Source organism: Staurois parvus, unplaced genomic scaffold (genome assembly GCF_062004578.1).
Source record: "Staurois parvus isolate SC_StPar_1 unplaced genomic scaffold, SC_StPar_1.0 ptg000151l, whole genome shotgun sequence".
In the NCBI taxonomy this organism is placed as follows: Eukaryota; Metazoa; Chordata; class Amphibia; order Anura; family Ranidae; genus Staurois; species Staurois parvus.
The window spans coordinates 6,538,750-6,610,838 of NW_028317947.1; the positions used below are offsets into that span (position 1 = coordinate 6,538,750).

General features: G+C 41.3%; 1 protein-coding gene across 1 annotated transcript; it reads right to left on the reverse strand.

Moving 5' to 3' along the window:
* Positions 1 to 11,399: 11,399 nt before the first annotated feature.
* Positions 11,400 to 31,955, reverse strand: LRRC3C (leucine rich repeat containing 3C). Its single transcript, XM_089674377.1, has 2 exons — positions 31,509 to 31,955; positions 11,400 to 16,120 (listed from the first exon to the last, which is right to left on the reverse strand). The coding sequence occupies exon 2, from the start codon at positions 16,023 to 16,025 to the stop codon at positions 15,243 to 15,245; it is 783 nt and encodes a 260-aa protein (XP_089530503.1). The 5' UTR covers positions 16,026 to 16,120; positions 31,509 to 31,955; the 3' UTR covers positions 11,400 to 15,242.
* Between the last annotated feature and the right edge of the window lie 40,134 nt (positions 31,956 to 72,089).

Here is a 72,089-nt window from a genome sequence, read left to right on the forward strand (position 1 = left end):
CATGAGGGGCCCGACCAGCAGAGTATAAGTCATTAAAAAGGTTCAATTCATGTGACGGTCGTCCAGCGAAGTATAAATAATTTAAAAACCCCAATTCATGAGGGGCCCGACCTGCAGAGTATAAGTCATTAAAAATGTGCAAAACATGAGTCGGCCGACCAGCAGCCTCTCAATAAAATATATATACAAATGTACGGATCAGGTGGAGGTCTTCCATTTGTCCCTAATAACATGTTTGGGGCATGATTCATGGCGGATTTAGTCAGTTGTGTCAGGAACTGGTGGTTTGAAATCCAGACTAATCCACGCCTGATTCATTTTCACAATCGTGAGTCTCTCCACACTTTGGGTGGACAGTCGTGTCCTCCGCGGAGTTACAATACCTCCTGCCGCACTAAACACGCGCTCCGATGCCACGCTACTGGCCGGGCATGACAGCCTTTCAAGGGCAAATTCAGCTAGTTGGGGCCAAAGGTCAAGTTTCGTTGCCCAGTAGTCAAGGGGATTGTCTACCTCGGTTGGCAGGGTGCTGTCCAAGTAGGCCCAAGCCTGTTGTTTGAGGTCCTGCTCCAGGTCCACTTGATGCTGCTGCGGCTGGTTAGTAGTTTCCTCACTGCGCTGGTGAAGAAAGCTACTCATCATCGACTGCAGACTGAGGCAGCCGCTGCTGGTGGAGCTGCCACTGCTCCTACCACCCCACCCCTCCCCTGCTGCCATGGCAGCGGAACGCGAGCGCACAGGGCCCACAGTGTCTGAGGATGGACGTTGGCGCAGAAAGGCAGAGACCAACTGACTACATAGGTGGTTTTTATAGTACTTTATTTTGGCCTCCCTCTCAGCAGGTGTGAAAAAGGCCACCATTTTTGAACGGTAGCGAGGGTCCAACAAGGTGGACAGCCAAAAGTCATCCCTCTGTCTGATGGTTATTATTCGGCTGTCGCTACGCAAGCAACCGAGCATGCTATGGGCCATTTGTGCCAAGGAATGCGAGGGACTCCCTGCCTCCATCTCCACAGCATACTGCCACGGTGCGTCTGGGTCCTCTGTCTCCTCCTCCTCCTCTACCAGATGCTCCTGCTCCTCCACTCCTGTCCGCTGAGTGGAAAAACCACCCATTTGTCACTGGAATGCACTAATCACCCAAAAAATATTACCGCCACCGGGCGTGAAAATGGATCTAACTCTTTGAACGTACAATAGTGGTTGTGAAGCAGAAAGTCAGTTTATTGTACACAATCGGTCAATTGCAGCTTGCCGTTGGCTGGAAACTGTACGTTTCTGTCACTGGAATGCACTAATCACCCAAAAAATATTACCGCCAGCCGGCGTGTAAATGGATTTAACTCTTTGAACGTACAATAGTGGTTGTGAAGCAGAAAGTCAGTTTATTGTACACAATCGGTCAATTGCAGCTTGCCGTTGGCTGGAAACTGTACGTTTATGTCACTGGAATGCACTAATCACCCAAAAAATATTACCGCCACCCGGCGTGTAAATGGATCTAACTCTTTGAACGTACAATAATGGTTGTGAAGCAGAAAGTCAGTTTATTGTACACAATCGGTCAATTGCAGCTTGCCGTTGGCTGGAAACTACGTTTGTGTCACTGGAATGCACTAATCACCCAAAAAATATTACCGCCAGCCGGCGTGTAAATGGATTTAACTCTTTGAACGTACAATAGTGGTTGTGAAGCAGAAAGTCAGTTTATTTTGCACAATCGGCAAACTGCAGCACCAACTGTGCACGACAGCCACCAAAAAAAAAAGGGTGTATGTCACTTTAAATTTTCGATTCTTTGATAGCTGTGGCCCTAAGTAACGATTCTGTGTCCCTGAGTAACGATTCTGTGTCCCTGAGTAACGATTCTGTGGCCCTAAAGTCTCTGTGGCCCTAACTCTGTCCCTTAATACACACAGGTCTGTCTCTCTTGAATGACCGGAGGCTAATGGAGAATTCTAAGATGGCCGCGATTTATAGCTCCACCATTACACAGTGCTGGCTGGCTGCTGATTGGCTAATGCGATCACATGTCATGAATGCATTATGGGTCAGCGCGCCTTGTCTGCGCGCCTTCCCAGAGATCCCCGCCCCATCTTCTCTGTCCATTTTCTCCGTCGCCACACATGTCGCCGCCATTTTTGGGAAAATTCGATTCGTGCATCCGAAGTTTGCTAATCTTCGGATTCGTCGCGAATAGAATTTTTCCAAATCTTCGGAACGAATTCCACTTCGTCATGTTCGATTCGCTCATCTCTAATCAGCACCATGGGTTCTTCTAAGCAGTTGTCTAGAAAACTGAAACTGAAAATAGTTGACGCTCACAAAGCTGGAGAAGGCTATAAGAAGATAGCAAAGCAATTTCAGATGTCAATATCCTCTGTTCGGAATTTAATTAAGAAATGGCAGTCATCAGGAACAGTGGAAGTTAAAGCAAGATCTGGAAGACCAAGAAAAATATCAGACAGAACAGCTCGCAGGATTGTGAGAAAAACAATTCAAAACCCACGTTTGACTGCACGATCCCTCCAGAAAGATCTGGCAGACACTGGAGTTGTGGTACACTATTCCACTATAAAGGGATACTTGTACAAATATGGTCTTCATGGAAGAGTCATCAGAAGAAAACCTCTTCGACGTCCTCACCACAAAAATCATCATTTGAACTTTGCAAATGAACATATAGACAAGCCTGATGCATTTTGGAAACAAGTTCTGTGGACCGATGAGGTTAAAATTGAACTTTTTGGCCGGAATGAGCAAAGGTACGTTTGGAGAAGAAGGGGCACGGAATTTAATGAAAAGAACCTCTGTCCAACTGTTAAGCATTGGGTTGGATCAACCATGCTTTGGGGTTGTGTTTCAGCCAGTGGCACAGGGAACATCTCACGAGTAGAAGGAAAAATGGATTCAATAAAATTTCTGCAAATTTTGGATGGTAACTTGATGCCATCTGTGAAAAAGCTAAAGTTAAAGAGAGGATGGCTTCTACAAATGGAAAGTGATCCTAAACACACCTCGAAATCCACGGGGGATTACATCAAGAGGCGTAAACTGAAGGTTTTGCCATGGCCTTCACAATCTCCTGACCTCAACATAATTTAAAATCTATGGATAGACCTTAAAAGAGCAGTGCGTGACAGACAGCCCAGAAATCTCAAAGAACTGGAAGACTTTTGTAAGGAAGAATGGGCAAAGATACCTCAAACAAGAATTGAAAGACTCTTGGCTGGCTACAAAAAGCGTTTACAAGCTGTGATACTTGCCAAAGGGGGCAGTCCAAGATATTAACTCTGCAGGGTGCCCAAACTTTTGCAGATGCCATTTTTTTGTTTTCTGTTATTTTGAAAGTTTAAATGATGGAAATAAAATCTAACTTTTGTTGATATATTATAAGAATGTCTAATCTGTAATTTGATGCCTTTTGGAGATTTTTCCATCTTTCCTTGGCTTCTTTATGCACATTAATACAAATTTTTAGCTGGGGTGCCCAAACGTTCGATCCCCACTGTATATTTAAAATACTACAATTTTGGCGTATTCAATATATTTAAAATATATTTTTATATATATATATATATATATATATATATATATACTGTATGTTAAAATGCATTTTTATAAAAAAAAAATTGAAAAATATTTTTAAAAATACATTTTCAAATATACTGTATGTCTTTAAAAATACATTTAGTCAAAAGAATACATTTTTAAAAAATATATTTTTACAAAGATATTTCATATGGTTTGTAATATATAAAAAATGCATTGCAACATGCAGTATATATATATATATATATATATATATATATATATATATAATTTTTTTTGTTTTATATTTATATATATATATATATGTATACTGTATATAAATGTATTTTGAAATATTTAATTGAATACGGCCAAAATTTTAGTATTTCAAATATATGTAAATATATTTGGGAAGAATATTTTTAAAATATATTTCAAATATATTTTTCTTCCATGTGGGTAATAATAATGAGAAACTCCTTTCACTTTAACTAAACTGCTCTTCTTTATATGAAAGATAGCAAGGAATATAGAATAGACTTGTTTTGGAATAGGTAAGTAAAACAGGTCAATAAACTACCAACAAAGTGGATTGGAGTGGTTTATTATACCAATGCCTGGATATAAAAAAAAATTCTTGAGCATGTAGGTTGTGCTCTCTGTGTGCATTCCAAGGCTTCATTTTCCATTCTGATTGAAGTGTGCCTTTAAAGTGATGCCTTTAATTAAATTTCAAGGACATCATAACAGATATACCTACATGTCACATTTTTAGTTAAAAGCCAATAAACATGTACAATCTTGTTGTAAGGTCAGTGTTACTTTTTGCAGTCCACATTCAGAATAGTGTAATGATGTCTGACATTTATTGGTGATTTCTACTGATCATCATTATGACCTGAGAAAGCAAAGAGTGTTTCCCCTTCATACATTCCAGCCACTTATGTGCTCACTGACAAACCAGAAGGTTGGACATTACTGTTTCCATAAATACAGCTGCTTATGAAGATCGAGAAAGATAATTTGTTAAAACTGCCACTTGCAGTCTCTGTTGGACATCTCGGTAAAAGAGTGATAATGCAAGACCACAACTAGGGGACAGGGACAGAGCATTTTCATCCTGTAACAGAACATGCATGAACAAGGACCTCCATGGCAAGATCCCCAGGCATTATTTTAATAAATGCTGCGGATTATAAATATTGAAAATTCCTTTTAAAATGAGAATATTAAAGCTTATGTTAGGTTTAATTATTGAGTTTCTGTGTCTTTCAAAATAATTTTGTACTTTAGCTTTTGATTTATTAAATCCTCTTTAAATTATTTGATAGTTAAAAAATTAGGTTTTCAAGCTACAAGTCACATTTATTAAAGAAGCCTAGTACTGGGAGAAATACGGAGGGTTACATTGTTGGCCTTCAGAAAAAAGATCATTGTCTGGTTGTCTGTGGCTTCATTACTTGAGTCATGGTACCGAAACAAGCATCCAGATCAGGGTTGCCAGACTTAAACTAGAAGTCCTGATCGGCTCATGTTTCCAGTCAGAGTCTCCAAAAATATGAAAGCCATTAACCCAATGCGACAGTCAAATGATTAGTATTTTTGGAGAAGAAATGTCATGGTAACCTATATTGTCTCAATGCAGGTTGCCTTTAAGAAAATTGGAAAATGAGAGACCTTCTTCACAAAAAATAGCTAGACAAAGCTATCTAATGCAGTGCTAGTTACTGTCTTGTAAATGTCACAGACCAATAATTTATGACTAGCTGTGATGTCTCTAGCTTTGGAACAGAATCATGTATTTTTGGCCTCATAGACTTCAATGGGAGCACCTGAAAAATTTTTGCAAACAACTTTAAAGTCTATGGGGCCAAAAACATGTGATTTAATTTCTGTACACCAAGTTGTATGTACAAACATGCAAAAGAATAAAAACACATCTACTGTACATCACTTGTCTACACAGGTGTGAATGAGAGCTAAGGAAATTTCATTTTGCCAGAGATGACCAACCAAAAGTGAATTGTGCATTTGAGGAGAGCTCCATGGCACCAGAGAACAATTCAAACAGATCCCTGGTGCGTTATTTTTTATCACTTTGAATGGTGGTGTCAAGACCTAGATCTGAACCTGCAACCTCTGCCAAGTCTGGCAATGCCTCTTCTTGCTGAGCCACCAGGAATGCTGGACAGTTCCCTGTCTGATAGTTTGGACTTTCTTGCCTCTTGTTTTTGGTGAACATTGAAGTCTTTGATCCTCCCACGAACTTCCTGCTTTAAGCCCTGTCTCTGCAGTTCCTGTTTGACAAATTATTGTGCTCTCTCCAGCCAATATCTTGCTTTTATCACTCCTGCTGATGTCCATCCGTATCTCCTCTACCACTCATTACTGACCTTTGCCTGGTTCCTCTACTACGCTTGTAATCAGGTGCCTACAGAAAGATTCCTTTTCTGCTGTGCTGTCTCATGTTCTGGAGCTGTCTGGGCTCACTGTGCTGTTTCTCAGGTGAATTGTTACACTATAGATGTGTGGTGGATCTGAGAAATTGATTGGCTAGATTTTCCCTAATCTTACTAATTTCCTAAATTTCACAAATTTTCTAGAGATCCACATAAAAGGGGCTATCTGGTGCCAAAGAGGGCTTCCTGCTGAAATAGTGCCAACATGTAGGCTGCTATGTTCCCTGGGGGACTGGGAACCTGACGACTCTTAACTACCAACCATGGACCTACTGCCTTTAAGGATCATTTGCCTAAAAGAACTATGGGCTCTTTGCTACCTCATGTGGATTATTTACCAACAATGGACTCTTGCCTTGAAAGGCCTGTTTATGGACTTGCTGCTACTCAGGTATGATTACCCCATAGGCAGTAGACACCTCTGTACATGATAATGTGAGAATTTACTTTTCAAGAATTGTTCCTGTATTTTTGCATTCCCTCAGTAAAGACAGTTTGTGTTCCTTTAAATGCCTGGTCTGAAATATCTCAAAGAGGTGCGTTGCATGGCGTATCCAAAGAGCAGGGCTTGCATCAAGGGGACTTTGCGTTAGAGGAGATACAATATATTTAGTCCAACATATAGTTTGCTGTCTAGTGTAGGCTATTTTGCCATTTCTAGGGATAACTGTACAAGTGTCATTTGCTTAAGGCAGCCAACCAGCCAGGAAATGGGTGACTTGGTGTAGGATGACTGTTACTCTGGTAGTGAAGAAGTATTGTGCTTGTCCCCTTCACTAGCAGCCAGTTCCCTACATGCTGGGACCAGACCCATGGCACAGCATACCTAGGGACCTAGCCTTGAAGAGATGTAGAAGGCCCCTGAGAGAGATGGAAATCAAGCACTTAGTAACAGAGTGAAGTTAATTTCCTGTGTCCATTAGTAACTGTAGACATGTATCACTGGGAGTCAGGTGACAAGAACTGCTGGGTTGTTGGACACCGGTACAGGCTCTGCGCTACCTGTTCATAAATGCTGCGCTCCTGGGGAAGTGATATTATCTAACTGTAGTAGTGTCTGGAGTGCTTAGGGTCAACCAGGGGCGGACTGACAACTCATGGGGCCCCCGGGCAATAGGGGATCATGGGGCCCCTGTGTCCTTGTCCAAACTCAAAAAAGCCTATGAAAATGGTACCAGGGGCATCTCATGGGGCCCCCTACTGACCCTGGGCCCTCGGGCAGTGCCCGAGTTTCCAAATGGTCAGTCCGCCCCTGGGGTCAACAGAACAGCAAGTTAGCCATGGGTTGCTAGAAGTTTAACTGTGTTCATTGCAGCTCACTTCTAAGTCTGGAGTTGTGTCTTAATGCTGATTCCGCATGATCACAAACTGCTGCCTGATGTTTAGGCAATTAGCGAGTGTAATTCTTCGTGTCCCCCACTAGGGTTCCTAAGCCACACACACACACTTCTGCTTAATCTCAACCTGTTACCGTGTGTTACCGACCTTGGCTTGTTTACTGATTATGCTTCTGCTTGATCCCACCTGCTATATCTGCTACTGGACCCTAGTTTGCTCACCTCCTAGTCAGGCAATCCTGAGGACTGCGATCTTGTACTAAACAGCAGCAAAACCCATCTCTACCATCAAGAGCTTTGGTGAACACAGATTAGTGCTTAGACTCTGCAGCTTGGGTGAGCCTGTGTGATCTACCAGGGTGACCTGCTCCTGCACTTATCCAGCTGGTTGGTGGGATCCTCTCTGCTGCTATAGATACTGGTCTCTGAGCCTGACCCCGGACCATGAGCGGTGGTTTGGTTAAAGTGGTTGTAAACCTTTACATATACCCACTGAAGTGGCGAACCTCAGGTGATCCATAGAAATTAAACAAGTTGTACCTATTTATCTGTGGCCCTCTCCTCTCTACAGCTTTTTAAAACACAAAACTCAAAGGCTTTTTCTCAGCTCCTACAGGCAGGGAGCAGGGATCTGATGTCACACATTGCACAGCATACAGCAAGAAGTTGAGTGTAATCTGAGACCTGAGTAAAGGGAATAGACACACCCCCTCTACACAGTCACATAGACAAATAAGCTCTCAATCACTTTCTGTGTATTGGAGGGGAAGTGGAGACATCAGAATTGACTAATGCAGGTAGCATAGATAAGAGCTTTGAATTGAGGCTACTACACACTGTAGAGGGATATGCTCTGTTCATTTTTCATTTCAGAGGTTTACAAGCACTTTTACATAAAAATGCCACATTGGTATTGCAACATACAATGTGGTAGCTGTGGCAGCATTGGTGTGAGAAACACATGGTATAGTCCATAATGCCCTTCTGCCACAGATCTTTTTTTGCAGTTATATAGACCAATTATATGGCTAGGAAAATGCTTTCATACCCATTACAATGCCACACAAACACATAATATATTCAGAACACATTACAAAATATAAAAGCCACAATTCCATTTTTAATTTCAATAAAAAAATCTATTTATTCATATATCTAATAATTAAGGCAATAATCTTTCTTTATTAACTGGATTCACACATTTTCTTCTACACATAGAACACGGCCTCAGCAGAACCTAAAATGTTATGTATATCATAAGAATAGAGGCCGACAGAGCTGGGTTTCTATAAAATGTACAGTGATCTGGTTACATTAATATGTCCAAAGCAAATTATTATGTTTTACCAGGATACAGTTCAGCCCATGAGGATAACTTCAGCCCATGAGCTGCTAAAGCCGTGACCAGATTCATCCAATACGTACAAACTTACGTTTGGTGTGTGTGTTGTAAAGATATATAGTACCCATTTCTGCATGTTAATGTTTGCTGCTCCCTTCCAATAAAGGGCCTAATCCTCCAATGTTGGGAATGACTGCTTATTCTTGCCTACTGCAAAAAGTTGGCTGGTCTTCAAGGACACTAGTACCTGATGACCAACCCTAGAGTCTGCCTCTCTGCCTCATGTCACTGTCATAGTCTAAATAAAGCAGAACTAAACTCTTCTAATCTTTACAGCCAAGGAAGCTGCCATCTTAGCCTCTGTTTGATCTGCAGTTGCCATGTAATTAGTTATGACACCAACCACTTGATGGCCTGACAGTTCGGTTCAAAGCAAAAGCAACTGACAGTAATCTTTCAGTGCATGCCTTGAATGTAACTGTCTTGGGAAACAAATAAATAGATGTTTGTAGTTCTGCTTTAAGTTGCAAATATATTTGCTGCATAGATCACTTGATTAAGTATCCCAATTCTACCAGGCTACCATTTTCTAGGGCTGACACAGCATTGCAGCAGGCACATGTGCAGTTTGCTTGACCCAATAGTGGTGACCACAGACAGAAATTAGGCTGTCTTTGGGGTCTTCATCCATCATGAGGACAATAACCAATTCAACTTTCCAACAGTAGGACAGAACAGCCCTAGAACTAGGGTAAGGACACTCCTTTAGGAGGGTACTATTTATCTAATAGCAGTAGGTGCCTCAAATGTTTTTCAGTTGAGAACAATCAAAACACACCCATTCTTTAGAGGCCACCATGGGAGTCTGAGATCAGAACTTTGCTGGCAAAATGAGGAATGCTGAGAGATCATCTTATATAATCTCTGGATTTAACCATTTGTGAGAGAGTCTGTTTCCAGTTATTTTAAGGAGTCAGTCAAGCATTCTTAACGACACCCAATACAGGGTGCTTTGCAGTATACAGCTTCACAGTTTTTGGTCAATATCGGCATTCACTTGATTATAAATTGCTTACAAAATTCTGTAAATGTTGTACAAAGATTGAATCCCCTGTTACCCAGAGATGTCCATTACCATTAATGCTTAAAGGCTTGAGTTTGTGTCACCATCCATATTAAGCAGTTTGTATACCGGGACGTATATATTATGTAAATCTTATGTAAATATATTAGTTACGCTTAGGGTAGAAAATCCGTTAGGAAAGAAATAGAAATTACTTATTAAATACAAAAATTTGCTCGCAGTGCTGACCTCTGGTGCCTGCTGTTTGTATTGCACATTATGAAAAAGATGGCTAATGATGTTAGCCTGAACTTGGGGGTTATCTGCATGATAAAAAGTCAATAATGCGGAGAAAAGTGCACTTATGTTTATTTATGATTCCCTGTGTATAATGAAAGAAGCTAGGCATGGGAAGACTCAGGTGAATCATCTACTGTGACATAAATAATTCTATTAACAATGATCAGGCTAAGCCACAGGTCATGTATGAATAACAGCCTGCTATCCAGCCTTTGCGGTTTGTAGATCCCCCTCCTGTCCAATTGCTTACCCTTGATATATATACTAATGATTGAGGCAAGTTTACAAATGTATTGTATAGTGATGGTGAGGTACATGACATACAGTATTTAAAGCTCAACTCTGGAAATAGTAAAACTCCTGACCTGCAGCAGGGTTATATGTTCATAATGTCTACGGGATGAGAAAATCAGTTTTAATTGCTAATTCTCTACTCCCTCAGCAGATGGTGCTCCCCTATGCTCCATCGGTGGACTGTTCCTCTGCCTTCTTATGCCCAACACAGGGCATCCAACCGTCAGAACCCTGAAGACGGAGAAGAGGCTATGAAGTGCGGGAGTAGAGGACTGGGTAAGTATAAATGGTTTTCCCAGTCCACTAGATATAAAGGAACATTTAACTCTTGCAGCACAGGGGCAGCCCCACTTCAACTGAGAATTTTTCATTTTCACTTTACACAGGAATTTGCTTTATGAGTATCTAAAGCCAAACTTTTTTTAATGGGGGATTACCTGTTTTTCTTTTTGATGTCCGTGTCCTACTTGGATGATTCAGACTCTCTTGAGTGAGGATCACTCAAAAATTTGAGTCATCACTAGAACAAGAACGGAGAGGAAATATTCCAGTGGTCACAATCGTTCTTCTAGATGAGTTCCCTCACTTTGGAGATATATGCGTTCACTTCTTGTTATGTCTGATGGACAGAGAGTGTTCCCCAATGGAGATGTCAAAAAATGTGGTGGAGTTTGGTCCATTTGCTACTCTGTTCAAAATAAGCCAAAAAAGTTTTGGGGCCCAAAGCAATAAAAATAGAACCGTTGGAATGCCCCCCAAACCTGTAATAGTTGGATCATGTGAATAGACTGGTACAGGATAGGCAGGATTGGCTTTTCAGGCTCTAGTAGACTTCAACAAAATGGAGGCCTTCTGCACACAGACACCAACTCCCTGTTCCATGAATGTGAACAAAATGAGTACAAGATGGCTTCAGTTCCTGTTCTCAACCCGTAGAGAACTTCTCAGATGCGTTTCGCCCTTTTTGGGGCCTAATCATAGCTCATTAAGCCCCAAAAGGGAAGAAACACATTTAAGGAGTTCTCTGCAGGTGGAGAACAGAAGCTGAGGCCATCTTCTACTCATTTTATTCACATTCATGCAACAGGGAGTTGTAGTCTGTGTGCAGACGGACGCCATTTTGTTGCAAAAAATTTAGATATACTTTAACCTGTTGCCACACACATAACACCAATGTGCGGCAACAGAGAGTTTGGGCTTTAATTCCCACCCATCGCACATATGCATCCATCAGCAGTTGATGATTCTGTGCTTAGAGCTTGGGACAGAGAGGGACCAGTGATACTGCAAACTTAGCACACATCAAGCTGCATCTAGAGAGAAGAAGGTGGCCCTAGTGATGTTAGTAAGCAGTTGGCCAATGCAGACTAGTCAATGAGTGGTGAGACAGGGCAAGGAGTGAAGGAGAGCTAAGCACTGCACTTAGGGCCACCATTCATGTTACAATCTAACCGTATGATGCTTGTACAATTAACTTTAGATCTACCAAAACTATGTAATAGAAGGGCCTTCCTAAACTACCCAATCTGTATCCAATCAGGAAGGTCCTTGCGTTACATAAGTGTTGGTAGTTTGTACAATCAGATTGTAATTTGTGGTGAACTTTAGGAAGATCAAGTACACTAAACACCTTTTGGAAATGAAGGACAGTAGACGAGAAGATGTAAACATGTAATGGGGGAGTACTGACAAGGAAAGTCCCTGTGTGTCATCCTAAGGATATGTATATTCTGTTATAAAGAGGCAAAGCGTGTTCACAAATCAGAGTAATCAGAGGCTTTAACCCCCATTGGGGTCCCTCCCAATATTAGCGCAAGAACTGAGAATTCCAGATGTGGCAGAGACAGGAATTAGTGACACACATGGGGATACAAGTTTTAGCAATGGCACTTTCATTAAGTGGTGTGAGTCATACATATGAATTAATGGAGTTATTACAATCATTTTTTGCTATAATGACTGTTATTTTCAGCAACGAGAGCAAAAAAGTCACATGGCTGAAAATACCATTACAGTAAATATTCCATGGATATTAGCGTAACAATTAAAGCACTATTAAACCCAAAACCAAAAGTATTAAAGATTTTGCTGCGTACCATTCCTTAAACGTGGCAGCATCATTTGTTTGGTTTTTTTTAGGTTTTTTTCCTTTTATTTTCACCTGGTGATCCACACTTCCTGTCCTAGGGTCTCCACGCTGGATAGAGGAGCAACTGGGACACCCTTGCAGGGCAGCATTGTCAGTCAGGGGAGAGGGTAGTGTTAGATGCACTAGCAAGTTTAGACAGACTTGACTAACAAATAAAGCCAAACTCCAGCTAATATGTTTTAAAGAGTTACAGAAACATTTTTCCCTTTTTGGTATAAAGGTTTCACATAATAGAATAAAAGCTGATCATTGTAAGCACTCCTTTCAGTGGTAAATGGTTTGTTTCAACCCACTAGCATCCGATTTTGATGGACAGTTTGGTCAGGTAAATAATAGACTTACCGGCTGGATCACCAGGCGACTATAAAGGGAAAAAAGCCTAGAAAGGCAAGCAAATTTGGCCACCACATCTAAGAATTGGTCAGGTAAAATATATAAAATTTTTGGTTTGGGGTTTAATACAGCTTTAAGCTCCACTAGCATACCAAATCAATGCTTAGCTGTTTGACTGGGTGTGAAAAAAGATGCCATTAAGGAAAATAGTTTTGGTAGCTCCATGTATTATTCCACTATTCTATTTGTAGTGTTATTGTTGTTAGTTGCACTATATCCAATCCAACTGCGTACATGCCACATGGCCAGAAGTGACCACTCAAAAAGTAATCCCTTTGTTACAAATAGCCCCAATGTTCTAAATCAACAAATCTCAATTTTGGAGGTGTTCGCTTGGGTTGCTTCACAAATACAAAACAGAATGATATGCTGAAGGCGTAGGTCTTATTTCTTGAGTACACAGTGGCAGGCTCAAGAATGTAAATGGCCCACTGAATGGCTTTATGGCCAGATCCACTGAGAAGAGAGTCCAACCCTAGTTAGGGGGACGGCGGCAGCGTCAAGCTTATTTGTAAAGGCTTTAAAGTTGTTTTTTTGTACACAATGTTAATGCCCAATAAAGAAACCCCAAATGAAAACTTCTGCAGTAAACATAAATACCAGTTTTCATGTAACCCTGGCTTCTACCCCAGTTACCAATCAAACAGAAATATATGTAACACATATGTCAGGTAAGTCACCTACAGTTAAGAGATAGACAGAAGAGACTTAAAGCAGAACTAAACCCTCTTGTCCTTTATAGCCAAGGAAGCCGCCATCTTAACCTCTCTTCAATCTGCAGTTGCACATGTGACCAGTTATGACAGCAGCCATATGATGTCTTGACAACTTGTTTGAGAGCACAAGCAACTGTGACAATTATCAATCATGGCATGCCTTGAATATACAGTAACTGTTTTTAGGAAACCTTTAAAACAATGGGTTTAGTTATGCTTTAAGCAGACATGTATCAAGCTAAAGGAAGGAAATAAAGACAGGCTATGGGCTCTATTTAATATCGTAGTGCATTGTGCAGTTAGCTAACTGCTAGTTAGATTTCTATAGACTAAAGCTGAACTCCAGCCACAAATATTTCAATTAAGTATATTCCTCGATAACCACAAATGATATAAATCCATTTTATGTGCACCAAATGCCTTTGCAAGCCCAGCTATTGCCAAACAATAAACCAAAAGTAGCAGTAACATCATCAACGTACTGCACATAGCCTGTTCAGGAGGCAAAGCTGTGTGAGAGACTCAGCAGGCCCTCCCACTACAGGCAGAAAGCAGAAAACTACAGGTGGGGGCGGAGACAAGACCAGTCAGCCTGCACAATGAAAGAATGCAGCAGTGATTGGTCTTTGCTACAAGAAGTTCCTGCACAGAGGCAGAGTTTCATTCTGGGTAACTGCACAGACATGGAAAAAGTATATAATGCACACAAAGATTCAAGTAAGAATACACATGCCTCTTATATTTAGGCAAAATCTGCTTATCCCCGAGTTAACTTTAATTGGTCAGGTCATTGAAAGATGATTAGTTGTTATAGATTTATTGAACTTTGGTTAATGATTTCAGTTCTGTGTTGTGGGGCAATCTGATTAATGTACCTGTAGTATCCATCAGTATTAACTCTCAGTGGTTCATATAATTACAGTTCTACTCTCTTTATAGAGTGTAAGAAGGGAAAAGGGACGAAGAGGCTTCTTTAGTAAGGCAAAAAACATCATGTATGTTGCAGTAACCCAGAGAAACAAATCTGCTTCTCTTATTTTGGATGTTTTAAATTAATCCATTGTGAAATCATTGCTTTTGTCACTGCTTTAAATAGGGCTGGTCACAGATGGACATAGGGCTTCAAACATAATAAAGTGCCTGCAGCGCTTTATCGTTTCCTTTCTTCTTCTCATTGAGTAGGATAGACCAAGTTGGAAAGTTTGTGCATGAAAGCAGGTGCTTATGACAACATATAAAATTCATGTTACTACTTCCTAAGGTTACCCATAAGCAGCCCTACCTTGCCCGAGAGTCGCATTGGGAAGCTTGATGAGAGGGGAATGAGAACATTTATGGCCAGAATATGTCCAGTAGCTTTCTATGTTTTCTTTCTGCTCACTCTGACATTTAAATTCTTCCATGTCTAGATTATACCATTTTCAGTTTACATAAGCTAGGTGTTCATCAAAATATTTAAGGATCATCCCTACTAAAAAATGATATGGATTGTACCAAACTGATTCATCATTCACTATTCTTTCTCCCACCTGGATGTTTCAATAAGAGGATACTTAAGCCAAAAAGTATTAAAGTTGTAAATAGCAAAAGATAAATAAGTTTATACTTTATCTGAGTGACTTGTCCATAAATATTAAGTCCTATGTTCTGTCCCCAGATCAAACCACAGTGCTAAGTGTTGAGGGCTCCTCTGTGTGCCTCTGCTTGCTAGGCAGGGATTTGAGGTACTCCAGATGACGTCGAGCATCCTCCTGGTTCTGACGTACATAATACACCAAGTAAGAAATGACCATGGCAAACCAACCAAACATCGTGACGAGCATGGCCACGTCCGTGGTTTTCTTATAAGCATTGCACAGGTCAATATCTTTGACCACTTGAAGGAAGGGCTTGCCAGCATGTTCCTCCAGTACAGAACTAGCACACACAATTCCACTGGATGAGCTGGGGTCCAACTCTACCATCCTTATGAGTTCTTGAAGGTCACAGTCACACGTCCAAGGGTTGCCAGAAAGATTGGTTCTTGCCTTCAGGTTAGCAAAGACCTCCTTGTTGACAGACACTAGTTTGTTGGAAGACAAGTCTAAAGAGTGTAAATGGTCGCTCAAGCTCCTGAAAGCTGTAACATCTAAACGACCCAGGAAATTGTGGGACAGGTCTAGCTCCATAAGAACAGGGAGATTGCGGAAAGCATCTGAAGGGAGGTAGGTAATCTGATTGAAGTCTAGGTACAGTCTGTTGGTGTCATTGGGAATGTCTTTGGGTACTTCTGTAAGCTGAGCATTGCTGCAACGCAAAGTCTTGTAGCCATCCTCTTGGGAGGCATGACAGCCCTTGGGGAAAGTTGTAGCTGACTGGAAGCAGAGGGACATAAGGACCAGGCTGTGTAACAATAGCCATGTTGCTAATGAGCGCCGGAGGTACCAGTCCAAGAAAGGCATGGCCGGCCAGCAGCATACTCAAGAGAGAAGTTGTTGTAAATATGAGGCTCTGGATGTTCGGATTATTGGTTGTTTACATGTTGTTTACATGTTGCCTGAAACAAAGGAACCACAGAGTAAGTATAATATCATGCATGATATGATAAAGCTTGCAAAAAAAACTAATAAACCTAATACACAGGCAAAAAGACATTACAAGATATCAGGACACATACTCCTCCCATGCTTTTAATGCAATGGTATACTTGCAACTCTCCACTCTTCCTAATGCATTAATATCAGGACACACATGCTTCCCCTCCCTCTAATGCATTCATCACATACATCAGGACACATACCTCTTCACTCTTCATAATGCACTGATATAAGGACACATATCTCTCGCATCCTTCAGATGCATTGATATCAGGACACATACTTCTTCACTGTTCCTAATGCAGTGATATAAGGACACATACCTCGCCATTCTTCCTAATGAATTGATATAAGGGCATGTACCTCTCCCTTCCTCCTTTTACACAAATATCAGGAAAAATACCTGTCAGGTCATCCTGATGTACAGATACCCGGACACCTACTTCTTCCCTCCATCTAATACATAGGTGTCAGGGCACTTACCTCTTCCCTTCTTCTAATACACAGATGTCAGAACACTTGCCTCTCCCCTCCTAATACACGAATATCAGGGCACATACTTCTTCACACCCTAGTACACAAATAGAGAAAACAGGACACCTCTCTTCCTCCTAATACACAGATATCAGGAAACATCTTTTCTCTAAATACACAGGTATCCAAACCCATACTGTACCTTTCAGCTTCTCCTGATACACAAAGATCAGAACATATGCTTTTTCACCTACTCCGAGCTCATCCAGTTAAGTTGTCCCTTCTTACATCTGCCATATGCATGAGATACAACTATTATACTATACTGTGATTTGACTAGACATTTTTTTCCAAGAGGGGAAATATATATTAAGTATTTTCAAGCACCAGCGGCAACTGACAACATGATTATGTAGAGGTAGATTTTATATTACATAACCAAAACAAAGCCTTGATTCACCCCTCTGAAGTTTTGCTAACCAATTTGTGCGTCAGGTGATCAGCAAAGGCAGGAAAAAACATATTGCATCCATCCCTCAATCCTTCACCAGTAGAAACGGGATATACAGCAACTCACTTGCAGGGCTAAATGTAGGGTGGGCATTAATGGCTAGAAAAGGCATCTCTGTATACACTCATATCCAATTCTGTTCTCAGTTCAAACTGTGACTGAATGTTAGCTCCATTTACCCATCGAGATCATGCAGAGAAAGCAAACCAGTAAAGCAGTTGGCCGCTTCAGCTGCTCCTATGTTGTCTCACAAGCACTCGGAGCCCATACATGGGCCGATTATTTCACAGTATGAAAAAATGCCACTGCCCCAGTCTATAACTGGCCTTCACAGTAAGGAGCACATGGATGGGTGACGCATGTCAAACAACAAAAAAGAAAAATTCCCAGCTCACACTTGCCAGCCAGCCTGCAAACAAACTGAATTACCTGTATGCGTTAAAAACAGGGGTTTAGTTAGCACACATTTGCAAATACATGCCTCATCATGGCACCCCAGAATTCTGTAGTTCCTAACTCTTCAAATTTTAAGAGCCCCCATAGCAGAGGCACATGTATTTCATGGATAGACTAAGGGCAGGTAGACCTGAGGGAGCCCACCCCTCCTTGAAGGTACAGGAGCACACTGGACACTCAGCATGTAGCACAATGGCAGCTAAGGTTTATTCACAGACTTGGTCATTTTGGCCATAAATGTGTATGCAATTTGACAAAGCTTGACAAAGGAGCGTCCACATGCGTTCCAGCCCTTTCCTGATCCTCATTCACACTAAGCCGGCTCCTGGAGTGAAACAAGTCTCATACCGAACAGAAGAGGACACGGCCATCGTGTGAGATTCTCCTCACTTCACCAGAGACCATTTACTATGTGCCTGCCTTTTCTCTCCAACATGTGAGTTGTTAATATACACCTTTTTTGGAATAAAAATTGTTTACAGTCTACACTTAGAGGTGCCTTTGTACTTCCTTTTGTCTTTCATGCAGTATCTACTCCAAGCAGAGGCTTGTCCTAAAGCTGCAGATACCCACTATATTCCGGTGACCTCTCCCTGGGAAGAATGCTCCTTACACTGGAGGTTTTAGGGAATAATCCCCCCTTACAGATAGCTAAAAAGATTATTATACAGCATTTATATATCGCCAACAGTTTGCTCAGCGCTGTACATTACAATGGAGACAATACATGAGACAGTACAGTAACAATACAATAAAATACACAAGGGGTTTGAGGGCCCTGCTCCTTGGAGCTTACAATCTAGGAGGGAGGGATCACTGGTGTCAGTGTATCCGAGAGACACCAATTGCCCCATTGGTCAAGGAACCTCTGTCAACCTCTGGGGGAACCCTAGGGTTCCACAGAACCCTGGCTGTGAAAGGCTATGTTAGAGGAAACAATAAGGTTAAATCATTATGACTAGGATCATTGTTTTGAGGCTTGAAGTAATGTAGGAGTTGGTTGGACAAACCACAGTGCTTTAGATGTAAGCAAAGGTTAAACAGACCTCGCTACCAACTTTAAAAAATTGCAGTGAAAAGAGCACATAAATAAAGCATTTCAAATTCTTACTTCCAGTGTGTTTCCTTTCCATAAATTATTTTTTTTTTCACTTGCAATGTGCCTTTGAAATTACTAGAAAATTTGCTCCAAAAAGCATCACTTGCTATGCACAGCCTCCCTCCTTGCATGTTATAGTCCTCTCCTATTCTGAGAGTGTGTCATTATTCACTGTGCTGGTCCAGTTCTTTTTCCTTCCCTTCACCCCTTTGCATGACCCTATGTACAGCTGTTGAGGAGATGAAGTTACTAGAGTGTCACTTGAGCGACAACTATGATTCTGATGGAGCTTCTGACATCACATCCAAGATGGTGGCACTGAGCAGCAGTCTATGGCTTTTTGATGCTTACATAAGAGGGGGTTTCACAAGTTATTAATAGGTCTAAAATATGCTCATTGCACATACACTTGTATGGGAATTTTTGTGTTGAAATCAGGGGCAGACTGACCATGTGGAAACTCGGGCACTGCCTGAGGGCCCGGGGTCAGTAGGGGCCCCATGAGATGCCCCTGGTACCTTTTTCATAGGCTTTTTTGACTTTGGGCAAGGACACAGGGGCCCCATGATCCCCTATTGCCCGGGGGCCCCATGAGTTGTCAGTCCGCCCCTGGTTGAAATAAATGGCCTGGCAATCTGTAAGAATCAAGGGGCTTTTTTTAGGATTAGATTAGAGATTAACATTAAGTGTTAAGCAAACCTTGCCTGGGAGTTACGCTACCCTTGAGCTTGTCTGAATATTTTTGACCCCTGGGAGCCATGGAGCAACTATCATTATTTACCTCTACTCTTCGACATATAGGTTTGAGCCTTATTTGCTTACTTTCTGTCTGTTCTTTTGTATTTTTTTACTTGAAAAGTTAATAAAAACCTATTAAAAATTGTTAAGCAAATGATGCACACTGTTACAATCAACTAAGTGCACCCCCCCCAAAATAATCCAATACATATTAGGGTGAACTGTCCACTTTTATTATCAATCATTAACCGATACTATGCTCGCCTGAGAAAGAGGATTAATGGATAACTCCATCAGTTACTGTAGAATTAATAGACTGTAACCATGTCATTCCACACCATCAAAAATAAGCACATTTATAAATCAAACATTAAAGCCACATAAATCATTTTTTCTCTATGTGTTTTAATGGGCAGCCAAGTCCCCCACATGACCCAAAATTAAACCACTGCAGAAAACATTGTCCCATTGTTTTTATAGATGTTTTTCTCCTAAATTTCCAAATAGGAGATAAAGATGTCTAATTCTATAAGACCATTTTTTCTTGCCATTACTTCCTGGACCCAAGACCTCCTTCAGTTTTTCATTCACAAATGTTTTATTGATTTCAGGTCAAACACAGTAAAGTACAAAGTGCATCAGAGATACAAAATCAGCTCTAACTTTTGTAGACACAGTTCGTCAAGTTAAAAAAAGTCCATCGCGTTCAACCAAGAGAAAAATGAAGAAATAGAAAACATTTATATAACACAATCCTAGAGCCACCGTTGATCCAGAGGAAAGCAAAAAAAAAAACTCAAATAAAGCAGGATCCAATTTGCTCCAGCGGGGACAAAAACATTTCTTCCTGATCCCCTAGAAGGCAATCGGATATTCCTTGGATAGTCTCTAGTGTTATCACCTGTAAATGTTATTATCACATTACGTATATTTTATGCATTTAGGAATGCCTCCAACCCTTTTTTAATAGTTACAAAGACACATAACAATGTGGGAATAAATACCTAACATTTCATTTATCAAACATGTAACTAAAGTAGCACCTTTATAATCTGCATCATCAGCTATTTAGAATCCAGTGCTTTCCCCAAGACATGTAGCCGAAGCAGAATAAACAGCACTGTTAAAGTCCATCTCCAGGAAATGGAAGAATGCTCCATTGGGGCTGTCCCCACACTATAAGCCTAGGTTCACACTTTTTTCGGTGTGTTTTCCAGTTTGCAGAAATGCAATACTGTCCATTAAACATCATTTCCTATAGACCTAGTTCACATCCGCGCAATATGAGCCAGTATGATTTTTGGAAAGACTTCAATGGAACCACACCAAAACAAAGGTGTTGCATTTTTTGTTTGCATTTTCCTTTTTTATTTTTATTTTTTTTTGCTAATAGGAAAGTATGATAGTTCTGTTCATGTAGTGAGACTTTGATGCAACTTTAGAAGGGTGCATCTTTAATGCGACTTTCTCTTGCACTCAAATAGCAACAAAGTCACATCAAAGTAGTGCAGGGACCTTTGTATCTGAAGTCGCAGGTTACAGTTAGGGTTAGGGTTAAATGTTAGGGTAAGGGTTAGCATTCTAAATCTGTCACATTGAAAACATTCAGAAGCACCTTTTTTTTCCAAGTCAGTGGCTGGCATTTATCGTGATTGACATTGGATCTACACCATGGGACTTTTTTTTTTTAATAAGGTCAAAAACTGTTGTGTTTTTGCTCACTTTTAACAATTTTTTTGGTGAATGTGTAGGGGTATCCCATACTCATTCACATGGGAGGGCGGGATCCAGATTCCGATAAGTCACACCCCATGCCCCCACAACCACCAGGCCAGGGTTGTGGGTAAGAGGTCCTTGTCCTCATCAACATGGGGACAAGGAGCTTTGGGTGAGCCATGAAGGCATGTGGCGCTCGCTCATCCCCCCCCCCTTTCATGGCCTGTCAGGCTGCATGCTCAGATAAGGGTCTGGTATGGATTTTGGGGGGAACCCCACGCCATTTTTAAAAACATTTTGTCGTGGGGTTCCCCTCAAAATCCATACCAGACCTAAGGGTCTAGTATAAATTTGTGGGAGGGGGGCACACCTTTTTTTTAAATTGTGGCATGGGGTTTCCCTTTAAATTTGTACCAAAACCAAAGGGCCTGGTATGGATTGGGGGAGACCCCCACGCAGTTTTGTTTTCATTGCCGGCATTTTTTTCTTTTACATTCAGCAATTTGCATCAAAGTCGCACCCATCCAAAGTCATACACATCCAAAGCCACGTCAAAGTTGCACCCATGCAAAGTCCCATCCAAGTTGCATCCAAATCGCACCCATCCAAAGTCGCATCAAAATTGCACCTATTATTATTATTATTATACAGTATTTATAAAGCGCCAATAGTTCGCTCAGCGCTGTACATTAGAAAGGGGGACAGAACATGTCACAGAACAATACCAATACAATGCAAAACATGAGGGGATTGAGGGCCCTGCTCTTTCAAGCTTACAATCTAGGAGGGAGGGGATGGTGGCACACCTATCCAAATTCACATTAAAGTAGCATCAAAGTCAATCCTTTTCTATTCACAAAAAAGAAAAAGATAGCGTAGAAAACACATGTTCAAAAGCGCAAAACGCACTGGAAAAAAACATCAATCGCAACACACAGAGATATGAAGCTAGCCTAAGAGTAAAATGCTTGTTTATGTCTAGGGGCGGGAAAAGAAAGTTCCCTCAAAAATCCCTTGCTCCCCCAGCAATCTGCACTCATCTATTTCCCTATTTTCCAGCAGCGGATTGTCCCTTGGAATTCTCATATCCAATGAAGGAATATGGTCACTGCACTGTAGTTGATGATGTCAGAAGATCTGTGACCACCAGAGTATAGGGCAAAAGAGGCTGCAGGGACCTGTCTATTAGCGTGGAGAGAACCTACACAATCAGAGGATTGGGTAAGTAGAACTGCTTTTTCCAGTACCCTAGACTAAAAAGAGCAGTTAACCCTTGCAGTTTGGGGGCAACCCGCTAAAACGGGAGCATTTTTCTTCTCCTGCATTCCAGCTTTAAGGATATGAAAACAAAACAGTTTCCATGTATACCCTTGTCATCTCTAACCACGCTCCCCGGACACTGACATATGCAAATGGTAGTGACACGTAATAATCACAGAAAGGGTAGATGTGACATGAGAGCTATGATTGACAACCTGACTTGACCTATAATGTGCAGGAGGCAAAATTTTGATGCCTGGGTCTATGGAGAAAGACCTATCCAGAGACCAGAGTCCATGTTCACTAATTCTGCACTACGGCTTATAAACCTAATGATTCTTTTTTTTATCAGTTTCTGTAAATATTAACAAAGGAAAAGATTGCTGCAAGGAGTTAGCTACCAAGTAAAAATATTTCAAGACACTCACCATGCAAAGAGGTCCATCTAGTTAGATTGGCCTCACCTCAAATCAATAGGGTTTGGAACTGGGCCCTACAAGAACCAATAATATCAAAAGCTATAAAATGTTTATTACAAGTTGGCTTGATGTAGCTTTGAGTGCCTACTTAGAATTTTCCAAAGCACAAGGGAATGTAAAGATAAAAAATAAGATGACAGACAGGAGGAAATGCCAGTTGTAAAGAGAACAAGGGTGGTAAAACATAAAAGAAAAAGGAGAAGGGGAAAGGAGAGTTAAAATGGTTGTAAACCTCAGACATGAAATATGAACAAAGTACAAACCATATCCCTCTATAGTGTGTACTTGTCTCAATTAAAAGCACCAAATGTCCCTTCTGTCTGCTGCTCTGTTCCTCTGCTATCAGCATGAGTCTGACAAGTTTTCCTGACACCAAGAGAAAAATGGTGATGGGGAGAGACCTCCAGCAGATTGATAGTTTCAGCTCTACTCATATTTGCTATGTGAAGAGGGGTGTGTCTCTTCCCTCCAGTCAGCTCTCAGAGCTCTCCTCACTGAGCTCTGCAGTGTGTAACCAGCTCTCCACCCCCTTTTTTCTGAACTCTCAGACAAGCTTTTAAATTCAACACTTTGAACAGATGTAGAGAAGAGAAGACTGCAGATAGACAGATAAAACTTATGTAGGAGAATTTGTTTAATTTCTGTGTATCTAATGAGGATAGTCCCTTCACTGGGTATATGCAAGGGCATGGCTTTTTTGCAGTGGGAACACAGGGGGGAACGCAGTTTGGGCAGTTAGTGCTGGAATGTACTGGAGGGTCTACTGATGCTGGCTGCTGGAGGATCTATTGTTGCTGAGAGAGCAATTGGTGCTGAGAGGGATCTACTGTTAAGGGAGGGGTCTGTTGCTGTTGGCTGCCAGATGGTCTATTGATGCTGGCTGCTGGGAGATCTATTGTTGCTGGGAGGGTCTGTTGTTGCTTTGGTGGATCTATTTTTTCTGATGGGAGTATTTTAATATGGTGAGTCTATTGTTGCTGAATGGGGTATTTGATGCTAGGGGGATCTACTGTGGAAAGTGTGCTGTATTTTTGCTAGCAGCATGGAATACATTTTACAGCATATCATTAAAATATTCCATACAAATTAGCACCAAAATTGATACTTGGTTCTGTATTCTTTAAAAGAGACCTTACTTGGAGGGGGACAGGGGTAGAACCAAGGGATGGTGCTCAGAGGTGGGTAGGAGGTGGAAATAAAAGATTGGCTCATATAGTAGAGTTTCTGCACCTATTTTCTGAGAAAAAAAAGCCCTGTGCAAGGGTTTACAACCACTTTAAAAAAGGAGAAAGAAGGAGAGGATACTACAAATATTACAGGGTACAGAGAAAAGGAAGAAAGCAAAAAGAAGAGGGGTACATTGTATCCTATCCTATTTCACATTGGGATAATGGGATAGGTAAATGAGAGGGACACTAGTTCTAGGGGTTTCCTATGGGACAGGAAGTGAAGAGAAATCTTCCCAATGGGGCATGAATGGTAAAAAAAACAGACAGTGGTAATAGCCCTCCTTTACTTTATCCAAAGTAAAAAAATGTGTTTAGTTCTACTTTAAGAATAGAAGTCAATATTTAATTGACCATAAAATTCACTCTTTACTAGGAATGTAGTGATGGATTTTTCTGTGGGTTACAATAAAAGAATCATATTGATTGATCCAGAATTAGTGAACTTTCAGACAAGGTTACCACGTTTCATGGTATCTAGTTTGACACATCCTCTAAAAAAGTCAGAAGATATGATGGCATGCATTTTGCTAAATGAAGTGGAGTATAATACCATCTACTGTATTGTGGACTTTTTATGAGTTTTCCAATGCTAGGATGTTCTTAGAGCTTTCATAAAGGTCAAGATATCCAACCAATCCTCATCAAATGGCTCAGACCTAAATTCTTCTCAACAAATTTGGTATGGAGTGTTCAAGCTAGCCAATATGACTGAGCAATAGGATCCTGAAAATATGGATCCCTTCTGCACCTGTTTTCAAAAGCTGTGAGTGTTTGATGATTTCTTTGCCTTTGTTGTGATCTTTGAAAATTACTTTCTCCTCAATGTCTATAGCTACAGAGGCAACTGATGAGTTTTTTAAAGTTTGTTTACTGCTTGTTTATAAAATGTAAGCACTTCAGTGAACATAGTGCACACAAAATCGTCTGAGGCACCAATGGAGCTGTGTTGTGACCTGCCTTGTATGTGCTTCGCAATCTACATTCACTATAGTAGTAAAAGTATCATGAAAGACATATGGGGACATGCACATAATGGCACACTTCAGATTCTGAGGCACCAAATAGAAGGAATCTATAAGAGACCCATTTCCTAGTTTGATGGACCATATAGTGAACCTGTGCCCACAATATGTACACTAAAGTACTTACATTTGAGGAAGAAGCAAAAAGCATGCCTTAAAATAAGTCCTCAGTTGCCTCTGTGGATATAGATATTGTAGAAAAAATCATTTTCAAAGATCACAACAAAGACAATGAAATCTTAGCTTTTTACTATGAGAACAGATCTTGGCAGCTTGCCAGCCCTCTAATGTAAATAGCTAGCAGGTATTTCTTATGCTGGCCATACATTGTACAATTTCCTTGTATAATTTTCCTTTAGATTTACCAAAACCATTTAATATGAGGTCAAACCTAAACACTTTTAATTTGTATGCAATCAGCCAGGCCCTTACGCTACAGAGTTGAAGGTAAATCTAAAGGAAATTGAACAAGAAAATTGTATAATGTATGGCCAGCTTACGCTGTTACAAATTATCTGAAACCCAGCTTTCAAGTCTTTCTTGTGGTCTTAGATTGTATTTGAAAATGAATTACTTTACAGTATGAGCAGCTAGAGAGGTGAGTAGGGGTTATCCACTTCCAAACCAAGCCTTTTCTGCCACCTTTTGTTTAAATGTAACCATAAGTATTTTTTTTTATTAAAAAAAATTTTAATGTCACACGGTATTTGCGCAGCGTTTCTTCAAACGCAATGTTTTGGGAAAAACACACTTTTTTACATTTTAATGTTTACGCCGAGTAAATAGATACTAAAAATGTCATGCTTTAAAATTGCACCCACCATGCAACGGTGACAACTGGCGTAAATGTTACTATCCATAGATGATGCTTTAAATGCCTTTACAGGTTACCACTTTAAATTTACAGAGGAGGTCTGGTGCTAAACTTACTGACTTTGATCTGACGTTCACGGTGATACCTCACATGTGTGGGACAATCTCTGTTTGCATGTGTGCGAGACCAACACGCGCGTTCACCTTTGTGTGCAAGCACAGGGGGACGGGGGCAATTTAATTTTTTTATTATTATTTATTTTTTATTTTTTTTATTTTAATTTTTATGCTGTTTCTTAACACTTGTATCACTTTTATTGCTGTCACAAAGAATGTAAACATCCCTTGGGACAGCAATAAGCATGACAGGTACTCTTATGGAGGAATTTGGGGTCAATGAGACCCTTAATCCCTCCTCTGACCTTAAATTTATTTTTTAGATATGGCGCTGTGTATTTATGAGTAAACTGGAAGCGATGTCAGGTCATCGCTTCCGATTTACTATTTAACAGAGCTGAACAAAGCTGGTCCGGTCTTTGCTTGGCTCCATGACCAGCCGACGTCAGCGCTGGCTGGCCAATCGGGACTCCCAGTGGGATGGGAGCTCCCATTAAAGCCACAGAAGGAAGCAGGGGGGGAGGATGTCCCCTTCTGCTGATTTTAATAGCAATTGAGCAGCTAGTTAGCCGCTCTGATTGCTATTAGAAGAAAGCATCTGCAGGCATCATCCCAGTACAATGGCTTAAACTCCATTGATGTACGGGTACATCGCTGGAGCTGAAGTGGTTAAAGCTCATTTACTGCTTGTTAAAATTTACAAAAAGTTTAGGGCATAACGAAAGGAAAGCTTTTAAAATTTTGGATAGAGTGTGGAGAGGGATTGGGGAGGGAAAAACCCCAAATTTTGACTTGTCACCATATCAAAAATAAAGGGAAATTCATCCAGTGGAGACGTAAGTTCTGGTTGCCCTGGTCAATGGCAGCACAGTAGCTTAGAGGTTAGCTCTTATGCCTTGCAGCACCAGGATCCTTGGTTTGAATCCCAAGCAGAACACTCCCTGCAAAGAGTTTGCATATTCTCCTTCCGCTTGTATGGACTTCCACCAAGTACCCCAGATTCCTCTAAAAACATGCTGGTAAGTAAATTGGCCCTAGCATGTGTATGTGGGATAGGGAATTTAGATTTTCAGGGCAAGGAATGATGTGAATGTACAACATGTAAAGTGTTACGTAAATTGCTTGCACTATATAAATACCTACAATAATAACCAGGGATTTCCTTTGCCTTCCCACTGTAGCCATGGGACAGAAATTGGTGGAAAATATTCCCAGAGAGACACAGATGACAAAAAACTGATAGTAAAAATTTTATCCAGTTGTGTAGTCAGTGAAAAAAAATTAAATGTAAATTTAAATTAACAGACTTAAAGAGAAACCTTGCCACCCCAGTGAAAATTTCACTGTCTGAGCATGTATGAGATTTGCCACCCCCTCTGTTTACATGAATGGAAAGTAATGCAGGGGAAAGAAGTACATGGTGCACAGAGTGCAAGGCTCTGGGGTGTGTAATGCACAGAGTGCAGGAATCAGAGATGTGTAATGCCCAGAGTACAAGGATCAGGAGTATACAATGCATGGAATGCTGGGGTCAGGAGTACATAAAGCAGAGAGTGCAGGGGTCAGGGTTGCCCAACACACAGAGTGCAGGGCTGTGGAGTATGTAACACACAGAGTGTAGGGGTCAGGAGTGTGTAATGCAGAGAATGCAGAGTTCAGCAGTACATAACACACAGAGTGCAGGGGTTAGGCATACATAATGCAAAGAGTGTAGAGGTTAGGGGTACATAGCACAAAGAGTGCAGGGGAAACAAGTATGTAATGCACAGCAGGGCCAAGACAAGGGGTGGGAATTAGGGGCAGCTGCCCTGGGTGTAGTGGTATCATGTAAGGTGATGAGAGTATTTGTACTAGGAGGGGGAGAGAGAGGAGGATTAGTGCTAGGAGGGGAGATTTAGAAATTCATGTGTGGCAGTGGTGTACAATTTATTTTAGGAAGAAAAATTTGGAGAGGCGAGTGATTTGGGGGTGTGTGCTAGAAGGGGGGATTTGTGCTAGAAAAGGGGATCGGGGGGGGGGGGGGGTTGTGCTAGTAGAAATGATTGGGGGGATTTTTGCTAGGAGTGTGCTGGGTTGGGGATTTCAGCAGGGGGGGAGGAGATTTGTACAGGAAGAGGATGATTTTTTGTTTGGGGAATACTTTGACTTGCAAAGGGAAATTATGTTTGGAGATAAGTGTGCAAATTAATGCTTAATTTTTTTGGGAGGGAGAGGATTTTTGCTGCCACATAATGCTCATAGATTTTTTTTTGGGGGGGCGCCGTTTGACATCTTAGCCCTGGGTGCTGGATGACCTTGTCCTGACGCACAGAGTGCAGGGGTCAGGAGTTTGTAATGCTGAGAGTTTCAGGGTTGGACATACGTAATGCACAGAGTGCAGAAGTCAGGGGTATATGTCACAGAAAGTTCAGGGGTCAGGAGCGCGTTATACACAGTGTGTAGTGGTCAGGAGTAAGACATTCACAGAGTGCAGGGGTCAGGAGTAAATAATGCACACAGTTCAGGGGTTAGAAGTACACAATTCAAAGAATTCAGTAGCCAGGAGTATGTAAAGCAGAGTGCAAGGGTCAGGAGTGCTTAACACACAGAGCATAGGGGTCACATTGTGTAATACAAAGAGTTCAGGGCTTGGATGTACATAATGCACAAAGTACAGAAGTCAGAGTACATAACACAGAAAGCACAGGGGTTAGGAGCGCATTATGCACAGTGTATAGCAGTCTGGAGTAAGAAATGCAAAGAGTGCAGGGGACAGAAGTACGTAACACACAAAGTGTAGGGGTCAATGAAGTGCAAAATTCCCCTTTAATATTCTCCTACACTTTGAGCAAAAATACCCCTTCTCTTACCAACAAAGTCCAGCACTTATCTGCACACTCACACCTTCAGCACAAAATGCTTGTGCAAAATTCTTCCCAAATAAAAATACAAAACGTTCTCCTTTCTCCCTGTACAAATGTCCTCTCTTTGCTGAAATCCCCCTTCCAGTAAAAATTCCACCCCCCCCCAAAAAAAAATTTTCCTTTCACCACAAGTGTGCACACCACCAGAAATCCTTTTCCAGCACGTCGTTAACCCTGTCCCTACCCCCATCAATATCTCCTCCCAGCACATTTTTCTCTTCTCCCCTGCTCCCTATCCCCTCCAATGTCTCCTTCCAGCACAAATCTTTGCTCCCGCTCCCCAGCCTCAGGTCATTATGTTCCCCAGCACAATTCCCCCCCCCTCCTAGAACTTACAAGACCTCAGATGTGGAGGGGCAAGCAAAGGGATTCCTCCAAGGCTTCCCCTCCACATATGTCATGTGATATGTCAGAACCAAGGAAGAGTCTATGGAAGGTTTCATTGACTCTGAATTCTATCAGGCAGCACAATAGACAGAGATGCCAGCTGCTGTAGTGGCATTAGAATCCAGGGCATTTTGCAAGTGATGCGGGTATGTGCCCTGGATGCTACTGATGGCCATTTCCCATTATCTGCCCATCAATTCAGTTCTAACAATTCCTTGAGATACCAGTGGTATCATAATAATGTCATAACAAAGAAGGGCCACAAGACCTATGGCCAGGTGACCCAAACTGAAGTGCTGGATCATTACCTCTACTAGAAGAAGAGGCACCAGCTGGAGACATGTTATAATGGGGTCAGGTAAATAAAAAGTCTTTAGAGGGCTTTATAAAATGGTGAATAAGTGGGAGGGATGGGAGGGGGGGTATTATTGCTTGGATATGGGCTTTAAAAGTATTTATTAATGAAACACATTCTTCCCCCTATAATAACTTCAACTGCATTTCTCTCTAAATAGGCAGTGCCATGTTTGTTCAGTCTACATCCTGAGATGCTGGCTCAGAGAAGATACAGTCGTATGATCCCTGGTGTCTGTGCAGATATTGGCTGTGTTCATAACTGTTTGTCACAAGGCATGAGGCTGCAGCAGAGAGAATTATCTGTTGTCAATGTTACAATGTTACTGCCTGATGAGCTGGGGAGAGAAGATTGAGGAAATGCTTCCTCCTACCTGCAGCAGACTAATGATATCATCTCAGTCTAGGCAAAATCAAGGGCTGCCTTTGAATGATAAAAGTAGAGGTTGTTTGAAAAAACGTATGCTGTTACTGTACATTGTGATACAGTATGTCATGAATCTATTTATACAGACTTGTCAGATTATAGGAAGGTCTACTTTAAGAAAGTGGTTTTAGGAGACCATGAAGATGAATTTAAATAGGAACTGTGGTAAAGAGCTAGAAGAATGAATGCGTGAAACATGTCTGAGAGGAGTAATTGGAGAAGTTTTTACACCAACTGTCACTGTGAGTAGCCTGGGAAGAATCTGCAATGGGCAGGGGAAGATAGGCGTGATAACAACAAACGTGTTGAAGCATGTTAGAGACAGGCCTTCAGTTGATTAGTTAGCAAATTATGGATTAAGCCCTCAACTGCAATGTCATAGATTCAGATATTTTCCCTGTGCCTTATTCCTTTTTTTGTACACATGGGTATAGCCTTCCTGCTATGGTTCATCACTGTGATTTGTAATAGCCAGGAACCACTGACAGGTTGATGGATTCATTAATGTATAATTGGATATTTAGTGGTTCGATGGCTGCTTGCTTTTTTCCTGACTTGGCTGTAGGATTTGCCTCTGCTCCTTCTGGAAAGTCTAATAAGTCTTAGTATAGAATCCCCAACTGAGGGCACACCCTGGGAGGATGTATGAAAACGGGAGGAAAATGTGGAGTCAACCATAGCAACCATTTAGATTTCTTGTTTCATTTTCACAGCAAATGAAAGGTAGCACCTTATCGGACACAAACCCTCCTCCTCCTCCGATTCTTGTCAACTCTCATTATTATGTGTGTGAATGTGGGAGGGTGGAAATAGTTTGCATCAGAGCAGAGATATATACTGAGATATTACTATCAATCTAATTTATGAACACTGGCGCAAAAGAGGAACTGCCATTTAGCAGGAGCAGAAGCAAAACTGTCGTTTGTGGTAGCCAATCAATGGTTTTTCAATTAAACATAAATTAAACTTCACTGGAGTTATAGGGAAATCTAGTAGGAAAATAATGTGCAAAGTGCGCTACCCAAACAGAAATAACCTTTTAACTGATTTTAACATAATAATTTGAATTGGTAGTGATCGGTATTGGTTGTTCACATCATCATTGTTCTTTTCATTAAAGACTAGTCACACCTCAAGTCTGTTGAAACAATCCCTTGGGGAATTCCCTTCACTAGGAATAACATCTATGAGACAGCCCATCAAGCAATAGATTCTAATGTGTTCCATGGGAACTGTTGCGTGAAAAATGATGTACTTATGTCTACATTTCGTGCCCTAATTCTGAAATCTCTATAAGTGGACTGACTTGATACACAATATACCAATAAGTTAAAAAAAATTAGCAAAATAGTACAATACCTACATCTCCTTTGGTGAAGACCAGGAAAGCGGAGTAGAGCAGAGGTCTTCCAGATCTTGGCCCCCAACGACTGACTCATCAGCAACAGGCGGTTTGTTCCCTACAAGCCTTGAGCAGATAGAAAGTTGGAGTGAGGATCACGGAGCATCCATCTGACACAACCAAGGAGATGGTGTGAGAGGAGAAGCTTTGCCTGTTCCTTACAGGTCCTGCTGGGAATATTAGAGTGCTGAGGGGAAGTCACAGATCTCTCCACTGTGGCCCATCCTCACCTCTTCCTAACAAGCTGTGTGTGTGTTTTCCTGCACGAGAATGAGGTCTCTCAGCTGGGGATTGGAAACTCCGCCTGATGCGAGAGAAGGAAGGAGGGAGGGAGTGAGGTGGATAAGGAGAGAAGACAGGAGACACTGGATAGGAGTCTATGGGGGAAGGAAAGCAGAAACATGGAGAAGAGAGGTTTCAAGAGTGGGATTGAAACTGATGGGGATATGGAAATGATTTATCTGCAGTCATGGCAGGCAAGAATTGGAAATGGGAATGATGAGCCTTGAATAATAGCACTGGCTGTGGTCACTTATGCAGCATCAGGGTACCACAAAGACTCATGCAATCCAATGTTACGCAAAGTATCTTTTTTGCTTTACTGTGGAGTGCAATACAATAAGTGTAATGACTGGTGCACATGAATTGTTTGCCACATTATTAAATGTTTTTGGTCATGTTCATTCGTTTACATATATGATTGCAAATTAAATTTGTTTTATGTTTTTTGCATAGTTTTTCATATGTTATTATTTTACCAGTGTATCAATGTAGGCGTGGTTTATGTCTTTCAAACTACTATGTACAGAAATGCAGTTCATTAAATTTCTTGTCTGTTTTGTAGGAATTGTGCTTTACATATTTAAGCAGAGAAGTTGTATTGTAACGATCGCACTCTTTACAGGCTTGCCCACAGTTCTTGTAGGGTGCTGTATGGTGCCACCATGCCACCATAGGAAAATAAGTATATTCACTAGCCCACATAAAGCAAGCAATAGGAATCACAGACTGATGTTTCGGGATCTTTCAGGATCCCTTTTTCAAGAGGGGGGGGGAAGGGATCCTGTAAGGACATGCATTCACTGTCTGTCATCTCACCTCTTCCCCCCTTCCTCCGAATCAGACTTTGTTTTTTTCAAGGATCCCTTCATGCAATTCAAGGATTTGCACCTAGTCCAGAATGACATTTAGACCCCATTCACACCAGAACTTGGTGCTGGAGAGCCGTGTTTCATGCTTGCTTCCTGCACTGCATTCAAAATCTGCAGCAGTCAATGCAGTGTCAATGTTAACTTAAAGTGGTTGTAAAGGCTGAAGGTTTTTTACCTTCTTGAATTCTTTGCATGAAGATAAAAAACCTTCTGTGTGCTGTTCCCCCCAGAGCCCCCCTATTACTCATCTGAGCCCCCTCTCGATCCAGCGATGTGCACGGGTGCCTCGGCTGTCCCGGGACTCCCTCCCTTCATTGGCTGAGACAGCAGTGATAGCCATTGGCTCCCACTGCTGTCAGTCACACCTTGTGAGCCAATGAGGAGAGAACAGGGATAGGGCCAAGCCATGGCTCTATGTGTCTTATGGACGAATAGAGCAGGGCTCGGGAGCGAGCACGCATCAGCACCCCCACAGCAAGCCACTTGCTGTTGGAGGCACTGGTCAAGGAGGAGGATCCAGGAGTACTTTTGGTGCGGTGCAATGCGGTTTGCAATGGGCTCAAATCGCACTGCACTGAACTGAATGTGAATCACACAGGAACGCTCAGAGAATTCCTGTGCCATTCCTAGTGTGAACCAGCCTTGCGATACTCCACTAGAAGCACCTCATCAGGGAGCCTAAGTCTTGCCTGTCTTCAGGGGACAGCTAAAAAAGCTCAGAACATGCAGCGGCATCCTGATGACACCAAAGAAAAAAGATGGCAGCATGGGACTGGGTATAAAGCAGCAGAGTATCATATCCCTACAGAGCACTGCTGGATCACTGGACTTCGGAAAATGTTTTTAGTGGATAACCCAGTGAAAAACATAAGGGGAAGTGAAATTCCTTTTTTTAATGCACTTAATCTATCACACACATTTAGGTAGCTGTGCCCTGTCCTCACTTATACAGACGCATGATGCCATACAATGTAAATTGTGGACATAGTGTCGTGCTTTTGAGACACAGCTGCAGTATACCTTCACCCATAGCAATGAATGGCTGCATGCCAACTATACATGGGCATACCCTGTACTTGTGTAAACTCGTGCATGGAAGTAAATCCCAGGACTTTCACAATTTCACACCTGTGTTCATGCACAAATTTACACAATGAAGCCATGTACAGCCTTTTATTATTATGGGTAGCTGTGTCTTCTGGATGCAGAGATACGACCACAATTTATGTTGTACGGCCTCATGAGCCTGTGTGTATGAGGCCTAAAGCTAGCCATACACCTTAAAATCTCATTGTACAAATTTCTTTAGCTCTACAAAGCAGATTGTTTAGGTAACCTCATATTACAAAGATTCAACAAATCTAAGGTTAGGTTCACACTTGTGTGTCTGCATTTTCATGTGTTTTGCGTGTATTTCTGTGCAGTTTTGATGTACGCAACAAAAAAGAAAAGAAAAGGCATGAACAATAGGCTACCTCTACAGAAGTATTTTATTGAATAAAAAAATTATGTGACATACATCGCAGGTATGTGGAACCACCTCACACCTCATGGCCAAACCTCGATGCCCTAAAATACTCAAACCACCCCACCAAGGCCCATGTACCTCCCTCCCCCCAGGAATGGAGGACAGGCCCAGTTTTCATGTGCTCTCATTGCAGTCTATGTGGCCAAAAATGCACACAGAAAAGAAATGCAGAAGTGTGAATGGGACTTATTTATTTATTTTATTTATTTCAAGTACTTATATAGCGCCATCAATTTACGCAGCGCTTTACATATACTGTATATTGTACATTCGCTTCAGTCCCTAACCCTCAAGGGGCGTACAATCAAAGGTCCCTAACTTAGATCCATACATAGGGCCAATTTAGACAGGATTCATTTAAATAGTGGTAACCAGGGGCGGACTGACAACTCATGGGGCCCCCGAGTAATAGGGGATCATGGGGCCCCTGTGTCCTTGCCCAAACTCAAAAAAGCCTATGAAAAAGGTACCAGGGGCATCTCATGGGGCCCCCTGCTGACCCGAGCAGTGCCCGAGTTTCCAAATGGTCAGTCCGCCCCTTTGCCAGTGCGTGTTAAATTGCACAGGTGTGAATGGGGACTAAAGCCGGTCATACATGGGTCGAATTCCAAAAGAATTTTCTTTAGAAAATCTTTTCTAAGAATTTTCGTTCGAATTTCGCACCATTAGTGGGTCACAGAAATGGCTAATTTTCGTGCGACCATCAAATTTAAGTGATTGGACATGTTTTTTGAAAAAACAAATTAATTTCTGATTAATGATGGGAGAATCGTGCAAGAAATATAATCGAAAAAGAAATGAACATGAGCTGTGACCTGGAAAGAAAAGAAAATTCTTGGCCACAAAAAATCTTTTGTGTAGCAACATGTGAAATTGAAGGCTTGATTGGTCAATTTTTCTAAATTAATGGTGGCACCATCGGTTTTCAAAACTTACAAAATTTCCAATTTTCTAAAGAATATTAGCTCAGAATTCGACCCATGTATGGCCTGCATAAAGGACTAAAGCCAATTGTACAATCATATTGTAAGGTATGTACCTTACAATACCTTGCTGTAAACCTGCTCTTCTGATTAGCAGAGTACTATCACATGAAGTAAGTCACATGTTTCTCCATACCCGCAGGTACTGGGTATTTTCTACCACTCAAGCACCAAGGGAGCAAAGGAAGGTACCTACAGTATATGCTCTGGAGGGGTAGTGGACTAAAGCAAACCAGTGGCCATGGCCTGAATGGGTTAAGTACAGATTTATAGTGAACAATGTTATTTCACTCTCCAATGTTCCCCATTTTTTGTACAATTCCCAAATAATGAATTATGAAATATAATGAGAGGCAAGCTGAAATTAGACTTTCTATTTACACTTAAAGTAGTTGTAAAGGCTAACCTCATCATGCATGCCAGATGGTAGGTCTTAATGTGCAAAATACAATGTAATAAAAATTGCTAAATCTATACTTTTTGTTTTCCATAATACAATTTTATTTGGTTTTACAAATATAGTTACAACAACAACAAAAAAAAATGTGAAAAGCTACAGAATATCACAATATACAGTCAGGTCCATAAATATTGGGACATCGACACAATTCTAACATTTTTGGCTGTATACAACACCACAATGGATTTGAAATGAAACGAACAAGATGTGTTTTAACTGCAGACTGTCAGCTTTAATTTGATGGAGAGGGTGGAGGGGGGGGGGGGGGGCACGGGCTGGGGGGAAAATCAGGAGCTCAGTTTTGGAAAGGTTCAATTTGAGGCTTTACTATGTGTGCTGTGTTTCACTGTAAGCACACTGCTTTGTATGGCTAAGCTCTGCAGAGCCATACAAAGCAGTGTGCAGGAGTTGACAGGGGAAAGATCTGTATTGTCATGTCCGCTTATTGAAAGCAAATAAAAAAAAATTGGAAAAGTAAAATGCTGTAATTAAGCCTGGAGTTTATTAGCAATTGTTTTAAATTATGCTTTTTATTATTTCAAGAAACTCTCAGATACAGAGCCATAAAGATCAAACATACTGTAGGTGTTGAGGTAAAGTTTAACAAAGAGAAAAAAAGGAAATATTGAATAATTCCTAACAGTCCTACTACTTCCATGAAATAATCATTTTAGAGTATCCAAAAAAAGGTTAAACATAATAATATCTTAGGTTACAGTTCTGAACCAGTTGGACCAGGGTTTCCAAGCTTTGTCAAATGTAGTAATTCTATCGTTTAGGTAAGCTAAAGATTTCTCATAGATGAACTGGGTCTGGACTAGCTCAATGACTTCTTTTAGGGAAGGGGCTAAGTCTTTTTTCCAGTGTCTAGTAATGGTAAGTTTTGATGCTAGAAGAGTATGTGTCTCTAAGAGTCGATAATGGACTGAATATGTATCCATATTTATATTCAAAATGGCTAGGGTAGGATCTGGTTGTTTTAATATCCCATTCATTTCTGATATTTTAATTTTTATACAAATAGCTTCTAATATTTTTACATGTCCATAATATATGTAAAAGAGTACCAATCTGAGTGCTGTTTCTCAGCATTGAGGACTATGTTGTTCTGAGAATTTTGCCATTTGGCAAGGAGTTAGATACGATCTTGTGGAAATTTTGTGAGTTAGAATCTATACCTTTTTTAGTTATTTTTGTTATATAGAGTCACGGAACCGCAATTCCACCAAGCATCGGAGTGGCTAGTGATTGAGTTTAAGCTCGCACAGCTGGCGTCAAGTGACGTGGCTTACATAGTAAGTGTGTTTCCATGTCAACTGAATGCTCCTGCAAGCCAAAGTCAGCCTGAAAGGATCTGTTGGGGATGTGTGTACATGAAAGAAGACACATGTGCATAGGAGGTGTTCATCGAGCATGCGCCATGTTGCATATCTAATCAGGTGCCATCAAGACTAGGAGGAAATGTCTTCCACTTGCAACAACACAATATTGCCCAAAAATGGAACTTGAGATAAGATGTGTGGATTGGCAGGATCACCAGGTACATTCCATATATACAGAACAAAATGTAACTAATGCATAACACAAAGCTGTTTGACTATTAAATAAAAATCAAAAGCAGATTTTTTTTTACTTAATTTTTCTTCAATAATACTTAAAGTATATGTGAACCTTCACCTTGTAAAACAATCCATTCAGTTTAAAATAAAAATGAAAGTCAAAATATTTGCATATAAATATAAAAATAAATATATAAATACTTTTTTCCCTTTTTTGTATAAGTGATCACATGCCCTCTGTTCTCAGCTGCATAAAGAGATCAGAGTTTTCCCAGTGAATGGCTGTACAGGTGCAGGGGGTGAGGGGCAAGTCAGCACAAGTCTACTCATTGGAGAAGAAGTAGGTTTCCCAGCACAACCAGAGAACTAGCCATGCTTTGCTCTCATGTCTAGTGGGGTCAGTTTTTAATATGAAAGCAGAGGGACTGTCAAGAACACCAGGGAGTTCACATGTAGGAAGCAATAGAAAGAGAACAGGGTACTTTTTCATACAAGTACAAGGTATAGCAGGTACATATCAGGAATATGAAATGTTAGGTTTACATATTCTTTAAAGTGATATTAAAGGCAAATTTTTAAAAATAACAAACATGTTATGCTTACCCCCGATCCTCCTCTTCTTGGGTCCCCGCCGGTGCTCATGGCCCCTCCATCCTGCTGAGCGCCCCCAAAGCAAGCAGCTTGTTATGGGGAGCAACCAAGCAGGCTCACTCCTGAGCCGCTGCTCTATATGTCCCCTCTCTCTCCTCACTGGCTCATTGGCTGTTACTGTGTATCGGCCAATCAGAAGGGAGAGTCCCCAGAGAGTCGATAGCCATCTTCGTAGAGGTGCAGGGCTGTGCTTCCTTTTTGACAGAGCTGCCGCGCTATAACCCGTGATCTGATCACTGGTGGAGTTATGATTAAGAAGCAGTGGTGGTTGTAGAAAGTACAGATCCACAGAATGAAAAGATCAGAAGCAGGGAGATCCTTGCAGTGCAGGTCTTCATGAACAGCTTCCTCTCCAGAAAGGAGAACAGTGAGCAGCACCTTAGTGACATCAAATCTAACTCCAAATTTCATCAGGCAGTCAGAGGCACCAGTACCTTAGATCTCATACTGCAGATATACAACTATAAGGCTACAGAACAGGAGTGCTTAGGCATAGGAAGTACTGCTGTTTTTCAGAAAGAATTCAAGGCTAAATGGAAGGTAGTTCAGGGTAATGGCTAGACCAAACCATGTGAAGCATGTTTCACTCACCTAAGTCTGCTCTCAGAGTCCCTTGCTGGTGCCATTTCTGGACATGCAGGATAGTTACTACTTTATATTACTAAATGTGTAATTCTATTGTGTTGCACTGATCCTTAAGACACCCATGCTGCACGGTATAACAAGAGAGTGACACCATTGTTTAAAGCTTGTAGCTATGCATGTTCTGTCCAGCTTTACCTCTAGCAACCAGTAGAATAGAAACTGATTGCTACATAACCTTTTACAGCCAGACTGATTTCTGATGTGCAGAGCATTGTGGAAAACAGCTGTACTACCAGTACTAAAATATGAATGAGTTAAAGTAAATACATAACCATCCACCCATATTGCACCATATACCAGGCTTGGGGTTTCTAGCTACTATGTTACCTGAATTGAGGGGTAACTTTGTGCCCTTTTTTCAGCATTTACATTAGAAGCCCCAAATTATGCAACATACATGATATTTATAGCATATGACTTAAAAGCTAAAATTTTATATGCATTTTCATTTTTTTACCTGCATGTATTTGAGACAGAGACAGGGACAGTAGTCCCATCTGAATGTATTGGGTAAAAGGGCAGATGGTTATGGCATCAGATGTGTAAAGCTGCATAGAAATGAAGATTGGCATATACATGAAATAATTGTTGCCCAGCTGGAACAGTTTCAATCCGTTGGAGTATAAGGGAGACATACAGGGGACCTAGCAGTGTAAATCCATTAGGGAAATAGGGAGTGATACAGAGGATTGAAGTGTGTAAATCCATTAAGGAATAATGGCGTGATACAGAGGACTGAAAAAACTAAATTCATTAATATATTAGGAGGCTATACAGAGGGCTGAAACGTATAAACCCATTAGGGTACAAGGGAGGGTTACCGAGGACTGAAAGAGTAAATCCATAAGGGTATAAGAAAACGATACAGAGGACTAAGGTGTCCGTTTATGAACCAGCGGTAAATGATCGCTGCTCAGTTCTCCGGAATTCACGGAGAACACAGTTCTCCTGTGAATGCCTTTTATGAAGCGGTGTAGATCAGTTCGAACGAAGGGAGAACGATCTACAAACACTGAAAAACGGCTGCTTTTACTATAATCTCGCGAGATTACAGTAAAAGATCAGTTTACTAAACAGAGGTAAATTATCGCTGCTTAGTTTGCGGTTCATCCAATTCTCCAGCTCTGGGCTGGAGAATCTGGAGGGAGAACACAGATCTCCAGTGAAGGGCTGAACATGTTCTCCGCTGATCTCCTGAGTGTCATAAACTGTGAATGACCAGAGAATAGCTGCGATCTTCTGAATCGCAGCTATTATCTGTGTCATAAACGGACACTTAAAGACTGAAATTCAGTAGAACTTATTAGGTGTATAGAAAGTAATAATCCAAATTAAAAGGTATGCGCTAATAACAAACTTATACAAAAGTGTATGTCATCATCCAAAAAACATTAGTGTTTTAAATAAATTAGAGTGTCCAAACATAAATTAGTGTCCAAAAAAAATAAAATATATATATCTTCAGTGACTTGAACCAATTGTGAGAAATCCACCACCAAAGGAGATTAAATGAACTCACCAGAGCTAATGGCTGGTCAGATTATAAACCAGCAACAGCGCTTGTGCTCTGGGAGCAATGAACCCAAACATATACTCTATTATATAAACAAATTTTTTTTTTTTTTTTTTTTTTATATAATAGAGTATATGTATAATTAAATTGGGAAACACCTGTTCTAGCCGGCGTGATTAAGGAGACTAGGAACGCAGTGATTGGCTGGGTGTTAAAACTATGTAGACGAAGGGTGGTATTTATAAGAGCTGTCTGACGTTCCCATCTGTACCGACCCTTGATGACGTCGGTGTGACGAAACCGGTTGGGCGTAGCCTATTTGATGTGGATGTTAGAGAGCCTTGCTGGTCTGTGCTGTATGGGAGAGATCTGCGGTGAGCGTTAACTGTATCTCAACCCTTTTTTGCGATTGAAGCTGGTGTCTGTTGGACACCTTGTTTGTGAGTTTCCTTATACCTTTTTTATTAAAGAGATAAATGAAAAAAACGTATTGCACCATTATGTTCTCTTTTTTGTCCCTGAGTGTACTGCATGCTCTCATGGAGGTATGAGACAGAGTGGAGAAGTTCATCATAAGAGCTTGGGCTGCAAAGTTGTTTGGCTGTGATTATTATCTGGAAGTATCTGAAACATCACCATATCTATTTGGACATCGGGTTCATTGCTCCCAGAGCACAAGCGCTGTTGCTGGTTTATAATCTGACCAGCCATTAGCTCTGGTGAGTTCATTTAATCTCCTTTGGTGGTGGATTTCTCACAATTGGTTCAAGTCACTGAAGATATATATATTTTATTTTTTTTGGACACTAATTTATGTTTGGACACTCTAATTTATTTAAAACACTAATGTTTTTTGGATGATGACATACACTTTTGTATAAGTTTGTTATTAGCGCATACCTTTTAATTTGGATTATTACTTTCTATACACCTAATAAGTTCTACTGAATTTCAGTCTTTAAGTGTCCGTTTATGACACAGATAATAGCTGCGATTCAGAAGATCGCAGCTATTCTCTGGTCATTCACAGTTTATGACACTCAGGAGATCAGCGGAGAACATGTTCAGCCCTTCACTGGAGATCTGTGTTCTCCCTCCAGATTCTCCAGCCCAGAGCTGGAGAATTGGATGAACCGCAAACTAAGCAGCGATAATTTACCTCTGTTTAATAAAATGATCTTTTACTGTAATCTCGCGAGATTATAGTAAAAGCAGCCGTTTTTCAGTGTTTGTAGATCATTCTCCCTTCGTTCGAACTGATCTACACCGCTTCATAAAAGGCATTCACAGGAGAACTGTGTTCTCCGAGAATTCCGGAGAACTGAGCAGCGATCATTTACCGCTGGTTCATAAACGGACACCTTAGTCCTCTGTATCGTTTTCTTATACCCTTATGGATTTACTCTTTCAGTCCTCGGTAACCCTCCCTTGTACCCTAATGGGTTTATACGTTTCAGCCCTCTGTATAGCCTCCTAATATATTAATGAATTTAGTTTTTTCAGTCCTCTGTATCACGCCATTATTCCTTAATGGATTTACACACTTCAATCCTCTGTATCACTCCCTATTTCCCTAATGGATTTACACTGCTAGGTCCCCTGTATGTCTCCCTTATACTCCAACGGATTGAAACTGTTCCATTTGTCCTCATGTTCACAGTTCCTTGGGCATCCCATACTCTTTCAACCCTATCCAAATTCAATACCCCTTAATAAAACCATTAAAACAAGCTCAAAGACTGTTTACAGTCCCCAGTGTGCACATGAGGAAGTAAATGTGTGTTTCTGGGTTTTGTAGGATTATAGGGGAACCCAAAAACTCAGCAACTCCTAAGGGGGTGCTGCTACATAGGGTTTGAATCACCCACTCCTGTGATGGTGGAGGTGAGCAGTAACAGCTGGGAGCAACAAGGCAGGATGGATTATGCCATCTCTGGAAGTTTTTTTGGCCAGGCTTTGGGAGATACATAAGTGGCCTACACCTAAACTACAGGCATTATTTAACTTTAGTCAAAGCTGCACTGTTTGTTTTTATCTACAGGTGCCTCTTACATGCGTAGACAGTTTTTGGTAAAGGTGAACTAATCCTTTAAAGTAAATCTTCGTATGACTGACATTTTTACAAGCTTGCTGTGCCATCTGTGGCACAGTACAATTAATTTGTCTATCTTATCAATTGTTAAGAGATCAGCCACATAGAGAGTGAATTGTTTTCAATGAGTCAAAAGACTTGCATTGTGAGAAAGCACAATCATTATTTAAAGTTTTAAAGCAGAAAGCAGAGCCTGCATATGTAATGATCAAATTATTCACATATAATTGCAAATTATAGAAACTAGGATTTTAAAAACTTAACATGTAAGAACAAGGGTGCAGCGCTATAGAATCCAAGATAAACGAATGCAAGATGGTGAAAAAATAGAATAAAATTGTTGTAAAACCTGTGTCACGTTCTGCATAAATTATAGTGAACAACAAATCATAGTGCAAAACACATTGAAGTGCAAGTCCACATGATATATCTCACTAATGTTGTGACTATTTCAGAAGTATATGTGAGTGCTCAGTCCACAATATCCCAGTAAGTAAAGTGATGAGAGGATCATGAGGATCCTTGTTGACACATAAACGTGGTGATATCCAAAATCAATATAAGACTGCGCACTCACCAGATGCGCAATCAAAATGCGCATGTAAGAGATAACCCCTCTTAAGGTATGGATCCAGGAACCCTCTGGAATAAGGTCTGGTCTATTCTTGTGCTTTGCTCATTCAGCTATCAAGCATGGCAGTATCCTCCTCAGACGTGTGGGTAGTAGGAAGCTCACTAGGAGCCCCAGAAAGAAAGAAGGCCAAAATAGTGTGATACTGCCTAAAAATGTAGATTTATTCCATCCAGCAAAGAGTAAACAAGAAAACAGATACTGACCAGATGAATCAAGATGGCCGCCGGGACCCCTGTGGTGCCGGCGGCGGTAAAGATGTCATTGTACTGCAGTTCCTCCCTGATGCGTTTCGTGCAACTGCACGTATTCATAGGGGGTATGTTCTGACTCAGAGCATACCCCCTATGAATACGTGCGGTTGCACGTATTAAACAGACCACTTCTAGCGCTCACTTATCTGTTTTTATGAAAATCTTAACATGAATTGCTAGCATCAGTTACATCAAAATGATCTCTTTTACAAGTGTGGCACTTTCTCCCTAAAGACCTGCTGGAATGTTGGGTCCCTCCTACACTCACTACTGATGTAATGACTTAAAGTTGCCCCAAAGTTCCCCCATTTATGTTTACATCTGGACGTGTAGGAGTAAACGGTAAAAAGGAAAAAGTAAGCTATTGTCAAGAAGGCTTGGGATCCTTGTGGTCTCTGTTTTATTTGCTTACTATTTCTGTTATTCTGTCCATTATGGGATCTGCATATCCACATTGTTCTATTTATGTGTAATCCTGTTGATGTAGTAATGTCATTGTGGATTCTGTAAGTACTGTTACATTTTCTTTATTATCTTGACAATAAAAGTTGTTTGGATTTAAAAAACAATGTGACCCCGAAGTACTCAGCAATCAATATCTTGTGGGGTTTTATTTACTCAGTCTCCAGTGGAGAGGGTTTGGGATTACAGGATACTCAAAAAACAGTGACATAGTATTTCCTCCTGTCAAAAAGAACTTCTGTGGCCCAACTCACAGGCTCATGGTGTGCCTTTAATCAGAGATCTGCAATCTTTAATTGTGTGCCTTTAAGCCAAGACCAGAAATGGTCTGGGCAAGCTTCTTCCAGAAGGGGCCCCCCTTAATCAGCCATCTTCTGTCTTCCAGGCCCTTGCATTGGTCCATTCCCAATCTTTGGGTGCTGACAATTGAATGGTTTCCTCCACAGGCAGCCAGTCCCCCCATCACCACATCCTCTCCATACCTAGAAAGTTAAGGAAGGGCTAGTTGAATATTTATTTCCTTTTCCAACCCCCATCCCTGGCATTAAACCTCTGAGTGATTGCCCAGGGTGAAATAAACATTCATAACCCATAGACCTCCATCTTCTTACTTATTACTATAATTTGAGAACACTCTCCTAGCAACAGTTCTATAGGCTTAGGGTAAACCGCACAAATGTGGAAATATAACAAACTACAGCCTAGCTGCCCACTAACTTTAGAAAAGTGATACTTCAAGTTATGGCAGGGTTCCTACACAAGTATATCTAAAAAAGTTGAAGGATAGCTGTACCTTCATAAAAAGCATAGTTTCTATAAGCCCTGCCCAGCCCCCCTTAACAAATGTAATCCACCCCTCACCACCCAGGATGCATTTGTACAAGAATCTAATTGCCACAAACGTCACATCCGGAAATCTTCTTGTCATCAGTCATGCCTGTGCAGTCTATCACCATAGACTTCTATGAGGCAACTACCATGTAATTCCAGTATTGAGAGCTAATTGCCTGGAAATCTATAGAGATTCACTGTGTATTTAGAGCCAGAGAATATAAAGATTTCAACTTTGGAGATTGCAGCAAGCTGCAGTCATAGGATTCAGGAAAATATGCATTTTTGGATGGCAGAAGGTGGGTTACTTTTGTTCACAGGAGCTAGGCAGTTTGGATAATTGTACTTAGCTAGACATACACAATATGTATTCTCTTATTCATCCCCATTGACTAAAGGGAGAGCACTCAATTTCCCCAGATAAACAGCACAGATTGGACAAATCTGCCAGCTATTGTATTCTAACAGCTGGCACCTGAGGGTGTCAGAATGCCCAAATGTTGGCTGCATCTGATGGAATGCAGGTGCTGTTTGGCTAAGAAGTTTCTTCTCAGCTCCTTCCACAAAAGGCGAATGAAGAACCAACTTTTTTGATCCATATGGTACAGACAGGGCCACCCGCAGAATGAATTTGATGAATGTGTAGCACTACCTCCTTATGAGTTGCTGAGTTTTCGGGTCCCCCTAAAGCTCTGCACAGCCAAGCAACACATATTTTCTTCCACACTTTGCACGCCAGAGACAGTAAACAGTCATTGAGCTTGGTTTTGTTGTTTTATTAAAGAGTTTACAACTTCAATGGGGTCTAGGGGTATATGGGATGCTCAAAGAAACTGTAAACTTGCGGACAACTTCGAGCAACTATGTACAATAATGTGGGAAAAAATAGCCTCTCCTCTATGAGCATCCAAAGCTCTTGGTGTACCTCCTCAGACCCCAGATGAATCCCCCTCTTCACCCAGCTGTCTGAGGGTATTCCCTGGACAAGGGGCTCAAGAACTGTAGATTGAGAACAGTACCGGATAAAGACTGGGTATTGCACCTGACTGCCCTCTCCCCTTATCTGGCCCAGGGGGTGTAGGAGTACCCACTCTGTCTTTCCCAGTTAGTTTGGTGGGTTGGTGGATGCCTTCAGGCCTTATGCTGGGCTGGCTCCTTCCCTGCGTCACAGGCAGTCCTCTCAAGGAGACAATGGGTCCACGGAGATCCTCCCTTTCTCCCCTCCCTGGGCCCCCCTCCCAGGCTCCTCACTCCAGCTCCTCAATCCATCTTCCACCTGACACTCACTGATTCTGCTCCCAGGCTCTGGGATACCTAAGGGTTGCTTTGGTCACCATTCCCAGCCTCCTGCCAGGGGATTGGCCAAGGTCCCCCAAGCATGCAGATCTGAGCCTCCTCCCCTCCATCCCTCCTCCAGAAAGCTCTCAGGTTTCTGGAGAGGTGGGAGGGCTGCAGAAGCTCTAACCTTGGAACCTCTCTAGCCTGTCCTGAGGTGAACTCCTGCCTCACTCACAGGCTGACTCATCCCAGTCTGCTACTCAGCCTCTAGGTAATAAAAACCTAACTAACCTGGAGAGTGTTACAAACGTATGACCGGCTTAAGAGTATATGTTCCCTTCAAGGCTGAAAATTGTGAACTTTAATAGCGGGAAAGCAAACTAGCTGTAACTACAGTACTTTAATACTGGTTCACTGTTAAATGTCGCCCTAATAACTCAAGTGTAATATTTCCAAATAAATCATTAATGCTGATAGACTGCAAGGTTTTCTGATTCTTGCATAATTTTCAGGACAAGCTGCCTCTTTAGGCATTAGCAACCATCTGTTTCTGCCAATTTGCCCGTTAGCCAGTAAAAGGCTTTAGAGTGTTGGGTCCAAGCCTTTTTGCCATGTAAAGTTTTATGTTTTCATTAGATAAAAATACACACATACAGTATATACACACAAAACCACACATTCCCCCTGCTGTCTGACAGCTGCTGAAACTAAATATCATTGGTATTACAAAGCCATATTCAACAGGTAAATCCATTATATTGATTTTCTTTAGTAGATCTGCACAGCTTTTTGCTAAGCATTAGCTGTTAACGGGATTGACTTTAGCTGTCAAAACTCGACTTCCCCTAACCAGACTCCAGTCATTTTGGTTGCTCTCAGTTACTACTACTTTGCTGTTTGTAATGCTTTATGAAAGCACCCGCTGGAATTTTTTTTTTATTAATCGCATATGGTCCGGAGCTGGGAGGTAATAGGTGACATCAAAATAGGATTGCCATGGAAACCAAGGATGTATGATGCATGGCTTGTATAAAGACAGCAGCTGCACTAGTTGAGAGTTTTACAGTCTGCAACCATTTCAAATGTCTTCTGCATTCAGATCTTTGGAAAGAAGCAGGGAGCTGCAAGACCCAGTCATTGGTAAGGCATAGGCATTGGTAATCCAAGGTATTATTCCTTTCATTCACAGCCTTTCTAGATAGAAATATGAAGGCTGCCATTGCTGACTTCTCATCTTGCAAATGCTAATTGCTTGTCTGGCATGCTGAATCTGGTCATGCAAATTATTATGCATAAGCATCCGTCATTAGTGACATAGCCTTGTCCGCCGTAAACTCTCACTTGTGAAAGAGGTGGGTTTCTCATGCCTGGTTATTAGAGGGGAAAACTGCTCAAAGTTTTCTGGAGTAAAAGACAAAACAATTCAAGCCTATCACAACTACAAAACACTATTTATCAATTTGAACACCTGCCATTTGGACAGAATATAGGTACTAGCTGCTGAAGGGATGTGTAGGCACCTATAGGATTCCTGCATGCTATACCAAACAGCAACTCTTTTTTTGGTGTTAAATTGACAGTCAGTGGGGTTGATTTACTGAAGGCAAATAGACTATGCGCTTTGCAAAGTACAGTTGCACTCTGCAAGAGCAGTTGCTCCTGAGCTTAGTAAATGAGCAGAATCTCTGCTGACTTTCATCATCCAATCATGTTTAACCTCCTTGGCGGTATTCCCGAGTGTAGCTCGGGGTAACATTTCAGTACCAAAAGCGGTAACCCCGAGCTACACTCGGGAATACCATGCGGCACTGCTCCGGCATGTGTTCTTCACTTACCTTACCCTGCGCTCCCACGATGTGTCCCCTGCAGCGTCCCCGGCCATCTCCTCCGGCCGATGCCGGCATCCGGCTTCTGTGTCCTGTCCCTGTGACGTCGGGACGTACGGGCGCCGCCGCCGCCGGCGGCGGGAAATTTAAAAATTTTAAAAAATGTCATTTTTTTTTTTTTTCATTTTACACAGTAAAACATTGCTGTTTCAACCTATTTCACATACATATTGTCCCTAGTGCTTTGTCCTGCGCCCTGCCTGCATTTTGTCTGTTCTTTCTGCCTGGAAACTGAGAAATGTCCATGGCGTCCAAAAAGTGTCCCTTTAGGTCAAAAGCGGTTTAGATCAGCTAGAGAACAGCGATAGTAAATCAGAACCACTTACAGAATTGAGTGATAATGATTCGTGGGGGAAATTCGTCATCAGAAACTGAAAACGATTTTGCGACTGAGCTCAGCAATGTGCGAACTTGGCGCTCTATTTCACAATTCAGTGTTTTTGGTTTGATTATATTATTGAATTAAATTTTTTATTATTTTTATATTATTTTTATGATTATTTATTAAATTATAATTTATGATTTTGTGTTTCAAATTTTATCATACCCGGGATGTTTACTAGACTCTTGTTCGGACAGATTTCAGTGAGTTTTTCCTAAAAATTACAGCCTACAATAAAAAAAATACATATTTCCATGCAAAAAAATGGTACCGCTTTCAGCACCAAAAATCTGAAATAATCATACCGCCAGGGAGGTTAAGCAAAAATTCTGTTTTTTATTTTCTTTGCATGTGATTGGTTATTACTCATTTACTAAGTTCTGGAGCAACTTCACTTGCAGAGTGCAACTGCACAGTCTATTTGCCTTTAGTAAATCAACCCCATTGTGTCAGAACTTGGATCTGAACCTAAGACCTCTGCTGCATCTGGCAGTAACTCTTCTTTTTTTTTTTAATTCTTTATTTTGAAGATAACAGTTTCCAACCATTTTAAACACGGCAATAAGGCAAATACAGTACAACCCGACGACAAAATTAATCCCTAATTGTGTACCATTGGTGTACCATTCTCGACCTTTTGGAGCCAGAGCCCAATAACAGTACCTCTTCTTGTTGAGTCATCTAAGATGGTAGGCAGCTCCCTGCCTGATCACTTAGGCAAACTTACTTTCTGTCTTGTTTTTGATGAATCTTGAACTCCTTACTCCTCTCATGAACTTCCTATTTAAGCCATGCCTTTGTACTTCCTGTTTGCCAGATTATTATTCTCTTCTCCAGCCAATATCTTGCTCCTTACTCTCCTTCTGCCATCCACATCTTCATTACCACACATTACCAACCTTTGGCTTGTTCCTTAACTTTGCTTCCACTTGATCCCAACCTGCAACCATTTGTTACTGACCTTTAGCTTGTTCCTTGACTGGTCTTCCGCTTGATCCGAACCTGAAACCACTTGTTAGAAACCTTTGGCTAGTTTACCTACTATGCGTCTCCTTGATCACTACCTTCTATAACTGCTACTGCACCCTGGCTTGCTCAGCTTCTGGTGGGGTGATCCTGAGGACCACGAACTGGCACTAGCACACAGTGAAACCCATCTCCACTATAAAGAGCTGTGGTGAAGAACAGCTAGTGATTAGACCCCATACCTCAGGTGAGGCCACATTACCCACCAGGGAAGTTGCTTGTGTATTTACCCTACTAGTTTCTGAGTGAGCCTTTCCATTGCTAAAGCCACTGGACTCCAGGCCTGACTCCTGATCATAATCTGGATTCATGGCTATCCTCAGGGAGGGAAAAGAGAATACTGAACCTTAATTGGCTGTTGTTGTTGCCGAAGATGGTCCCTCTTATGTCAGCCCTGTGGGGAGGAAGGACTATGATTGGCTGGTGGTCCAGGAAGACTGTCATTGGCCATTCAATAAGAGATTATAGCTCTGAAACCTGTGTGGTGAACAAGAAAACTCAGTGAACTCAGAAAAATGCCCCTGTGTTGGTGGTGTCACCAGAAGGGAAAAATGCCCCTGTGTCAGTCATGTGACTATAAAGGAAAAAATGCCTGTGTCCATTGTGTCACCAAATAGAAAAATGGCGCTGCATCAGTGGGGAAAGAAATATTCTGCTGTGTCAGTAGTGTCACTAAAACGAAAATGTGCCTCTGTGTCAGTTGTGTCACTGGAAGAAAAAATTCCCTTGTAGGTGGTATTACTAAAAATAAAAAAAGTGTTACGTGATATCACTGGAGGGAAATATGCCCTTGCTTTTGTGGTGTCAATAAAAGGAAAAAATGTCACTGTATCAATGGGAGTAAAAATAATGCTGTGCCAGTGGTGTCAGTCTGATGAGCATCGCTTAGACATTTCAATAGAATAAAAGAGGAGACGGGAGCTGGAAGGCTGCAACTATAGGGTGGCTATGGGACTCTAATGAGGAAAAGGGAGCTCTGGAGTTACGTTTTTCACTGCTATCCAGGAGTTGATCACCCACACTCAGTATACTTACAGACAGCTCACAAATCCTTCCTAGTATGGGTACCAGTATGGGATATGGTATGGGTATAGCATGGGTATCTGCCTAGGAATGAGGGCAGCTTCTCTGTTTTCCTATCTCTGGTCATGTCGTATGGCACATGACAAAGGGAGACAGGGAAAGGACCAGTCCTCCTTTACTCCCCAGTGGGTGCCCATACTGAGGAGAAGGCCTATTCTCAGTGGTCCCCCCCCCCCTGCTCTCTTCTGCCTAGAGTAGACTGCTATTAGAAGAAGCAGAGAGCAGAACTTTCCCTCCAGCAGCTTTCATTGCCCTTGCTCTGGCTAACAGAAGTGTCACTGCCCCATCACTCTTGTCAACCAAGGAGCCATAAGGTTCCCAGCACATCCTCCCACCAACATAGAAACATTGTGCCTCTCCTGCCCCCCACCTTGCCTCCAGGAACATCTTCACCCAGACTTTCTCCGGGTTTGACGTCTTTGGCTGATTTTTTTTATTATTATTATTATTATTATAATACAGAATTTATATAGCGCCAACAGTTTGTGCGCCACTTTACAATATAAAGGGGGACAGTACAATTACAATACAATTTAATACAGTAGAGGGCCCTGCAAGTTAGAGCTAAAAATCTCAGAGGGAGGGATCCATCCCAAGAAAATACACTGAGCTGCCCATGCACAACTCACTGTACATTGTACAAAAGTTTGTGAATTGGCAGTTAAAAAGGATTTATTGACAGACACAGAAGGCGCAATTCACTAAGATGGATGAGTTATTATAACACCCCTACTTATGTTATGTCATGATACTTTTTTCCTCAAGGTGTTAAATTCATAAGCATACATTTTGGCTAGATGTGCAATCTTTATTTTTTCAAGTGAAGTGAACGATATTCTGTCAAAAGCCATATCTTCTCTATTTTTTTCATTATTTTACCTTGTAAAGCGTTGTTTTACTACCATCTCAAGTGGCTCCTTTTCCTTGTCTCCGCCACAGACAGTGACATCATAAAGCTGATGTTATTTTAGGAAGTAATAACCTGTGTGAATTGACTTTTACATTGATTTTATCATATGGTGTGAAAAAAATTACACTTTCAGTGATATAAAAGCGCTAATAGTGGTAAAATTTGCAGGGCTGTCATAGTGAAATGTGTTATGCATTTTTTTAATTCAAGGAGAGTTATAAGCTAAATAAGGTGAAATCAAAGAAATAACAGCAATACAAAAGGAAAGCAGGTTTGTGAATTGAGTATTTAGCATTTCTCTTCTGCAATAGAAAAAACCCTACCTGCTCACAAATCTTGTTTCGTAATTAGGGTGGTTGTACACCCTCAAAAAATATCAGAACTTTCTTAATAATTTTAATTAATGTTCTGTGCCCTTAGTTTTTTCATTAGGTGTTCCTCTTTTAAAAATTTGCCATTCACTCAGATTCCTTTTCTCAATGGCAGAAATTTTCATGGAGCTTCTACAGCATTGCCACCATAGTCACTTTCTTCCTGTTCTTTAACACATAAGCAGCATCTACTCGTGGCTTACTACAGGGGCTGGTCATACCAGCTGCCCACGTCAAAGTAGCAACGCCTGCAGGGCCAATCTGATGCATTCAGCTGGTGATGGAAGCCAAGCTTTCCGGACCACCCTGAGCGGTAGATGGACAGTGATGCTGTAGGCAGAAATTGTATGGGGATGATTTCAACTCTGCCAAGATCATTCAGACATTTGCAGGGAGCTACAGGGCATCTGAGATACATAACATGGGAGGAAGCTGTCATGAATCCTTTTCTTTCTTTGTTTCCATCCCAAAGAGCTGGAGCCTGAGGTTATCAAAAAGCAGCCAGTGTGTGTCCAGGGCTGGCATTTTTGTGGAGTGTTGATTGCACACAAACTGGCCGCAGCTAATGGGACAGTTTTGTATGCGCCCATAGCACAGAGTGTTGCTGTATCCAGAGGTGACATTTAGCCTCCCCCGAATGCAACAAAATTCATATTTGGCTGCCCATGTGAATATAGTCCAAGAGAAAAACAAGCAAGTTGTTCTGAGCCAATAATGACTCATTTTATTTTAAGGTGCACAGTGCATTAAAAAATCAAAATATATAGGTTCTGCTGTAAAACAGATTACATTGATGTGGTGGAAAGCCTTTATTTGTTTGGCCAAAATGTTTAATTGAAAGGTTTAATTAACAGTAACAATACTTTTTTGGCAGTGGCATAAATAGTGCATTTGTACCATTTTTCCTCATTTACAGGAATCAACCTAGACGAGTGATGTAAATGGTCATAAGCACATTACTTTTCAGAAGGGGGATGTGGTTTATTACACATGGTTTGATATTTAATTAAACAGACCCTGTCGTCAAACCAATTATTTCAACTAATTTCCTATAAGATTATATGTGTATTTAACATATTCTATGCATGTTGTTTGCATGTAAAAGCCTCCCTTGTGTAGACATCCAAAAGCCTCGAGACTGCTGTTGGGCGCCACCATCATTGATGTGATGGCAGCAACTGGAAGGCAACTAATCCCACTCATCTAATGACAGGAACCATCAAATAGATTATAGTACTCTCAATATACAGCACTCCTACATAAATATAAATCATATATAAAAAATATTATATTATATAATATAAATAAATAAATCATATATAAATAAAGTGCTTTATTCACAAAACAATACAGTATAACCGCCCATCAAAGTGCTATTAAGTGTCCATTCAAAATGCAACTTTCTTTAAAGTGCTCCTTGCAAATTGTGCAAACCAAACATATAAATTACACCATGGACAGTTTTTTACATCAGTGATTTCTTCTGTGCTTCACTCCACCACTGTGTGCCACCACACTGCAAAACTCACCAGATAACCACAACCCCTCGCATTACAGTAGGTCTATTTGTGCTTTATCCCCCAGGGGCTTAAAACATCCAGGGCTGCACCTCTTCTTCCTCACAGTATCATCAGGATGGTCATACAATCATAAGGGAGAAAGACTCTGATAGTGTAAAACCTTCTTTTTAAATCAACAAATTCATACAGCAACATAAAAATCCATCAGTTAATGCTCTCACATTTGTTTGGGCATTCCGCCATGCACCCAAGTTTAACAGCTTTATATCATCGTGGGATCGATCCACTACAACTTAGTGCAAGCATAGTCTCACCACTTCGGGTGTCTCCAATGGAGCAATGTCACTTCCTGTAGCTCCACCTCGACGTACATTTTGTCATAATGACATCTTCAGTAGACCTCCAGCCAAAGCTTTTTTGGGAAATTTTTGGATAGAGTGTGAAAGGGTTTTTTTCATATGAATATTCAGTAATGGAGGTGAACATAAAAATGAAGGGATTGTCAGGAGCTAGACTTATATGGCTTCCTGTATGATTGTGCTTGTCAATAGTTCTCATTCTCGTAACTAGGCTATCTACAATAATACAACAGGCCACTTCAGATTTCCTTTGTAATACTGGAGAACTAGAAGGTCTATTGAACAGGCAGTTGCTAAGGAAAGCCCATTATTGTTGACCTCTTGCATTTCTAGGGCTTACCAGAATGAGCCTTTTACTTAGTAACTGTTCTGTCAACACACGTAGTCATCTGCTGCTCCTGACCTGCAAAAAAGACTTGTATTAGTGCTTCAATATAAGCTTCAACTGAAACAGTCCATTGTTTATGTCAACTTATTAGTATCTCAAAAGACAGGATGCGACAGAAGTCCAAAGCAACCCTTTTTATTCGGCATTTTAATTTCTTATTCTAGGGGAAAAAAGCTTGCCCCTTTCTATACTGTTTCTGGTTCTTAGGAACATGTGGGAAACCTTGGGCAGGGGATGATTGCTGCCATCAGGGAAGGCCTACAGACAAAAGAAGTTCTCCAGTCTGATCATAAATGACCTAAGCAGACAAATGTTTGCTGCCATCAGGGAAGGCCTACAGACAAAAGAAGTTCTCCCGTCGGACAAATGTTTTATGATGTCTGTAGGCATCTTAATAAAGTCCAAATAAAAGCTGCACACCTCACAGCACTTGAACTTTAGATAACACCTGGGTGCTCACAGTGATCTGCTATTTATGTTGACCATACACCAGATACAAAGATGCAAAGTTACCTGCACTCCAAACAGTTTTGTTTGACATATTCATTTTGAGACACGGTCACAAAGGTCATAAGAATCCAACATTTTAGGGTCTCACAGGGTCCCTTCCTCAAAGTACCTTATGATAGGGTGAAGGAACTATATGAGGACACAAAATATTAGTTTATTATGATCTATGTGACAACAAATATGTGAAAAGCATTGAGCCTTTATGTTCTGAACACACAATGAGAAAATAGGATGAAAAATACTGCTTTCAGAGAGATTGTACAATAATCTGATTGTTAGTACACAGCTTTCAAGAGCCGATCACAACAATTCATGTGACAATATCCGAAGGGACAAGCACAATAAATTTTCTTGTACAATAACAGAACAAATGATTTTCGTTTAATCAGTACAGTAGTCCTCTGAAAAAATTTGAGTGACTAAGAATTCTCAGGTTCGGAAACGAAATAATACATTGCAATACATGACATCTCTTCTGAAGTTGTATTCTGTCTTACGAGAATTTTCAGAACTTTAGTAACCTATTAATTTTTTATACTAGACTAGCATGCAAAAACACCATGGATGATCATTCATCCGATATTCTCATTGTGTGTATGAGGCTTAAGGCTCTTAAACTGTTACTAACCCCACAACAGTAAAATCAGTCTGTATATGCAGTAAAGCATGCTTTTTATACTTACTGTGGAACCTAAGGGGATACTCCACACTGTGTAAAAAGGCAGTTTGATCCTGTCTTCTCTGATCCTCCCCTTCTTCTACTGTCCCCAATCCATCTGCTAATAGTATAGAGCTCCAGGAGTCACTCTACACATGCTCAGTTTAGTGTGTATTGCAAGAGAGGTTTTTTTTTCTTTGGGAGGATGCATGTAATCATCATAGGGCACTATCCAGACAGAGGGTCAAAGGTCATGCAGGACAGTCATAGCAGAATGACAACACCTCCTACAAATTTAACCAGTGCTCAGCTGGACACTGATAGAAGTCACACGACTGCTATATAATGCTGATGAGAAAGGATATTTAGCAGTTTATATTTACTAAAATAATTGCATTTCCATGTTCTGTGTACTGTGGGAGACCAGATATAGTGAATACAGGGTCCTGGGTTTAGTAACACTTTAAGCCTGATATATATAGATTAAAGGAGAAGTGCAGGTAAAGATCTTTTGGTTGTACTTCTCCTGTGGATTACAGGAGTGTAGTTTGTTCGGCACTCCTGTGACCCATTGCCTACACAATTTGAATAGCTAGTACTTGTCCAGACTATGTATATCTGTTGGATGTGGTTGATGATCATTAGATATGGTAAAAAAAAAGGTTTTTGCAATCCAAATTATGTATGTTTGGACAGCCTAACTATACTTTGCACATTGTTCTTTGTCTTATTATAGTATCCCTGTAGGGAAAAACATATTAACTCTGCTTGAAGGCACCACTGATTTGCTGCCAACTCCCACCAAGCCATGACTGGGGTTCCTCCCATCTCCTTTATGCCCAGGTATGAAAAAAGGTAGGCACACGCCTCTAAGGGGAGAGACTCCACCATTTTGACTACTCACATTCTTCTAGCCTGATACCCACCTCTGATATTAAAAGAAAGTCCATACAAGCAGTCTTTTAATGGTTTTGCTGTGGTTGCAATATTTCTTGAATCTTTATGCCTTCCTCAGCTACATAGCTCTACAGAACACATTTCAATATCAGAACACAGTGTGTCTAGCTAACTCTCCCACACTCCATCTTGTAGATCCTCTTTTTCTATGGCTTACCCCGAAGGGTAGTCTCCTTCCCAGGCTGACTCACATGGTGTATATCAGGGGTAGCCTGTTCCCATCAGCCCCCTGCTTAGGATTCCTCCCATCCCATGTTTTATAGGAACACCACACTCCCCCCCTTTCCACAGTTAAAGGAGGGATCTTACTAAAAGGACTACTAACACCCTGCTTACATGCTACTACATAGCATGCTCCAAAAGGTTCCTGTTCCCATTTCTGAATTGCCCTCCTGGAGTTGGTCACTGAAGCCCCAAAAATTCCTTGAATAGAGCTAAGTTGTCCCCCATGTGGCAACACTTTGCCTGGTATAAAAAAAAAAGTAAACGAATGCTGAAACTCCTGTGCTGGACGATGGGCTCCACAAAGTTAGTGTCCCCACATGGAGTACTTTTTAGAAATGCAAGCCTTGCTGTCCTTAACAGACCAGGGAGATCCAAAGGAACTGTGTGTAAAGAAACAAACAGAGGGCGCATAGGTCTAGTGCCTTACCTTCTAAAAATGAGATTTATTGAATAAAAAGTGGTATACTCACGAAGGAATGAAATCAAAGGCACATCACAAGAAAGACAGCATGGTCCAATTTCCCTAGATGGTAACTATTAGGGGGCTGTAGACCTCCAAAAATCTGACGCGTTTCAGCTGGCTCTGAGGAAGAGGTTCTGCCTCGAAACATGTAAGATTTTTGGAGGTCTACAGTCCCCTAATAGCTACCATCTAAGCAGATTGGACCATGATGTCTTTCTTGTGATGTGTCTTTGATTTTATTCCTTTGTGAGTATACCACTTTTTATTCAACACTTTTCCTGGTGATTGGCCACTCTGCCACTGAGCACTGCATTGTGAGAGTCTGGGAAGCTGTACATGCCCTTATACCTTGATATACTGTCTGTCAGCAGGGTAGCAAAGGTAGAGGTAGGAGCAGGCATGTTATCATTGCTACTATGCAATGGCAAGCTTATGTTTCTTTCCTACATGTTCTCTTTAAATAAGGTTACAATTTTGATAATTTCAGCAGAGGCTTATACAGAAAATGTCAATTTATGACTTATATGTGCAAGGCTAGTCACTGGCAATGCAATGAACATTATTCTCCATGAGACCTGGCCGGCAGTGTCAATGTGTGATCATAGCTGACAGTCTCCAGGTTCAAAGTGAGCTCATAGACAGGCACTTCATTTAAATGATGTCTCACACTGGCCTCTGCTCTCTTATGGGATAACTCATCCCATTGTCTACATCTAATGGTCCTCCCCAGTCAGATCATTAGTATTCACAACCAGTGTGACAACAAGTGAATTCAGGGCCTGTTGTATCACGTGACTGCTCCTGGTGTCATGTTCCGTACTCTATTACCTTCTACAGCCAGCAGCCAGGCCTGCCAGAGATTTGACTGCAGGGCAAGCCGGTGAATGCTGTCTATGGATATGAGATGAGCTGAGTCATATTGGAATGTTGAATTGTAAATGTGCAATATATTTCATGCAGTTTTATGTCTGTCTGGATGAATGTTAATGATTGCACATTTATTGTCTGTGCATAACAGGGGATATATTAAATAAATATTTTATGTTAGTGCTTCCTTTGTCTTTTTCATTTCTTATATGGATTGACTATTAAACAAAATAAAAGCAATATAATAGTTTTTAAGAGTGGTTTTCTGAAATAACTTGAAAGCATATTGGCACAGCTTGGTTTGTTTCACAGATACAGTGAATGGTTATAAGTCAAGGAATACACATGAAGGTGGTACAACTGACAGTTTCTTATATCCCTTAGGGACACTGTTGGTGAAATTTCTTCTCGGAGTTCCTGGCATTATTAAAAGGTCCTTCTCTCAGTGTTGAGTTTTTCAATTTATTTTACATTCTATGAAAAATAGTTTGTGGGCACCTGAGGGTAATGTTATTGCTAAAGCATACAAGGACATTTTGGATAATTTTGTGCTGTCAACCTTGAGGCAGCTGTTTAGGGAAGATGTGTTTCTGTTCCAGTATGAATATGCCCCGTGCCTAAAGACAGCTCCATAAAGACATGGTTTGATGAGTTTGGCATGGAGGAACTTGAGTGGCCTGCACAGATCCCTGACCTAAATTCTACTGAACACCTTTGGGATGATCTTTAACACAGATTCTCATCCAACATAAGTATCTGACCTCACAAATGCTGTTTTGGCTAAATGAGCACATACTGTACAGACATATATCAAATTTATTTGGAAAGCTTTCCTATACGAGTGGAGGCTGTTAAAGCTGTCAGTGGGGCAATTTCATATTCATGCTTATGGTTTTGGAGTGGGATGTTGAAGCTTCAGAAAATTAAGTCCTGATAGATCACTTCATGCCATGCCTTTTGTACGTATCGTATATCTATTTAAAACATTAAAAATACTGTAAGTGCATATACTGTTTAATATCCAGTAACACACTGCCTCATCCTTCTCTGCACATGCTCAAATGCTCTCTATTCTCAGCACTGCCTAAAATCAGAGCCACTAAAGGCCGATCAGCTGACAGCTTTAAGATTTGCTGCTGCTGAAGGGGGAAAAAAACAACAGGAATGACACAGACTGTGCTATGGGAACACAGATTAGAGAGGGAGTAAAGAAAAGCAAGAGTAAGCAATGGATAGATTATGTTAATTCTTTACTCCCATGGGAGACGCTCACGTACCAACATCACAATGCTTATCGTAAGTTCCAGCAGGTATGGCAGGGTTGGCTGTATACACCTGGGTTCGCCCCTTCCCAATTGATAGTGGACCGACTTCTGCAGGTGTGATATTCCCTGGGGGAGTTCATGTGCATCTCCCATTCTTTTTGATGAGATGTCTCGGGTGAACCAGAGTTTGTTGTTGATGTGGGGTTTTTTTATATTGTTTGAAGACATGTTTTGGGCTTTGTTCCTTTCCCCCATTTCTGTTTACATCTGGTCAGGAAGGAATAAGACGTAAAAAGGTAAAATCAAGATATTTTCAAGAAAGTTTTGGATCCTTGTGGTCTCTGTTTTGTTTGATTACCATTTCTCTTATTCTGTTTATTACGGGATCTGAGTATCCACGTTGTTCTATTTATGTGTAATCCTGCTGTTTCAGTAATGTCATTGTGGATTCTGTAAGTACTGTTCCATTTTCTCTATTATCTTGACAATAAAAGTTGTTTGGATTAAAAAAAAGAAAAGCAAGAGTGGTGACAGGACAAACTCTGCTGCCAGGAAGACACAAAAGAGTCAAACTTACAAGGATAGTGTCTTATTTTATCTTTGTAATATTCTCTCCTTTCTACCTCATGGCCCCTCTGTAAAGCAGCAGCACTATAAGGCTTCTGTCAGCCTTTCTCTCTAACTGAGCCAAAACATACAATCAAGGCTGGAAATGTACAGATTTTAATTGAAGTGACAGTGTTTGAGACCAAGAAGAGGGGGGAAGTGATGCTCTGAGCTTCAACAAAATGTCACAACTAATGCTGGAGGCAATTTACAGCATACACTAATTTTGGTAGCATAATTATTAATTTGGAATGCATTTTCTTTTGTTAAAAACATTAATTGTTACCAAACAGGTATGGGTAAAGTTCTGCTTTAAAGCTCGTATGGGTGTGGTGGCCAAGTGGTCAGGTGTCTACAAACCTTTGGCCATATAGTGCATATTATGGAGGATGTAATAAGAGGAGCTGGAACACACAAAGGTATCTGAGATGGACCTAGAATTCTAGGTGGACCTAAAAATAATCCATAAACCTAGATCCCCAGGTATATTAAAATACGTGCATTGATACATCAATTACATGTAAATTAGTTCTGAATTTTTTCTAGCAACTGTGAATTTGTTTTCCCTAAAGCTAATCTTTAAGCTGAACACTTAAATCAGACACATTTGATGAGCCAGTGAACTTTTTCACTTCACATCTGTATTGCCCAAGAACACACAATATGCATTCCTCGTAAATTTTAAACTTGACAAAAAGGGACAATATATACAGGGGCAGAATGTTGGAAAAATTGGGTGTGGCCAGTGAAAAGTAGGCATGACCATATGAGTGTGGTTTAATGATTACTTATATATAGTACAACAACCCACCAGCTCTTGCAGAGAATACAGTGATAAACACCAAATACACTACAAGTATTTTTGGCATACAATATTTAGAATATATCATTTAACACTGACCTTTCTGCTGAGTACAGTGACACCTGGTGAGCCTACTCATTGTATACACAGCTCACATTTGCCAAAGTCCTTTTACCTACAAAATAAGGTATGTTTTAATGACTCACAGGGGTCAAGACTCAATAGGACATAGAATGCAGGGGCCAGTAGTGTATGATGCACAAAGGGCAGGGATCAGGTGTGGCAACCACAAGTGTGAAGGGGTCAGGAGTGCGAAGTGCACAGAGTGCAGGGATAAGAGTGGTAATTTCAAAGAGTGCAAGGGTCAGGAGTGCATATCACACAGAGTGTAGGGACCAAAAGCAGTTAGTGGATAGAATGCAGGAGTCAGGAGTGCAGAGTGCAGAGAGTGCAGGGGTCAGGAGTGATTATCATACAGATAACAGGGGTTAGAAGTGGTCATTGTACAGAATATAGAGTTCAGGTGCACTGAGTACAGAGCCCCTCCTTCCCAACCAGTGTAGGTCTGCTCCCTCCCCATCAGTACAGAAACCCTCTGGTACAGACTCCCTCCCTCTCCACCAGTACAGACTTCCTCCCTCCCAGCCAAGGCAGAACCCCTCTAGTACAAACACCCTCCCTCCGTACCAATAGAGACCCCCTTTTCCAGTACAGCCCCCCTCCATTCCCACCAGTACAGATCCCCTCTAGTTTGGACTTCCTCCCTCCCTAGCAGCAGAGCCCCCCCAACTCCAGTACAGACTCTCTCCCTCCCCACCGGTACAGACCCCTCCTTTCCCACCAGTATGCAACCCCACTAGTACAGACTCCCTCTCTCCATACCAGTAGAGACCCCCTCTCCAGTATCTCTAATACAGACTCCCTCCATCTCCTCCAGTGCAGAATGCCTCTAGTACAGAACCCTCCCTACCAGTAGAGATCCCCTCTCCAGTACAGACCCCCCAATCCTGTTTTGTACTGTGATAATAATCACTTAAAGCTGATATTTGGAGTTTAAGTGATACCCTTTATTGGCTTACTTCTTTGTAAAGATGCAAGCTTTTCAATCATGTTGAGTTACTGCATCACTTAGTTCATAGGTCAGTTACCATCTAACAGAGAAATGGACCTTATTTCTAACTCCACAAAACAAAAGTCTTTACTTAAAAGGCTGCTACCATACATTCTCACTTTGCATATCCACATACTTGGCTCCCCCAAAGTACAAGAGTTTTTGTAGGCCAATTTTCAGGAGACTTGGTAGTGAAAATCCCCTTTCTTTCACTGCCAAACTAGTTTTCTCACATCTTTTTCTTTTTTTCACCAATTGTTATATATAAGGCCTAGTGTTCTTATATATGTCTTGCTGAAAACTTGCTGTGATAATAGAGTAAAGTGCCCTCTAGGTAGCTAGGTTTTGTTATTTTTGTTAGACAAGACCTGGGTAGAAGCCTGGGATGAGTCAGCCTGGGAGTGAGGTAGTGAGTTCACCTCAGTACACGCTGGGAGGCTCTACAGGTCAGGGCTTTTGGAACCCTTCCAGAAACGCAGAGACGTTTCTCAAAGTGCGCGGAGGAGGGGAGGTGGCCCAGATTTGCATGTTTGAGGAAACTTGGCCAATCCCAGGCAAGAGGCTGGACCAAGGACAACCCTTAAATATGGAAGAGCCTGAGCAGCAGGGGAGTTGGGTGGGAGATGGATTAAAGGAAGGTGCTGGAGTATGAAGCCTGAGAGGGGTCTCCAGGGAGTGGAGCCTACCTACAGGCTGGTTGCTGGACAGGAGAATCTTCACTGTTCCATCATCTCTTAGGGAGGACATCTAGAGCAGCAGGGAAGGAGCCAGCCCAGTGAAAGGCCTGAAAACAGCTACCAACCCACCACACTCACAAGACAGTGCGAGTACTACATCCCTTAGGCCAAATAAAGAGTGAGGGCAGGCAGGTGCAAGACACAACTAGTTCTCACCTGGGACTACTTCATTGTTAGATCTTGGATTCCCTTGGCCAGGGATACCCTCAGTGCAGTCAGATGAATAGGAAGGATTCATCTGGAGTCTGAGGAGGTACACCAAGATGGCTTAGAGCTCTGTAAAGAGACAGTGCTCTATTTTTCTGGACCCACATCTTTTTTTTGTACAATGTGCAGACTGCTAAGAAGTTTGTCCTCAAGTTCACAGTTCCTTGGGCATCCCATATACCCTTAGACCACATCCAAGTTGTTAACCCCTTAATAAAAACAACTAAACACCAACTCAAGGACTGTTTACTGACTCCAAGTGTGCAAGTGTGGAAAATACAGAGCTTAGGGGGACCCAAAACAAATCCAGCTGCCCGCCCTCAAGAAGGTAGTGCTACAAGAGCATGGAACTAAAGAAATTCTGCAGTATGCATATTTCCACTTACAATTTTTAATTTAATGAACCAAGCAAGAAACTCCGGTCATTTACATAAAAGAAAGTTTAAGTGATTTCATGAGTAAACGGTTCTGCCATTGAATAGAAGATCCCAAGCATGTAAGTTACACTTCAAATGTGTCAAAATATTTCCGTAAACTTGGTATTACTGTAAAGCAGAGTTGTATAGAGCGCTAAATTCTATGGCCTAAGGAAAACAAAGCTGCAATGAGACTTCATACACATCACTGTCAATTTGAAACACTCAGGATACCCTTGAGCTTAGGTTGGGGGTGTATTGAGCTGAATAGCTAACGAGATATCAGCACTTTGCTCCGTAACACACTATCAGGAATGTTGCCTGCAGTGCACAAGCTCACTAATGCTGCAGAACTACTAAATGACATTACTCCCTCATAAGGATTTTCCTGCTATGAGTGCTGTAGAGCCTGAAGGAATGTAACCTGAGGGACCCATGGATTCAAAATCTTGCTGTCATGGTCATGGACAGTTTTCAGCACCTGGGAACTCAGCACTGTACATTTTACTGTGAAATCAAACGTGAACTTCAATGCAAGTAGTCTTTTATTACCTAAACTTATCATCACCTTAATGCACCCTTTAAACTTAATATTAAAGCTTTAAGCATAACCAGACAAATGTGTCTGTGCTTCACCTATGCAACAAATGTGTTTAACACCACCCCCCATCGACACATAACCACCTTCCATATGCTCCCCCACAATTTTGTTTAACCTCAAGGAAGAAAAGTTCCTACTACTTCTGTTTATGGAAGAGCATGTGTCTTACGCCCCATTATTCCTATGTGACGGCGCTAGTTCTTGTTTATTGGCCCATCGTTGTTACATGAGGGCATGGAGCCTTAGCCCTATGTAAACCCCAGGACATACTACTGGCTTCTACTTTATTGGTACCAAAATTATCAATACCCAGTCCTATTAGTTTCGACCTTGGAGACACAAGATATCGGCGCTGAAAAAACGAATTCACACACATTCTATTATGAATGTTATGTGAAAAATGTTACCCCTCTTCTATTGTGTATTCAACGTCAAAAGGTATTATTTCTAGCAGGTCACGGGCTGTCGGTTGCATGTCTGTGATGCATGCTGGGAAATTTTAACAATGTCCAAACACATTTCCTACAAATGCAGTAAACATTCACTGTGTTGGTAAAAAAAAAGTTGTTCATGCTCCCATAAGTATAAGGTATGATGATTGACTCCCCTTATTTCAAGGCCAGTAATGAAGCCAACGCCACATTTATTTTTTTTTCTATTGGTTGAATTCAATGGCCGTGTTTTTTTTCAACCTGACTAACTACAGTATGTAACTTTCTGTATCCTTTCTTCTCTGTGTGCCCACCTCTACTAAAATCTAGGGTCTACAGATGCCTCAGCTGAAGCATGCCACAAGCAAGACAGAACCAGGAGCGGACTGACCATTTGGAAACTCGGGCACTGCCTGAGGGCCCGGGGTCAGTAGGGGACCCCATGAGATGCCCCTGGTACCTTTTTCATAGGCTTTTTGAGTTTGGGCAAGAAAACAGGGGCCCCATGATCCCCTATTGCCCGGGGCCCCATGAGTTGTCAGTCTGCCCCTGGACAGAACCTGTGTTAGTCAACCATGGCCAACTGCTCCTGACAAAGTGGACTGTTACCTGTTACTACAGATGAAGGGGGCAGGAGCCCACAGACAATTGCAATGACATTGCTAGCATTTAATCACAAAAAGAAACCATAGATTGCTACACAAATGGTCTAAATAGCTCCTGAAGGAGTCTGTGCAATAATTCTCATATGATCACACAGTTATCCATTTATATATGACTAATCACTACTACATGCTACTTTTGTAGCATGTACCATAAGAAGTCATATGTTTCATCTGTTCAGTAATCTTTGGCTTTCTTGAGCAATTAATTCTAGCAATTTTAGTATCTTGAATGAATTACTGACATCGCCTGTGTATTTCTGCTTATTCTCTCCCCTGCTGTTAGGAATCTCCTACAGCAGATGCTCATTTCCATGCCAGGTGCTCATTCTTATGCGCATGTGCAGAATTGTGCTCATAGAAGCTTAACAAGATGAGCAAAGACTAGAATGCGCATGCGGACAAGCATTGGCACATAAGTGTGAGCACATGCGTGTACCAATAGGCGTGCACATGCATCTACAGATCATTGCGCCCAGCAACCTATTTAAACTGAGAGTCTGCCTGGCTTCAGCGCTGGATTGTCTTCAGCTCTTGTTACTGTGTTCCTGGTTCTTGAAAGTCAGCTAACTTTTTTCCTGACCCAGCTTTGTCTGACACTTCTCTTGGATCACCCCTACTTGTTATTTCTGCTGCTTGCTTGTGTTACCGACCTTGGCTTGGATTCCTGACTACGTCTCTGCCTCCTGACTTGGTACCTCACTGCCAGCACGTTACGGATTTCTGACTGTTTATGACCTTGAACTTGATCCTGAACCTGCACCTGTCTGCTTCTGAACAAGGCTTGTGACCAGCCTCCATACCAGTGGTAGTATGGAGGCTGGTCACAAGCCACTGGAATGACTCCTGTGCTGAAAAGCTTCAGTTCACTACAACAGCTTCCTGGCACCTGCACTCTTCCACTGCCCTAGCAGTCCCTATTTCCACTACCAGGGGTGCTTGGATAGGAATTGCGTAAGAGGCCCCCCTCGTCATCTCGGGCTCCACAGTCAGGTATGTGACACCTATGATTTGGCTCACCAGCTGCTTTCCCTGTTTGGCTCTTGGGTGATATTTGCTTTATTCTAAACTCATTGGTCATTTAATGTCTCCTACATTTTTAAAATACCTTTTGCATTCATAGCATCAGCAGAGTGTTGTACCATGTTAGCCAGCAACAAAAGTAGAGGTTTGAATTTTGGGTGATACCATTTATCAGCTGATCAAACAGATTGTAGTGTAAGCTTTCTAGGCATTGTACTCTTCTTCAGGTGTATTGTCATAAGAAGAGGGCAAAATGCCTTGAAAGTTTGCACTGTAATCTACTTAGCCAATAAAAGGTATCAACCTAAATCTACCTCTGTTTCCTTTTATGATACACATGTTCAAAAAATAGAGCATTTCAGAAAGATCACAGAACATGGCAATCATTTAAAAAACATTTTTATAAACACCCTGAACAGTTTTTGTATTTTTAAAATGGTTTGGTGAAGTCATGGGTCATTCCTTTTTTCCTCTGGTGGCAATGGTGCACCCTCTTTTCTCCTGGACTGAGTAATGTCATGTGAACGTGACTCAGTCCAGGAATATTGTGAGAGCAGACTGCTTCGGGGAGCAGGTCCATGATGGCCTGGGCTTACAGAAAGTTGGGTAACATGGTTGAAATTGGCAGCATCTATTGGTAAAAAAGTTGCTTTTTATTTTTACATATCCAAGGCAACATTTTAAAAACACCAAGGAAGTGTTGCTTTAAAAAGTCCACCAGGGAGAGCAGCCCACCTCCTATAAAGGCCATCACAGAGGTACAATCTCAGGAACTCAAGCACCAAGATTTCACCAACAGTTCCCAAGATAAGTTGGGTCTTGATCTATGGGAATCAAGCCAGTCCTATCATGGATTAATATTCATTCATAGCTTTAAGCTACTTACTGTTATAGGTGAATGGTCTAAACTGGGGGTTTGAAAATGCATTTTATAAATTATGATAAAAACCTTCTGCCCATTATTACTATTTGTTTTTAATGCTTTGTAAAGATAACATATATACATCTGTGAATTGTATTGGATTTGTGATATTCCTTGACTTCAGAGTAGTTCTTGGATCGACTTCATATGACAAATGAGCTGGATTTAGCTAGCATTGTAAAGAAATAGCATGAACTAGAGAGCTTTCATTAAAATAACCAGACCTGAACCCAAAACCCGCTGTGGAAACCCAGTCGTCTACAACACGCATCTCAAAATACTTGCTAATGCTCGCTTCAGCAAGCAAAAGATATTAACCAACACACTCCATGTTCCAGTTTTAGAGTCCTTTTACAATCTTACCAAGCATTATGTTATACGTTGTGTTAAGGCATCCCAGGGGATGAGGATTGACTCTTGGTGTGATAAAATTACCTTTGCATGCATTTACACAGTATAAAATTAATATAACAATACTTTTTATGTAAAGCTCAACTAAAGCCCAAACTTTTTCTTTATTTTGGCTTAGGTTGGGGTGAAAAGGATTACATGCTCTGTCAGGTTGTTGCTTTTTTTATTGCTGTCTGACTTTATTTGGAGGATGTTGCCATAATACATCTTAATGACACAGACATCCATAAAAACCAGAACTACTGTTGGTTTAATTCCTTTACCATTCAATCTAAAACTAAAAGCAAAACATTTTGGCTAGAGTTGGCCTTTAGGTCGCGAATCGCGATGTATCATTTATACCAGCTTGAATACATTTATTTTACGCGTCTTTCCTATCTATCAGTTTAGCAACTTCTACAGAGCAAATTGTGTGCATGACAGCATGCAGACACCCATATTGAAATGTGCTATACTCACCACAAGCTATTATTCAATGTCTTTGTCCTTAACTGTCCTGCTAGAGGACAATGCTGCCATGCAGCAAGTAAATATATACCAGACCTATATGTATAAAGTTGGAGCAAAAAAAAGTATTCTGATCATAAAGACCATATATCTCATTTCTTTTTCATGTCTGCACTAAAAAAGTGCCATCTAGCATATTATTGGCTGATATGAGCAATATATCTACCTACCTGTATACCAATGGTGGCGAACTGTACTGATATAGTGGGTAGGTAAGGTGGGGTCATGCAAGGCATTTTACCTACTGCTGGGATTAATATGTGCAATAGCCCTAGGTCCGCCTTTAATAGCTCCTTTGAATTTAAGTCTTAAAAGAATAAAGTACAGAAAAAAAATCAATAGCACTTTCCATTTTAAAATAATCCTTTACTCAAAAGTTAACTTTTTACTGTGCATTAGAGATAGGTTTTCTACTTGGGAATGTCCACCGTTCCTACGAACTTATAAAACTCCAAAGTGAACTTCTGGCTGCAGTTGGAAGACATTTATTTAGTGGTGTTATTATTAGCCACTGCTAAATGACAACTTCCCACTGTGTGGGCCAGAAGCACTTTGGCTGCTAAAATGGAAGCGGCTGACTGCCTGATCTGTGGTGCCCGTAACAGCCAATAATGGTGTTGAAAAAAAAATCAACATGGGGTTTCCCCAAAAACATACCAGACCATTACCCTAGATAGGGGTCTGGTATGGATTTAAATGGGGAACCCAATGCAGAAAACAAGAAAAAAAGTGGAGTACCCCCCCAATCCCATACCAGACCGTTATATCTGCATGCATCCTGGGTGGCCAGGAGAGGAGGGAGCAGGAAGCATGCAGCCCTCTCCTTCAGAACCATACCAACATGGTACCTTGCCACCAAGTAATATGTACATCCTTACTCATTCATTTGTGGAAGAGGGATAATTGGTTTCTGAGGGTGCCCTAATTTTAAAAGGAGCTTCCAGATTCTGAAAAGTCCCTCCCCAGACCCCTACGTTCATCAGGTCATGGATGCACTGCTTCCTGATATGTCAGTGTGAAGTACTATCACTTAGATCTATTGTCATGTACAGATGACTCACATGTGCAGACCATTTTCAGCAATCATGTCATTAAACAGCATTCGTAAGTAAAAAGCAGCAGCATTCATATGTAAATAGTGGCAGCAATGTTGCATTGAAAGTGCAGAATTGCCATTACACTGGTGGTCTGTGTAAATCCCCCCTTACAATGGTCATCAGTGTAGATCCCCATTAATATTGCCCCCTAACATCGGTGGTCAGTGTAGAAATGTCACCTCCCATCCAGCACTGCCATTAATCCTATCCACCCCAAGCACTGCCACTGATCCCATCCCCCAAAGCACTCCCACTGATCCCATCCCCTCACCAAAAACTGTCACTCATTCCGTACCCCCAGCACTGCCACTTATTCCATCCCCTCCAGTACTGTCACTGATCACACCCTCCCCCCCAGCACTGCCACTGATCCCAGGAATCCTAGGGTCCAGAGGACCTATTGGTAGGTCCCCTAACCTTCTCAGTCCATAGTGTACAGGCAGCGAGGAGATAATGTGCTGTAAGCTTTAGCAACCAATCAGTGAGATGTAATTAAGTGCTGTAACCTATATCAACCAATCAGTGAGCTGTAGTGATGTGCTGTAACCTCTAGCAATCAATAAGTAAGTGGTAATGATACACAGTAACTAACAGCAACCAGTCAGTGAGCGGTAATGATGTGCAGTAATCTCTAGAAACCAATCAGTGAATAGTATCAACCAATCAGTGAGCAATAATGATGTGCAATCAGCAAGCAGAAATCATGTGCTGTAACTGTTGGCAATTAATCAGTGAGCCTTAATGTGTGCTGTAGCCTCTAGCAACCAGTCAGTGAGTGGTAATGATATGCTGTAAGCTCTGGCAACCAATCAGTGAACAGTAATGATGTGCAGTAACCTCTAGCAACCAGTCAGTGACCAGTAATGATGTGCAGTAACCTCTAGCAGCCAATCAGTGAGCAGGAAGGATATGCAGTAACCTATAGCAACTAATCAGTGAGCAGTAAGGATGTGCTTTAAATTCTAGCAACCAAACAATGAACAGTAATGACATGCAGTAACCTCTAGAAACCAGTCAGTGAGCAATAATGATGTGCAAGCAGAAATCATGTGCTGTATCCTCTAGCAACTAAACAGTGAGCTGTAATGTGTGCTGTAATCTCTATTAACCAGTCAGTGAATGGTAATTATATACTGTAACCTCCGGTAACCAATTTCAATCACTGCCTGATCTGCTTTTGAGTCTAGCTGCTATTGATTGTATGTCTCAGAGCAGCTGGAGAGCAAGACTGCATGGAGGGGGGCAAGCAAAATGTTTGCCCAGGGTCCAATCAATATTAAAGACTGCCTTGAGCTGGGCCATTCAGTAAGGTGAAAAGATTTTCAAAATAAAATCTGAGGACATCCTACTGACCCCACCCACTTTTGTTGGGGGTGGGGCAGGGATAATAGCACTCAATACCAAATGTTGGTTGTAGTCAAATTGCGCTATCAGTGGGAAGGGCTTACAGGGGTCAGGAGTACATAACACACAGAGTGTAGAGACCAAAAGTAAGTAAAGCACATAGTGCCTCCCAAATATAAATTCTTCACTCCTCTCAACACAATCCTCCACATGCCATGACAAAACAGCCTCCAGTACAAATTCCCCCCTTCCTTAATTGTACTTTGGCATGGTGAGTCCCCATGCTCTACCATCTGCTGGTGAGTTCCCTCCCGGCAAAAAGGTCTACACAAGCCGAGAGGGGATGGACCTGGTAGACCATGTGATATTTATTTATTACAGGTACTTATATAGTGCTGTCAATTTATGCAGCGCTTTACACATATTTATTGTACATTCATGTTAGTCCTTAACCCTCAAGGAGCTCTCAAGGAGGTCCCTAACTCACATTCATACTTACACATACTAGGACCAATCTAGAGAGGAGCCAATTGACCTACCAGCATGGAGAAAACTCACACTGCCAACTTCAGGCAGGTAGTGTCATGGTTGGGATTCAAACAGATGACCCTAGTGCTGCTAAGTGGAAGTGCTAACCACTTACCTACTGTGCTGCCCAGATATGGGAATGTGACATCATACATAACCCTGGACACAGCCGAGAGCAGACACACCCCTCCACTCCCTCCTCCTCCTCCAGGCCAATCACAGAAATGTTGCTAAAATGATTACCCTGCAGCCACATGAGAAATCAGACACATTCTTTTAACCTGGGGCTAGTTTGGAGACACTATTTACTGGCTACCCTATTGGTCTGGCTACCCTGCCATACAGAGAAGAGCTCGTGGAGCTGGGACAGATACATGTATGACTTAGAGAAGAAGGCTGGGTGCACTCACAGAACACCAAAAGGTGTAACTGCACTAAAATATGAGACTGTCCCCCAAAGCCAGAGACGTCTGGCCACCCTACCATGCAAGAAGTTCTCGTGGAGATGGGTCAGGTAGGTGTATGACTTAGAGGGGAAGGATATATGCTGACGAACTTGAGCTCACCTTTGAAAACTGAATTGTGTGGACAATTCTGCATGTTCATGGGAGAGCAAAATGTTGTGCAAATATGTAAAGTGATGTAACCAATCAGATTTTAGTTTGCTCGTGGAATGATTTCTGATTGCATACCATGAAGCATTATACTTTGCACGCCATCATTGCTGTTATGGATAATGGATGTATCTGGCAGTACTTGGCTCATTTCCAATACAGGACTAATCAATGATTTCTGTAAAAGCTTTGTATAATGAAGTAAAACGTACCTAACCATTCTCCCATCTCACTGCTTATACATTTCCTGAGGAAACCAAGAAACCAAACTGCAAAGGGAAACTTTGAAATAACTATTTCTCATTAGGCTTATATCTGCTTCTTCTAGACGGGCTTCAGTACTTTTACACATTATTACCAACCACATCCTGTCCACCATCTCTTGTTCACTTCGTTATATTTAGCAAGCTAAGCTTGTAGAAGTTGGCTCTTAGTGAACTGAAATGTAAGGTTAAGATTACTGGGTGGATATATGTGGAAAGATTGCAGTCTTTTTTTAACCTTTTTTTTCATTTCGGTTCCCTTAAAGTTGTAACTTTTGATAGTCTATGCCAACACCAGACAATTCCTGAAGACACCTCCCATCCGATTCACCAGCACACAGCAAGTGATTGAATGCCCTAGCTGTGCACGTTTCCCTATCAGACTCTGTAGTAGGGGAGGGGGTGTCCATTCCCTCCACTCAGATGCTCTATGCTGTGTAGTATGTGTCATCAGATCCCTGCCCCCTGCCTTCTGAAGCTAAGAAATTCTGTGTAAATTCTGTACTTTGAACAGATGTAGAGGACAGGTGGCTGCAGATAAACAGCATACTTCTGTGGGGTTCAAGGGGTTAAAGCAGGTGGTGAGAAAGTGACACAACGCTGCATGCTTTAACCCCTTGTTTGCTGTACTACACAAGGTTGCAGGGTACTTGCAGAGCAGCCTCATTCACTTGAATGGGTCATGCTTGGCAGGTGCTACACCCACCAACCATGGCAGGGCGTATAACTCCTGCTGCGGCTGTGACATGTTTACACCACTGGCCACTGCAGTTAAAGGGGGTGCCGTTGGGGTGGGGTTGGTAAAAACACGTCTTAACTATGAGGTTTCACAACCCCACCACCCCCAAACTGCAAATCTAAATGAACCCTTCCTGTTCCCCTATAATGCTGCTTTTACACTGATATGCTGCGGTTTACCTGCACCGTGGTGCAGCGGAGTGTACCTGCACCTTTCCTGGTTATTGGATCAAGTCTAAATTGGCCCTAATATGTGTATGTATGAATGTGGGTTAGGAACCTTAGATTGTACGCTCCTTGATGGTTAGGGACTGATGTGAATGTACAATATATATGTAAAGTGCTGTGTAAATTGACGGCGCTATATAAGTATCTGAAATGAATACATAAAATAAATATGATCGTCAGCTCCATTTAGTGGCCATAATGCTACATGTTCACGAAAATACTGAATTTTGACCAGTACTTGGAGCTGACCATAGGAACTATTACTTTTATACAGATTATGGCAATTATTCCTGACACTGCGAATGCCTGATATTATTGAATGCGATTTTTATATAAATAGACCCCTTAGAGTGGATCTTTTAAAAACGTTACAAGTGTGAATTGTT

Excerpts from the sequence above, each read along its gene's own strand:
- LRRC3C (XM_089674377.1), bottom strand. The coding sequence starts at position 16,025 with ATGCCTTTCTTGGACTGGTACCTCCGGCGCTCATTAGCAACATGGCTA.